Below are 72,089 nucleotides of genomic sequence, written 5' to 3'. Positions count from 1 at the left end.
ATGCATTTTGCATTTTGCAGAAATGCAAGGAAATTTTTTAACATGGGTTCCTATGGAACATGTTCACATCAATGCATTTTTGTGCCTCTGGGTTTTTGGAAAGGGTTGGGGACTTTTTTTTCACGCAAAATGCAGCGTTTTGCATGTAATAGAAGTCAATGGACCTGCATCAAAAACGCAAGTACCAAATTTTTCCCGTGTTTTGCAGCGATGTTGTCACGATTTGCGTTTTGCGTTTTATTTATAAATGTATTTATTTTTTTCCCCTGTATATAGCTGGTTGCTAAGCAACCACAGTGTAAAAGAAAAATATGCAAAACGCTGCAATATCGCGGCAATATCGCGGTAAAAACGTGTGTCCAAAAACGCGACAAGCACCGCAAAAAGCACTGCAAAAACACTCAAAAGCAACATGCATAGATGTGAATCAAGCCTTAGACTGAATTTTAATGGTTCAAAGAATGTCAGGCAAAATGGTCGACCCTCACGTATGTTCTCTTCAGCAAATCTGGCCCTCTTTGAAAAAAGTTTGAACACCCCTGGTATAGACACTCCGGTACAGGAATTTGTTGGTCCCAGGCCTCTCTGATGTCAGCTTCCTCCCTCCCTTAGGCTGGATTCACACTTATGCATTTTGCAGATTTGAACTACAGACCATATTCCATAGGAAACTATGTTAAATGGACTGTAGTGCAAATCTGAAAAATGCAAAAAACACTAAAAATGCATAGGTGTGAATCCAGCCTAAGGCTTGATTCACATCAATGTGTTTTTGTGCCTCTGCGTTTTTGGAAAGGGTCGGGGACTTTTTTTCATGCAAAATTTTGCATGTAATCAAAGTCAATCGACCCGCATCAAAACCGTGTTCTTACCGCATTTTTACCGCGATTTTGCCGCAATTTGCGTTTTGCTTTTTTTTCCCTTTTTTTTCTCTGTATATAGCTGGTTGCTAAGAAACCACAGTGTAAAAACTGCAAAACGCAGAAAAATCACGGTAAAAATGTGTGTCCAAAAACGTGACAAGCACCGCAAAAAGCACTGCAAAAACGCACACAAGCAACATGCATAGATGTGAATCGAGCCTTAGGCTCGATTCACTCCGATGCATTTTTAGTGCTTTTTGCATTTTGCAGACTTGCAATACAGACCGTATTCCATGGGAAACCATGGTAAACGGACTGTAGTGCAAATCTGCAAAATGCAAAAAGCACTAAACCTGCATAGGTGTGAATACAGCCTTAGGCTGGATTGACACCTATGCATTTTTATTGCATTCTGCATTTTGCAGATTTGCACTACAGAACGTGTTCCATAGGAAACCATGCTAAATGGACTTCAGTGCAAATCTGCAAAATGCAAAAGCACAAAAAATTCATAAGTGTGAATCCAGCCTTAGGCCTGGTTCACACTTAAGCATTTTTTAGTGCATTTTCAGTTTTGCAGAAACACACTACAGTCCATTTAACATGGTTTCCTATGGGTCATGTTCACATCTGTGCATTTTATGGAAAGGGACAGGGATTTTCTTCTGGTTTTTATTCCATAGACTTCAATGGATCAAAAACGTGTATTGACAAATGCAAAATGTACCTGGAATATGCAAACTTAAACCTGCATAGATGTGAACCAGGCCTTACACGGTCTCATGGCCGAGGTGTTTTTTAGTAGGGTGGGTAAAGCCTGATGGGTAATTGAGAGACTTAGGCTTGATTCACACAAATGCGTTTTTTGATGCATTTTGCATCAATGGACCTGCATCCAAAGCGCAAGTACCGCGTTTTTAACCCGATTTTACAGCATGGCATTAGGAGTACCTGGTGACGTGACTCTCAGTGAACTTCATCTTCATTTGGATGTTATATTCCTGGAGTTGTGTCTATCCATGGAGTGATGTCGTATGGTCCTATCCAGCACATGCCTTTATGACCAACTGATTTTTCAGAGGTCCAACTGAGCTGGTAAGCTGTACATTTGGTTGGGTGAAGGATCGGTCACTGAGATAAGAAGATTTATTTTCATCACTTGGTGGTCTCACTTGATCTTATTGCATTACCGAATCATTATGTTATATGGACTTTATTACAGTTTGCGCTGCACCAATTTTATTTTTTGTAGATGTGAATCGAGCCTAAGACCCCTTTCACACTGAAGCATTTTTCAGGTGCTAAAGGGCTAAAAATAGTGCCTGTAAAGCGCCTGAAAAACGCTTCCCCTGCCACCCCAGTGTGAAAGCCCGAGTGCTTTCACACTGGGGCTCTGCGCTGGCAGGACGTACACCACTCCTCCGACTGCCCCTGCCCATTGAAATGAATGGGCACTGCTGTGGCAGCAGCGATACACAGGCGCTATTAACCCTTTCTTTGGCAATTTCTTTGGCCATTCATACCAGAACCTAATCAGGGATAAGGGTCTGATATGAATGTTAAGGGATCCTGAGCAATTTGTTTAAAAGAAGAAGAAAGCTTTTTTAATATACATGACAGGGGATTAGCAGAGCACTATGGAATGTCTAGAAAAATTATAGAAAAAGTTATCTCATTTCAGGCACACTGAAACCTTGAATAATGCCATATGCAGGGTGGATTTGGGTGGGGAGCAATGCTTAGATACATTCACTTTTGTGTGTAAATTCCAGTTTATGCTACTGAGGTCTGTAAGCAGCAGGCATTTGGCAACAATCTTTTTATTTACCTGAAAGCAAGAACACATTACATTTAAAGAAAACACACTTCCTCCTGTCTCTCCAGGGAAGAACACACTAAGCTTTACCTCTCTTCAGATAATTGGGTCTTACAGAATGCTGGAGCTGGTTTTCAAAACCCAATAATTGGGAGCTTTTATTAGTGTCAATGGGAGGATCACTGCTTGTATTTCTGGACAATTTAATGACACTTTGAGGCTTCCCTTCCCACATGACTTCCAATCCCATGTACATAACCTCCATCTTAGTCCTCTTATGCCGCGTACACACGATCGGACTATCCGGCGAATTTAGTTCGGCGGGCAAACCGCCGGATTTTGCAGTGGAGGTCCGCCGAACTTTCCGAACGAGCAGACCTGCCCACACATGACCGGACTTTACCAGGGGACTAGGTCTGGTGGACAAACTGGCGGACTATGGCGGGAGTCTGCCTGACTTTTGAAATGAACGGACTTGCCAAAAAAAGGGAGAAAAGTCCGTTCATTTTGAATGCGGCTCCGGGTAGACAGGACTAGCAAAGGAGGTCAATGTCGCTGCCTCCTTCATCTGGTATGGACTTAAAGGGGAAGCTCTACGCTGAAAAAACTGTGTGGGGGTCCCCCCAAAGCCCATATCGGACCCTTATCCGAGCACGCAGCCCGGCCGGTCAGGAAAGGGGGTGGGGACGAGCGAGCACCCCCCTCCTGAGCCATACCAGGTTGCGTGCCTTCAAATAGGGAGGTGCTTTGGGAAAGGGGGGCCCTGCGGCCCGCACCCCAAAGCACCTTGTTCACATGTTGATGAGGACAAGGGTCTCTTCCTGACAACCCTGGCCGTTGGCTGTCGGGGGCTGCGGGCAGGGGGCTTATAAAAATCCGGGAGCCCCCTTTAATAAGGGGCCCCAGATACTGGCCCCCCACCCTATGTGAATGAGTATTGGGGTACCCCTACCCATTCACCTGGTGAAAAAAAGTGTAAAGAAAAAAAACACAACATATGTTTTTAAAATAATTTATTGCACCTTCTCCTCCGCTATCTTCTGCTAGCTCTATTACTAGCGGAGAAGCCGGCTTTCTTCTTTGTCATCGCCGCCGCCATCTGGGGGTCTTCTTCCAACTTCGGGGGTCTTGTCCCCCTCTTCGGGGGTCTTGTCCCCCTCTTCGGTTCTTCTTGCAGGGCCACCGCTTTCTTCTTCCAGCTCTTTTACTAGCGGTGGCCTGGTCTTCTGTTGCCGCCGCCTTCTCTTCTTCTTCCTTGAGATGTTGACTCAACGCTCTCTCTGGCCGCAATGACAGGGACTCGTTGTGTGGCGACTTATATTGGGACAATGGGCGGGGTCACCGGGTGCTGTCACATGGTGACCCCGCCCCTTATGATGTCACAGTCCCGGAGGATGCTGGATAGTCTGATCGTGTGTAAGCAGCATTAATGTGAATTCACACAGGCACGTGTAGCGGCCATAACCCTTGGCAGGGCGGCCTTAACTTTTGGGCTTACCGGTTACCTCTGCTTGGCTTGTTCTTCCACATCTAGGGGTTCCCAGAGTTAGTGCCCAACAACTTTGGACGCTGATACCATAAAAGTCCTTCAGAAAGGTTTTTATTTGTAGGGGTAACATCCAATAAACAGTCTCGTATGGGAACAGAGGGCAAGGGTGAAGGAACTCAGGCACCTTGAACTGCCAATATCGGAAAGTCTCTAGTACCACCCAGAGAGTAGCCACTTGTAGCTGGGTGCTTTAAAGCTGAACAAATCTCTAGCCAGAGATTATGGCAATCAGCACTTTCATTCAGAACTTGTGAAATCTCTGACCTTGAACAAGTTGTAACTGAAAGTGAACAGAAACCTTTTTCCTCAGTACCTGGAACGTTCTCTGTCTCCTTGGCAGTACTGGAAAAAGCGTGGATTCGTCAATGTCCTTCACAACCCAGCAACCAGGCACTTCTTAGCCCACGTACACACGGTCGGAGATTTTGGCAACCAAATCCGTTGGATTTTGTCTGTCGGATTTAGTCCGACGGATTGTGTCTGAAACTGTTGCATACACACGGTCGGGCCAAGTTGTCTGATTTAGCGGTTGCCAAGAACGCTGTGACGTAATTTCGTTACGATGGGACTACATTCAGGCTAGTAGCCAATAGCTTTGATGTAGGAATTTGATCTGAGCATGCGTGGCACTTGGTCTGATGAAAATGCTCTACACATGATCGGATTAGGTCTGTCCGGCCCAGTTGGTCGGGAAATATTTCCAACATGTTGGAAAATTGGGTCGGACGGAGATTCGGACGGAATCAGTCTGATGCATACCACACACAGTCGGATTATCTGATGACATGGTCCGATAAGACTCATTCCAACAGATTCTCCGACCGTGTGTACAAGGGCTAAGGATGCCAGCTTGTTGGCCCACCTCCGAAGAGTCCTCCCCTGGTCGATTACACAAGCTGCGGTGCCCCTCCAAGCCAAGAGCACACCCGGATGCCTTGAATCCTCCCTCAGTTACTGTGCCTCGGACCAGCCAGTTCCGAGACTCGGAAACAGACGAATGCTCACCCCAGACCAGGTGGGTCTGTCTGGGCTAACCAACCGAAGCATGTTGCGGAGCGACACACGCTCCCCTAGCTGGGACCGGCTACCCCGGTCCAGAACAAGGAACAGGCCGCTAAGGCCACCAAAAAACAAACACAGAACACGTGACTTCACGTGGCCCGGCACACCCACTGATTGGTTCTGAGGAATGCTGATACCCAAAGCGTCCAACCAGGCCTGGTTCTAAACTTGTGATGTGCACCCAACTGTACACATGACCCGGCAGAACTCTAACACAGCCCAACTGATGTCAAAGTTAACCTACATAATTAACCCTCAGAACTCCATTACTGTTCTGAGGTAAAAACTAAATTTGTACATGACAGACACTTTGTCCAAAGTGTCATCGCTACACATGGAAAGCTTCCAGAGGGTTTTATCACTAAGGCAGCTGTCCGTTCCTGGCTGTGGTAGGGGGTAGTGTGGTAAGGTTGGCACCTCATCCCTTTAAAACCGAACACATATGAATTACACAGGTTCTGAGGCTAATTTAATGCAGATAAGGCACCAAATGAGTTTAATTACCAACTTAATCCGTCACAGAACCTGTGTAATTAATATGTGTTTACCCACTTGCCGACCGACTCACGCCGATATACATCGGCAGAATGGCACTCCTGTGCAAACTGACGTACCTGTATGTCAGTCCGCAAAAGCAGGACAGTTGGTGGGTGCACATGCGCCGGCGTGCGCCCCCCAGTCCCACAAACTCGATATCCAACAGCGGCCAGCAATCACAGCGAGGAGAGGCAGAAAGGGGAAATGCCTATGTAAAAAAGGCATTTCCCTGTTCTTCCTAGTGAAATGACAGGGATCTTCTGTTTCCTGTCACCGGGAACAGTGATCTCTGTTATGTCAGTGGTAGCCCATCCCCTCTACAGGTAGAACAAGCTGCGGGAACACACTTAACTCCTTGATTGCCCTACTAGTGTTTAACCCCTTCCCTCCCAATGACATATATATATATACAGTAATCAGTGGCTATTTTTAGCTCTTATCGCTGTATAAATGTCAATGGTCCCAAAATAGTGTCAAAAGTGTCCGACCTGTCCGCTGCAATGTCGCAGCCCTGATAAAAATAACAGATCACCACCATTACCAATAAAAAAAAAATGCCATAAATCTATCCCCTATTTTGTAGACGCTATAACTTTTGAGCAAATCAATCAATATACACGCATTGCGCTTTTGTTTTTTGTTTACCAAAAATATGTAGAAGAATACATATCTTTTTCAAAATTTATATTTTTTCAAAATTTCCACTCTTTTTTTGTTTATAGTGCAAAAAATAAAAACCGCAGAGCCGTATCGCAAAAAAATTATCTTGTCGTTAAGGGGGTAAAATCTTCTGGTGCTGAAGTGGTTAAAAAGATGAGGTGGCAATGGTATAGTGTGGTATTGTTCACTACATTACACAGATCCTATTTTTTTTGTTTTGTACAAAATTTACAAGAAATGTAGAATGCAGAAGACACCAAGAAAGGGTTACATATCACAGCAGTAATCTGATCACACTAGAGTTGTCTTAAAAAATCGTAAAATTTTGTTTTTTTCATGAATTTTTTTTATGATGACTTTTTTCATCTGACAGCCTGCCTGTGTGTTTTCTGTTTATTCATTAAAACAAGATTTCAGTATTTTCATATGAATGTGATTTGATCTTGTGTTAATAAATATGTAAGTAGTATTATACCAGACAAGCCAGTCTCTTCAGATCAATATACAGCCAAAAAAGCAAGGACAGCAAGACCACATTATTTATAGCTACGATCACAAAAAATATAAAACAATTTATATAGCTGTCCTAAATTATACTATGTGTTTAAAAAAAATATAGTGATTTCATATTTATTATTGTTTTCCTAACTCTTCATGCTTTTTTGATGGTTGTACTGAAATGTTTTAAAGCGGGAGTCCGCCGGGACTCCACGTTTTTTTTTTTTTTTTAAAAGCCAGCAGCTACAAATACTGCAGCTGCTGACTTTTAAAATAGTGAAACTTACCTGTCCAGCACGCCCGCGATGTCGGCAACCGAAGCCGATCTCTAGATCGTCTCTCGGGTGCTGCCGCCGCCATCTTGGGTATGGGAATCAGGAAATGGAGCCTTTCGGCTTCATTTCCCGGTTCCCTACTGCGCATGCGCGAGTCGCGCTGCGCAATAAGGACGGTTCCCGCTGCCTCTGGGATCTGTGTGTTTCCCAGCAGGCAGCGGGGCACTTGCGGAAAAGGGCGGGCACTTGCAGAAAGGGGCGTAATCTACGCCCCTTTCCGCAGAGAGCTATCCCGGAAGTGGGTGCAGATACCTGTACTGTACAGGTATCTGCACCCCCCTCCCCCCTGAAAGGTGCCAATTGTGGCGCCGGAGGGGGGGAGGGTTCCGATGAGCGGAAGGTCCACTTTAGGGTGGACCTCCGCTTTAACATATACTTTCTCATGGTATAGTAATAAAACAGAAAGCAATATACTTCCTCTTCCTCTGTGTGGGTTACCACATAGATATAAAATGGGATATTGAGCGGCCTGTCAGTTATTTCTGTTGCCGTGTGTTTTGCACAGTAATATGTTCCAGAATCTTTATTTTCTGCTGCATTCATTTGCAGGTAGACCTCTTTCTTTGCATTGTCTTTGGTGATTGAGATTCTATTTTTTAGTGAATCAGCATAATTAGTGCTACCACCAGTCCATATAACTCCAATCCACTCCAATTTCGATTCAGACATTTGTCTAACCCAGATTACACCATAGCTGGATAACTCAAACCCGGACACTGTACAGGTGATTTTTATTTGTTGTGAAGGTTTTACAATTCCTGGGCCTGATTCTCGTAAGGTCTGGGAGAGGATACCTGAAAAACAAAATTACAATAGTCAATCAGCCAAGGACAATTATTTATAGTAATATTATAATATAGAAAAATAATAATGATTATTATTTCTCATACTTAAAGGGAAAATTGCAATAAAGAGCACAACTGTATCCATTGTTTCTAAATTGATATCTGTTGATATAAAATGTTACTTGCTCCCCTGCTCTCCTTATGTACCTGAGGACACACAATCAATTTGCATAACAGATATAGCTGGGATTTATAATAGGACATGTCTGTTGTCAGTGCTGACAGTACACTTACACTGTGGTTTGAAAAGTAAAGCCATCCCCTTTACAAATACAGATCATCCTCTGGTAATACCTGACATATGATACAATGTAATTGTCCATGATCCTGACTAAAATATCTTCTCCCAGTCCTTGGTGATCAGTCAGTGTGTAGTTCTGCAGTCTTGTATTGTATAAATCCCAGTTTGTGTTGAGTTACAAAAAGTAACTATCACAAAAATCTCCGACAGTTTGCAACTAACTTTAAACTGTGAAGTGAGATGTTCTTTTGTTTCTGTACAATGCTGCCCTCCACTGTCTTCATCCACTGTTTAGAGTCAAGTTAAATATGTATTATATTTGTATGTCATACATAAATGTATATCATACATTTTTAAATATAAACCCATGCATTATACTTGGGTATATATTTCCCAAGTGAAAAATGGATTTCTTTAATTCAGTTTTTTATTCTGAAAGTAAAGCGTTTGAAATGTATGCCACTGATAATGATTGGTAACAAGTCACACCCCATGTTTCCCAATGATAACCTTTCATATGTGTGACTTCAAGTTGCAGCAACTTTAAAGTACTTCCTGCACTAATTTGGTCCAACTTTCATGCACCTTGAGGTCCATAGACCTCAATGTAAACCCCCAGAAGTTGCTGGAAAGTCACACCTGCTTCATACAGATGTGATTTGCGTTCGACTTGTGAATGCCGGCAATGAAAAAAAAAGACAGCGCCCCCCCCCCCCCCAATCCATACCAGATGCTTATCCGAGCATGAAGCCTGGCAGGTCATGAAAGAGGGGGACAAGTGAGCGCCCCCTCCTGAACCATGTCAGACCACATGCCTTCAACATGGAGGGGGGCTTTGGGTGCTTTCTTAATGGGGCAATGTGCTTTGGGGGAGGCAGAGCCCCTCTGCCCCAAAGCACCCCACATGTTGAGGGCATGTGGCCTTGCTGGGTTGCATGCTTGTATAAGGGCCTGGTATGGATATTGGGGGGACCCCACACTGGTTTTTTATTTTGGCATGGGGTTCCCCCTAAAATCCATACCAGACCCGAAGGGCCTGGTATGTGTTGAGGGGGACCCCACAACATTTTTTACATTTATTTTTCATTGCCGGCATTCTTTTTTTTTAGATCACAGCAGACAGTGGGGAAACCCGCTGTCAACTGATGAGTCATTAGCTGTTAAGGACGCGGCGGCCAGCTTTCCGGCCTGCTCCTTAACAACCAGCTATTCTTTGAATTGGTCAATACATTTTCTACCAATTAGAATTTGAATCATTCAGAAAATTTGGAATTTGTTGGAAAATAAAGTAACCAAACAAAACTAAACACATGTTTTTCATTCTGCACATGTCTAGCGACTGTGTAGAGCACAAACAAAATGATCACATTGGTCAAAGCCAAAGTCGTAACAAATTCACACTCATCCAAAGTCTCATCAAACTCGCACCAGTCGCATCAAGTTGCAGGGTAAAGTCACAATTGAGATCACACAATTTTTCTCCTCCTCATTTTTTACCTATCACAGTCCCTTCTCCCTCTGCTCTGTTGCCCGATCCGTTTTCAGGTCACACATCAGAGGCTACTGACTGGTGGTGAGGAAGCAATGTGATATAGCACCAGCTGTATGGCGATGTGGTGGCAAAACCTGCTTCAGCACTGAGCCCTGGCATGCACCCTTCAAAGTTGCAAGCAGAGTTAGGCTGGATTCACACCTATGCATTTTTAGTGCTTTTTGTATTTTGCAGATTTGCACTACAGAACCTGTTTCATAGGAAACCAGGTTAAATGGCAAATCTACAAAATGCAAAAAGCACTAAAATTGCATAGGTGTGAATCCAGTCTTACCTAGTGTGCTGTGAACTAAATATATAATCCATGACCATGCTTGCTGGGCCACGTGTCAGCAGTAATGTGGACCTTGCGGCTCACTGCCTTGCCAACGATCCCACATCATTGCCTTCCATATGTTGGTACAGAGCTGGAATGGCCTTATGTGTAAAGAAATAGGGACTGGGAACCTGCCATTGTGGTACAGCACATTCTGCAAAATCACGTAAGGGGGCAGAATTCACCAGGTAGAGTTGTCACCATCACCCCCCTGCCATATGCTTCCCCCTGTTATCATCACCCCCCCTCCATATGTATCCCCCTGTCCTCATCATCACCCCCCACGACATATGCATCCCTCTGTCATCATCACCCCCTTTTGTACCCCCCACCATATGCATCCCCCTGTCACCATTATCCCCCAGGTACCCCCTGCCATATTCATCCCCCTGTCATCATTACCCCCCTGTACCCCACTGTCAACTTCCTACCACCCCACCCCCTGTCATCTTCATCTCCCCTGTACCTCACTGTCAACTTTCTACCATCTCACTGTCATCTTCATCCCCCCATACTCTAATGTCAGCTTCCTACCAACATACCACCTGTCATCTTCATCCCCCTGTACCCCACTGCCAGCTTCCTACCACTTCACTCCCTGTCATCATCATCCATCCTGTACCCCACTGTCAGCTTCCTACCACCCCACCCCCTGTCATCTATATCCCCCCTGTTCCCCACTGCCAGCTTCCTACCCCTCCACTCCCTGTCATCTTCATTCCCCCCGTACTCTACTGTCAGCTTCTTACCACTCCACCCCTTGTCATCTACACCCCCCTGTACCCCACTGTCAGCTTCCTAAAACCCCTCCTCCTTAAATTTATTGGTGCACGTCACATCTGATGGATGCAGGGACAATTTTTTTCTTCCAGTCACCATCAATGGGCAGGAACTTTTTTTCTTTCAGTGACACCAAGATTTCAGTTGCATTTATACCTAAGTCCCTGCTCACCCATAGTGCAGTGACGTTTTTTTGTAGCGTGGGGGGTGTACATGTAGCTGGTCTTGCCTAGGGTGCAAAATAGCCTAGTACCAGCCCTGCTTATCGCTCCTTTGCCGCGTACACACGACCGGACTTTCCAACAGACTAGGTCCAAAGGGATTAGTCTGTCAGACAATGTCTGTCAGACAATCCGATCGTTTTTCAAAAAAAAAAAAAATCAGACCTAGAAATAGAACATGTTTCAAATCTATCCGAAGGACTCAATTACAAGGGACTAAGATCGGGAAAACCGTTTGTCTGTGTGCTGGTCCGACGTACCAAATACAACGCAAGGGAAGCTATTGGCTACTGGTTATTGAACTCCCTTGATTAGTCCTGTTTATGTCATCACGTTCAAAATGAACGGACTTTCAAATGGACTTGGTGCGGCAAGTCAAATATCCGGAAAATCTGTCGTAACTCTGCCGAAAGTCCTTCTGGAAGACCATCGGACCTAGTCTGCCGAAAAGACCGGTCGTTTGTACGCAGCATTACAGTAATGAACCCTCTACGCAGTTTAACCACTTCCCGACCAGCGCACGACGATGTACGTCGACAGAATGGCACGGGCAGGCATATTGGCGTACAGGTACGTCCAATATTCGATGCCGCCCTGCCATCGAGAGCACGCCGGCGGCGGCGCGGTCCCGCGCTGGTCGGGACCCCCGTGAGTCCGGTCGCGGGACCCGCGGACTCGATCGCCGCGGGCATCCCCGCGATCGTCTCACGGAGCGGCCGAATGGAGGAAATGCTGTGTAAACAACATTTTTCCATTCTGCCTAGCAACTAGTGACACTGATCTCTGCTCTATGTGATTGGAGCAGAGATCAGTGTACACTAAATGAAAGCCCAACCCCCCCACAGTTAGTAACACACCCCTAGGAACACTTAACCCCTACACTGCCACCCACTGGTTAACCCTTTCACTGCCAGTGTCATTTACACAGGAATCACTGCATTTATATAGCAGTGATTACTGTATAAATGACAATGGTCCCAAAAATGTGTCAAAAATGTCCGATGGGTCCCCCACAATGTCGCAGTCACAATAAAAATCGCAGATCGCCGCCATTACTAGTAAAAAAAAATAATAAAAAAATATTAATAAAAATGCTATAAAACTATCCCTATTTTGTAAACGCTATAACTTTTGCGCAAACCAATCAATAATCGCTTATTGCGATTTTTTTACCAAAAATATGTAGAAGAATACGTATCGGCCTAAACTGAGGGAAAAAAACGTTTTTTTATATATTTTTGGGGGATATTTATTATAACAAAAAGTAAAAAATAATGCGTTTTTTTCAAAATTGTCGCTCTATTTTTGTTTATAGCGCAAAAAATAAAAACCGCAGGGGTGATCAAATACCACCAAAAGAAAGCTCTATTTGTGGGAAAAAAAGGACGTCAATTTTGTTTGGGAGCCACGTCGCACGACCGCGCAATTGTCAGTTGAAGCGACGCAGTGCCGAATCGTAAAAAGTGGCCTGGTCTTTGACCAGCAAATTGGTCCGGTCTGAAAGTGGTTAAGGTTAAACCACTTTAGATATAATTTTGGTGAATGGCCACGTGTCTGATTAAATTTGTGGAAAAGGTTTATCCCTATTGTGGGGTCACCAGTATGGTATTTGTACATTGTACCCTCTCAAATTTCTCTTCTCCAGAGAGAATAAGTTCAGTGCTCATAACCGTTCCTCATAACTAGGGTTGCTACCTCATCCCTTTAAACCCAAACACATATTAATTACACAGGTTCTGTGGCTGATTAAGGTGGTAATTAAACTCACTTGGTGCCTTATCTGCATTAAATTAGCCTCAGAACCTGTGTAATCAATATGTTTTTAAAGGGATGATGTGGCAACCCTACTCATAACTAATGTCCTCCAGTCCCTTTATTGGTTTTGTTGCCCTTCTCTGGACTCTCTCCAGTTCCAGCACATCCTTCCTGAGGACCGGTGCTCAGAACTAGCAAACAGAAACCCTAAAATACTACATGAAAATAAAACTCTTTTTTAACATGGAAAAAAGTAAATGTTAATGACAAGTGTAGTGCTCCTCACCAAATTCCTTGTCAGGAGTGGTTACTGTAGTTAATTACAAGGTGATCCATTGACTTCTCCCTAAGTTTGGCCTGGTTGCACTTTCCTATTCTACCACCAGTTGGCTGGGTACTTGGAGATATTAGAATGAGAAGGACAATTCAAGGTCAGTTTATGGGTATATGGGGTATCTCAGCCAATGGGCGGGGATTTTGTTGAGTCCCTTGGCCTATTGGGAGAGCCTATATATTCAGGTGAGGTCAGGTGATCCACGTTCTTGTGTGCCACCCAGACCGCCGTCTGGGTGGATGTGTGTCGTATGCCTTGGGCAGCTAGGTCGGAGGTTGAGACTATGCCAGGGGCCAGACTGTGTGAGGGCCTATCTAGAAGTAAGAGGGCAGCTTAGGGTTGGGGACTGTGGCTTGCAGAATAAAACCAAAAGTGACGGTTCTGCCGGCTGGAAAATCTGTCGTGGTCCGAGGTAGAAGGAAAGCTGTCGCCACTAAGGGACCAGATGCCTTTACCAGGGACCACAGTAAGTAATTGAAGCAAGTACCAGAGCAGTATTCTCACCAAATGGGCATGATGGAGAATCGGGAAACTTGCAGTGATCAAGTCAGGGACCTGACCAGCGGAGGTGACGCTTGCAGAGTAGCCTTGTGTGTCAAGTTAGGGACCAAGACGGTCAGCAGGGGTGAAGCTTGAAGGTATCCAAAGTGCCAAGCTGGGGACCCAGCAGGGAAGCATGGGTGATGCTTGAAGGAGATACCACGCAAAAGCCTTGAGGAGCTAACAGGATTCAGAGTTAGTGAATCAGAGGGTCCAAAGAGAGACCAGGAGCTCAAGGGGCTGAAGAACTACAAGGAGAAGTTGTAGTACAGCTGAGAGAAGTGTTACATTGAGTTAGGAACTGTTTAAGTACTGTTACCATAGGAGGCAGCAATCTGGCACGTGCAGAAGTGGCACCTTGCCGGGGCCTTTCCCGGTTTGGCTGTTCTCCTACTGAAGTCTCAGAGTCTGCCATTTGAAATTGCAACTACTTAAGGGTGTCCTGGCCTAGACCCTCTTTCCCCTGCAAAAAATAAAAAGGACTGTCAAAGAAATAAAACCTATTTACATCCAAGAGGTGTCTGGCGCCCAATGACATTTACCACCTTTACACCCACTATGCCTCACAACCCACCACTTATTGAAGCATGCCAGATAATTTTGGCTTTGAAGGTTCCCATTAGACTGGAAGAGATCAGAGATTCTGCTACACAACTAAATAGAAAAGCATCAAAATAAGCGGTTTTATGCACTGGAAAAAAAAAAACCTGTAAGGCAAAGGCATAATGAGCTAATATGCACTGCATACTAGCTCATTATGAAATACTTGCCTTAGAATAAAGCACCGGCATCGCCTCCTGGTGACCGCTGAGGGGGCCGGACCTTCAGTGCTCATGCGCCGTTGATGTCAGCGGCTGCATGCAAGGTGAATATCTCCTAAACTGTATAGGTTTAGGAGATATTCATTTTATCTACAGGTAAGCCTTATTATAGACTTACCTGTAGGTAAAAATGTGGAAGCTGGGTATACAACCACTTTAAGAATCTTATGAAATCACAGTGAATGCAGGTGGGCTTACATTCCACTCTCCGTAGCCATGCAAACTGCAATTGACTGTAAAGTATCGCTGGCAATATACAACGCTGAATATAGTTCTGTAATAGCACTGTGTATCTGTACTATCACACTACACTGCAAACTCTCACTGGGGAATTCATAGAGGGTGGTATAGACACTCCGGTACAGGAATTTATTGGTCCCAGGCCTCTCCAATGTCAGCTTCCTCCCTCCCTTAGACCTTGTTCACATGACTAGTGTAGTCTGAATGTTCCCCTTATACTATTCCTTACCTATTAGAAACGAGACCACACCATAGGTTGGAGTAAAACTGGCCACAACAGCCTTTATTAAACATAACTCAAAATTCACTCCAATAACTTGTAAATATGAAAATATATAAATATATAAATATATATAAATATATAAATATAAATAACTTTATTAACATTAAACCACATGAAATAACATTAACTGCCCATTCTGGTGATCTCTGACGGTGACCCCACTTAAGCCAATACCAAATCACTGCGGTACACCTGACCAACTTCCCAAAGGCCTCCACCTGTGACCGGTCGGAGACAACTTCCGCCAGTGAACATAACCGTATTCCCTCCAACGTTCAGGAATACCCAGAGGGGCCGATCGTTAGATGAGCCCCCCACACCCTCAGATCCCTTCTGAGTACCTGTCTACCGTCAGAAACCACCAGAAAACACACCGCCAACACGAGAACTTTCAGCTGCCGTGACAACCGATGAAACCTGCAAAAGAAGAAAAAAGACCAGCCACAAAAAACACAACAAAACAAACACATAACAGTAGGGCGGGAGGGTGGGAAAAACTGCCTCCTCTGTATCACACTGGGCTCCGAATGATCCCTTAAAGCCAGACCCCTCCCTTTTATATGACCCCTCCCCTACACTGAACTTGTTTCCTGCAAACCTCTTTCTCCACTCCACCCCTAAAGCTTAACCCTCTGTGTCCCTCATACACACTGTCATGTCCAGCACTCCTTATATCATTTCATTCTTAATCCGTGCTTCTCTTGACTAGTGTAGTCTGAATGTTCCCCTTATACTATTCCTTACCTATTAGAAATGAGACCACACCATAGGTTGGAGTAAAACTGGCCACAACAGCCTTTATTAAACATAACTCAAAATTCACTCCAATAACTTGTAAATATGAAAATATATAAATATATAAATATATAAATATAAATAACTTTATTAACATTAAACCACATTAAATAACATTAACTGCCCATTCTGGTGATCTCTGACGGTGACCCCACTTAAGCCAATACCAAATCACTGCGGTACACCTGACCAACTTCCCAAAGGCCTCCACCTGTGACCGGTCGGAGACAACTTCCGCCAGTGAACATAACCGTATTCCCTCCAACGTTCAGGAATACCCAGAGGGGCCGATCGTTAGATGAGCCCCCCACACCCTCAGATCCCTTCTGAGTACCTGTCTACCGTCAGAAACCACCAGAAAACACACCGCCACAGCCCGAAAGGGTGACCCCCTCAACCTTGAGGGCCACCCCACACCCGAAGAGCTTTCTGTATCCCCTCCTGTAAGCCAAAGGACCAGAGGTCAATCCCCACATCCGATAGGTGAACGCCATCCCGCCGAAGATAAAGCCCCACATTCACCTCCAATTCCCGATGTCTAACCACAATGCCCCCGTTCTGCACTACAAACCGCCCAACTACCTTATTCACCCTAATCCTAGTTTTTTCAAGGCTGGCTAAAGACCTAGCCCCCCGCCACACCGTTCTGGCCACAATGTCCGACCACACCAAAATGGTGCCCGGGAAAAGGACTCGCATGCGCAACACATCAGCCTTAATATCCGCCAAAATGTCCTTAACCTTCCGAACTCCCAGGTCATTGCCCCCCGCATGAACAACCAGCACATCCGGGGGCCTATCCCTCAAAGCGAAGCGCTCCACCTCCCTCATGACACGCTCCCACCTCATGCCCGGGAAACCCAACCACATCACCCTAGCTACCCGCGTGGGGATACCCAATTGCCTGCCTGCTGGTAGAGAATCACCTCTCCTGGCCCCCCAGCAGACGTACGAATGCCCCAGGATCCAAACGAGGCGTGGAGAACCTCCATCTGGAATGAAAAGAGAAATAACACAACAACCAAAGGAATGTTACAAGCACAGTCCTCCCCCCCCAGAAATCCAACAGCAAACAAAACCCCCAGCCGCACCCACCTTACCCCAGTAGCAACTGCGGCCGGACATAGGACCGGAACCTCCGGGACTCCCATCTACCAATCCGGCGAACCACCTCCTCCTCCAGCCCACATCGAGCCGCTTCCGTAGCCGCCCCAATCCGAAAAGAGTGGGACGCGTAGTCCCGCTCATCCAAACCCACCGCCCTCAGGCATTGCCGAAAGACCGACACAAACTGAAACCGGGATAGAAAAGAGCCCTCCGCGTGCACCAAAAAGGGGCCCGCCCCCGGAGGACGTACCGCCCGGAAAGCCCGTACCGCCGCCACCGGGCACACTACCGAGCCCGGAAGGGCGAGCAGCGTAATCGCCACTCCCTTGCCCCGTTGATCAGTCTTGGACCTACGCAACCGTATACTCACCCGATCCGCAACCACCTGCACATCCTGATCCAACAGACCCCCAGCCACCCGTTTTGAGCGACACACCAACTCCCCTATCCTAAACGCCCCATAAAACGCCAACGAAAAAGCTGCCGTAAACAGAACGGTCTCGTAAGCAGACGAGCAAACGTCCACCAGCCGAGAACAAATCGCCACCAAATTGTCAAACGACACCGGCCGGCGCGCATCCCGACCCTTCCAATCCCTCCTGTACCCCTTCAACGTTTGCCGCACCCAAAAATCCTTAGTCCCGTCCGGCTCCCCCCACAGCTTGAACAAAAAGGCCAACCCCGCCAGCTTCCGCTCAATAGACGCGGGAGACAGGCCCGTCTCAATGTTCCGGGCCACCCAGTACAATACCACCCAGCGCCGGTCGGAGCCCCGACCAGCCACACCAACCTCCCGCAGGAACGCCCACCATTCCGCCCACACCCTAGAATAAGCGGACCATGTAGCCTCACTCAACGACCTTTTTAACCAACCTGCGGCGATTCCAAGGGAAGCTCCCACATCCACCCGGGGCAGGGCGCCCCCGACTCTTCCGCTCCCGGCGCCAGCTGCCGGAACTTGTCCCACTGAAAACGAGAGAGCGAGTCAGCCAAAGAATTCTCCACCCCAGGTATGTGCACAGCATAAACGTAAACATTGAGCCGCAAACAGCGAAAGACCAGCTGTCGCAGCAGCCGGATGACCGGGGGGGAGGAAGCAGTCATCCGATTGAGGACCTGAACCACCCCCATGTTATCGCAATTGATGCGCAACTTCAAATTACGAAACTCCGCCCCCCACAGCTCCAATGCCAACACTATCAGGAACAATTCTAGCAAAACCAAATTGCCCAACAACCCCGCAACCTCCCAGGAGCGTGGCCAAGGTTCCGCACTCCACCGGCCCCGGAAAAATGCCCCATAACCCGTAGAGCCAGCCGCGTCAGTAACCAACTCCACATCGAAGTTGCTCACCGGCCCCGACATCCACATGGCCCGCCCATTATACGACTCCAAAAATTCATGCCATGCCCGCAGGTCCTCCCGTTGTTCCTTTCGCAACCGCACAAAATGGGTAGGGGCGGTCACCCCGGCGGTGGCCCCTGACAGCCGTCGGCAGAACACTCGGCCCATAGGGATGATCCGGCAAGCGAAATTCAGCTTGCCCAACAGGGACTGCAGGGCCCAAAGCTGCACCTTCGGCCGGCCCTGCATTCCCGCCAACTCCGCCTGCAGATCCCGTAATTTATTCTCTGGCAAGCGACACTCCATCGCCAGAGAATCAATCACGATCCCCAAAAAACTAAATTCCGTCACCGGGCCCTCCGTCTTATCCCCCGCCAACGGCACCCCGAACCTGCCCGCAATGTGCTGCAACGTGGACAGAAGAATCGCACACACATTGGAGGCAGGCGGGCCCACGCACAGAAAGTCATCCAAATAGTGGATGACCGACTCCAGGCCCGAAACATCTCTCACCACCCATTCCAAAAATGAGCTAAAAGCTTCAAAATAGGCGCATGAAATGGAACAACCCATGGGCAGGCACAAGTCTACATAAAACTTGCCCCGCCAATGGCATCCCAACAGCCGGAAGCTGTCCGGGTGGACCGGCAGAAGACGAAACGCCGATTCCACATCCGCCTTGGCCATGAGAGCCCCACGACCATACTGCCTGACCCACCGTACCGCCACGTCAAAAGACGTGTAGGAAACCGTACACGCCTCCGGGTCAATGAAATCATTGACCGACCCCCCTTTCGGAAAAGACAGATGATGAATCAAGCGAAACTTCCCCGGCTCCTTCTTAGGAACCACACCCAACGGGGAAACCACCAGGTCCCCCCACGGCTGCACTTCGAAAGGACCGCCCATCCGGCCCAGCGCCACCTTCTTACCCAATTTGTCATCCACAACCCCCGGGTGATCTAAAGCCGATCGCAAATTCCTGGCCAACGGCGGCACCCCTACCAAAGAACAGGGAATCCTAAAACCGTCCCGAAAGCCCGAAATCAACCCCCGCGCCGCCTCACCATCCGGATACCTATTTAGGAAAGGAAGCATCCTTCCCAGGTTCACCGGCATCATCCCTTTTGTGACCGGCGGCACCGGCGCGCTGACCCTTTTTGAAACAGCGGGACAGGGGGTGGGTGCCGCCGCACCCGGAGCACTCATGCTTGAAACGGCACGCGCCCCCGAATTTACAAGCCCCTTCATGGGCCAGCACACCCCCCACTTCTTTCCGGCCGGCAGTCCCGAGGACGACGCACTCCCGGCCCCCCCCTGAAGAAACGGAGTGGGCGTCCGCGGAGCAGACATAAGCCTCATCCAGAGGCTTATGTCCTTGTGATCCCAGCGCAGGTCAGCCCGCACCGCCTTACGCTGATGAAACTGCTCATCATAGCGCAGCCACGCCAACCCTCCGTACACCCGATGAGCCTCACCAATCGCGTCCAGGTAACAAAACAACGCCGAGCAATGCTCGGGGTTCTTTTCCCCTATCACGCTAGCCAAGATAGCGAACGCCTGAAGCCAATTCGCAAATGTGCGCGGGATCAGCCGATACCTACGCTTCTCCTCGTCGTCCTTCTTGGAACTGTCCGGCTTGACCCTGTCCAAATTAAATTTCTCGAGGGGGAGCAAAGAGAAAATCTCCACATACTCACCCTTGCCGATCTTGTCCCGCACCTCCTGCTGCAAATGCGCCCCCAACGGGCCCTCGAAGCAAACAAACTTCGCACCGGGCAGCATCCGCGAGCCTAACCAGGTCGGACCGCGCCCCCGGGTCCGCGGGCACCGGGGGGACCCCCGACCCCACAGCCCCCGCATCCATGCCCCCCGACACCGCAGCAGGCGGTGCGTCCCGCGCAGGCACAGCCTCCGCCCCCCCGGTCCCCCCCCAGTACCCAACCAGGGGGCCACCTGAGGCGACCCCGAGCCCCCAGCAAACTTACCAACAAGGGCCTGCAGCCCCTCCAACAGCTCCTGCAACGGACCTGACGGCCCCCCCGGGGCCATTGGCCCCGCCCCCTGCGATGAACCAGCCGAACCCCCCCCCCCAAGACGTCCCGGGATCCCGTGGGCACCGCACCCCCCTGAGACACCCCCATCAGACCCCGCAAAGCATCCGCCAGCAATGTAGACTCCCGCAACTTACCCGGCCCCCCTGGGGCCTCGGCGACCGGAACCGGTCCGGGTGCAGAAAAGGACACCTCCTCCTCCTGGGACAGCTCGCTCTCCGAACCGACCTCACCAGCGCGCACCGGGGACGCAGCCATCCCCCTGTGCTCCGAGCGGTCCGTCCGGTCCATGCGATCCGGGACTGCAGGCAATGTCCTCCTCCCACCGCCGCCCCCGGCATGCCGGCGTCTAAAACCGGCCCTGCCAGGCACCTTGGCGGCCTTCTGCGACCCTCCCTCCCCCCCTCCAGCAAGCGACCCCCCCGGTGCGCCCCCCTCCCCCCCACCGCGCGGATGATGGCCCCTGACCCAGCATGCCGCAGATCCCCCGCCATGTGCACCCCCCCTGGCATTCAAACCCAGAGGCATCCGCACCCCCCCCACCTCCACCGGGCCCCGTGCAGGCCCGGCGCCATTGCCATGCGGCCGCGAAGCCCCGCCCCCCTCCGGTCGGCGGCGCAACGACCGCCCGGACCGGGGAGAGCCGAGAACCGGCCGTTTCGCCGGGGGGACCGATCGGTCCTCCCCCGGGCTCCGGGAGTCACGAGGCGGCCGAGGAGTAGGCCCAGGAGAAAAACGCGCCGGAGGCCGAGACCTCCGCGCGCGCAGTGGAACCTCACCTGTCCCGCCGCCGTCCACATCGCCGACCGCCAGGTCACCCACGCGATCCCGCAGCCAGTCCGCTCCGTGCACCTCCGCTGCCCGTCGCAGCCGCGCGAAGAGTCCCTCGAGGTCCGCCATAGCAGAGGAGCAGCGAAAAACTGCCTCCTCTGTATCACACTGGGCTCCGAATGATCCCTTAAAGCCACACCCCTCCCTTTTATATGACCCCTCCCCTACACTGAACTTGTTTCCTGCAAACCTCTTTCTCCACTCCACCCCTAAAGCTTAACCCTCTGTGTCCCTCATACACACTGTCATGTCCAGCACTCCTTATATCATTTCATTCTTAATCCGTGCTTCTCTCTTAAGCATTTTTTAGTGCATTTTCAGTTTTGCAGAAACACACTACAGTCCATTTAACATGGTTTCCTATGGGTCATGTTCACATCTGTGCATTTTATGGAAAGGGCCAGGGATTTTCTTCTGGTTTTTATTCCATAGACTTCAATGGATCAAAAACGTGTATTGACAAATGCAAAATGTACCTGGAATATGCAAACTGCAACCTGCATAGATGTGAACCAGGCCTTACACGGTCTCCTGAGGGGTAACCGAGAAACTTAGGCTCGATTCACACAAATGCGTTTTTTGAAGCATTTTGCAGAAATGCAGGGACATTTTTTAACATGGGTTCCTAAGGAACATGTTCACATCAATGCATTTTTGTGCCTCTGCATTTTTGTAAAGGGTCGGGGACTTTTTTTCATGCAAAATACAGTGTTTTACATGTAATAGAATTCAATGGACCCGCATCCAAAACGCAAGTACCGCGTTTTTAACTCGATTTTGTAGCGATTTGTGTTTTTTCTTTATTTTTTTACACTGTATATAGCTGGTTGCTAAGGAGGGGGCCCCTTCCTCAGCAACCAGCTATATACAGTGTAAAAAAAATGCAAGACGCAAAATCGCAGTAATATCTAGGTAAAAACAGGTGTCCAAAAACACGACAGGCACCGCAAAAGGCACTGCAGAAATGCTCAAAAGCAACATGCAAAGATGTGAATCGAGCCTAAGACCCCTTTCACACTGAGGCATTTTTCAAGGGCTAAAGGGCTAAAAATAGCACCTGTAAAGCGCCTGAAAAACGCTTCCCCTGCCACCCCAATGTGAACGCCCGTTTGCTTTCACACTGGGGCGCTGCGCTGGTTGGACGTTAAAAGTCCTGCAAGCAGGATCTTTAGGGCGGTTGAGGAGCGCTGTATATACCACTCCTCCACTACCCCTGCCCATTGAAATGAATGGGCACTGCTGTGGCAGCGGCGGTACATGGGCACTATTAGCCCTTTCTTTGGCTGCTACCAGGGGATAAAAGTGCGTGTTAGAGCCCAAAAAGCACCGCTAAAATGACGTTAAAGCACCTCTAACATTAGTGGTGCTTTATCGCTAACGCGGCTGTGCGAAAGGGCTCTTGTAGCCATGAGGATCACCTGGTTGACTGACAGCGCACAGCAGTGGGTAGATCTATCATTTCTATTCAGTACAATAGTGTTTTTTAAATCGGTCCATTACCATGTCCTGTCAACAGCCAGGTGGACCTGATGGGGAGCTACTCTTTCAATTTCCTATTGGGCTCACACAATGCCAACATGATCTGCATCTGACAGACTCCTCAATTGACCTTTCCTGGCTTGGCAGCTGAATCTAAACAAAGGGCCGGGTGACATACCGTATATACTCGAGTATAGGCCGACCCGAATATAAGCCGAGGCCCCCAATTTACCCCCAAAAAACTGGAAAACTTATTGACTCGTGTATAAGCCGAGGGTGAGACATGGCTGTCCATCCCTGTGTGTCCGTCCATCCCTGTGTGTGTGTCCGTCCATCCATCCCTGTGTGTGTGTCCATCCATCCATCCATCCATCCCTGTGTGTGTGTCCGTCCATCCATCCCTGTGTGTGTATCCATCCATCCATCCATCCCTGTGTGTGTGTGTGTGTGTGTGTGTGTGTGTGTATCCATCCATCCATCCATCCATCCCTGTGTGTGTGTGTGTGTGTGTGTGTGTATCCATCCATCCATCCATCCATCCCTGTGTGTGTGTGTGTGTGTGTGTGTGTGTATCCATCCATCCATCCATCCATCCCTGTGTGTGTGTGTGTGTGTGTGTGTGTGTGTGTGTGTCCATCCATCCATTCATCCCTGTGTGTGTGTCCGTGCAGCCTTGTGTGTGTGTCCAGCCTACCTGTGTCCCGAGCCTCCGTCCCGAGCCGCCGTCGTCCCGAGCCTCCTCCGTCCCGAGCCTCCTCCGTCCCGTGCCTCCTCCGTCCCGTGCCTCCTCCGTCCCGTGCCTCCTCCGTCCTGTGCCTCCTCCGTCCCGTGTCGTGCCGATGGATCGCCGCTCCAGGATCGCCGCTCTTCTCGGCGGCCATTCTACAATTCAAAAGCCGCGCCTCCGCCTCCGCCTGTGATAGGCGGAACACTCAATTTCCCAGCAGCCTGTGTTCCGCCTATCATGGACATCCTCTCATCCTCGTCCGTAGTATGAGAATGAGCGGATGTCCATGATAGGCGGAACACTGACTGCTGGGAAATTCAGTGTTCCGCCTATCACAGGCGGAGGCGGAGAAGGAGGCGCGGCTTTTGAATTTTAATGTCCGCCGTCTGTCTGCTCGATACGCTGATCGAGCAGTCAGACAGCGGTGACTCGAGTATAAGCCGAGGGGGCACTTTCAGCCTCAAAAAAGAGGCTGAAAATCTCGGCTTATACTCGAGTATATACGGTAATTGATCAAGTAAAGCCTCGTACACATGATGAGATTTTAGGCAGGGAATTGTGTGATGCCAGGCTGTTTGCCTAAAATCCAACCATTAGTATGCTCCATCAGACAATTGTTGTCCAACTTTCTGCCAACAAATATAGGATAGCAGGTTAGTAAGTTTTCAGCGAACAACAGTCTGTTATCAGATTTTCGTATCATGTGTACACAAGTCCAAGTACAAACACGCATGCTCAGAATCGATGCTCACCAAACACGATATTAGCAGAGATTGTCTAAAGGGTGGCACTCAAGAGCTGAAATTCTACGTAGTACATCACTACGTTCGTGTATGTTGGCCAACAATTGTGTGTCGTTAGTATGTGAGTTCCTGGCACACACCCTTTGGACAAAAGTCTGACGCTCTGTCGGCCAACAATTGGATCATGTGTACGAGGCTTTAGAGAATGTAATTGATGATGGATTTGCACTGCTTACTAAACCACATCCATCTGGCCAGGAATGTGGGAAAGGGGGCCTTTATCTTTTTGAACATTGGTACAAGGTTCTTTGCCTGGGGTCCTTCCTAGCAAGGTGTCTCCCCATTGTTGAGGACATGTGGTCTAGTAAGGCTCAGGAGAGGAGGCAAGCCCACTGCCCCTTTACTAGTAAGTCTGGCTACATGATATGGGGAGACATCATGCACAAAAACAAGAAAAAAATATGGAGTCCCACATGAATTTTGGGGAGGAACCCACATTTTTTGTGGCATTCCCATGAACATTCATACCAGAACCTAATCAGGGATAAGGGTCTGATATGAATGTTAAGGGGGATCCTGAGCAATTTGCTTAAAAGAAGAAGAAAGCATCCAGGAGATTTAATTTCATGGCAATTTAAATAGGACATTTTTTTTTTATTATTATACATGACAAGGGATTAGCAGAGCACTATGGGATGTCTAGAGAAATTATAGAAAAAGTTATCTCATTTCAGGCACACTGAAATCTTAAATAATGCCATATGCAGGGTGGATTTGGGTGGGGAGCAATGCTTAGATACATTCACTTCTGTGTGTAAATTTCAGTTTATGCTACTGAGGTCTGTAAGCAGCAGGCATTTGGCAACAATCTTTTTATTTACCTGAAAACAAGAACACATTACATTTAAAGAAAACACACTTCCTCCTGTCTCTCCAGGGGAGCACACACTAGGCTTTACCTCTCTTCAGATAATTGGGTCTTACAGAATGCTGGAGCTGGTTTTCAAAACCCAATAATTGGGAGCTTTGATTAATGTCAATGGGAGGATCACTGCTTGTATCTCTGGACAATTTAATGACACTTCGAGGCTTCCCTTCCCACATGACTTCCGATCCCATGTACATAACCTCCATCTTAGCCCTTGTACACACGGTCGGAGATTCCGTCGGAATGTGTCCAATCGGAGCGTTTTGTCGGATATTCCGACTGTGTGTGGTCTGCATCGGACTGTTTCCGTCGGAATATCCGTCAGACCAAGTTTTCCAACTTGCCGGAAGTATTTTCCGACAAAATGCTCCGATCGGACATACTCCGATCATGTGTAGAGAATTCCGATCGGACAAAGTGCCACACATGCTCAGATCAAATTCCTACACCAAAGTTATTGGCTACTAGCGTGAACATAGTCCCGTCGTAACAAAATAACGTCATCACGTCGGATTTTCCGACAACTTTGTCCGACCGTGTGTATACAACAGTTTCGGACAAAATCCGACGGATTTGGTTGTCGGAATCTCCGACCGTGTGTACAAGGGCTTACTCCTCTTAGTGGGAATTCACACAGGCATGGAAAGATTCCAGAGGGTTTTATCACTACGGCAGCTGTCAGTTCCTGGCTGTGGTAGGGGGTTGTGTGGTAGGGTTGGCACCTCATCCATTTAAAACAAACACATATGAATTACACAGGTTCTTAGGCTAATTTAATGCAAATAAGGCACCAAGTGAGTTTAATTACCAACTTAATTCGTCACAGAACCTGTGTAATTAATATGTGTTTAACCACTTGCCGACCGGCTCACGCCGATATACGTCTGATAAACTGAGGAAGAAATTAGGTTTTTTTATACATTTTTGGGGGAAATTTATTTTAGCAAAAAGTAAAAAATATTGCATTTTTTTCAAAATTGCCAGTCTTTTTTTGTTTATAGTGCAAAAAATAAAAAGCACAGAGGGGATCAAATACCACCAAAAGAAAGCTCTATTTGTGGGGGAAAAAAATACCTATATTTTGTTTGGGTACAGTGTCGCACGACCGCGTAAATATCAGGTAAAATGACGCTGTGCCGTATCTCAAAAAATGCTCTGGTCATTAAGGGGGTAAAATCTTCTGGTGCTGAAGTGGTTAAAAAGATGAGGTAGCAACGGTATAGTGTGGTAGTGTTCAGTACATCACACAGATCCTATTTTTTTGTTTTGTACAAAATTTACGAGAAATGTAGAATGCAGAAGACACCAAGAAAGGGTTACATATGACAGGAGAAATCTGATCATACTAGAGTTGTCTTAATAAATCTTAATTTTTTTCTTTATTTATGGATTTTTTTTATGATGACTTTTTTCATCTGACAGCCTGCCTGTGTGTTTTCTGTTTATTCACTAAAACAAGATTGTCAGTATTTTCATATGAATGTGATTTGATCTTGTGTTAATAAATAGGTAACTAGTATTATACCAGACAAGCCAGTCTCTTCAGATCATCATACAGCCAAAAATGCAAGGACAGCAAGACCACATTATTTATAGCTACGATCACAAAAAATATAAAACAATTTATATAGCTATCCTAAATTATACTAGGTGTTTAAAAAAATATAGTGATTTCATATTTATTATTGTTTTCCTAACTCTTCATGCTTTTTTGATGGTTGTACTGAAATGTTTTAACATATACTTTCTCATGGTATAGTAATAAAACAGAAAGCAATATACTTCCTCTTCCTCTGTGTGGGTTACCACATAGATATGAAATGAGATATTGAGTGGCCTGTCAGTTATTTCTGTTGCCGTGTATCTTGCACAGTAATATGTTCCAGAATCTTTAGTTTCTGCTGCATTCATTTGCAGGTAGACCTCTTTCTTTGCATTGTCTTTGGTGATTGAGATTCTATTTTTTAGTGAATCAGCATAATTAGTGCTACCACCACCCCACATAACTCCAATCCACTCCAATTTCGATTCAGACATTTGTCTAACCCAGGTTACACCATAGCTGGATAACTCAAACCCGGACACTGTACAGGTGATTTTTATTTGTTGTGAAGGTTTTACAATTCCTGGGCCTGATTCTCGTAACGTCTGGGAGAGGACACCTGAAAAACAAAATCACAATAGTCAATAAGCCAAGGACAATTATTTATAGTAATATTATAATATAGAAAAATAATAATGATTATTATTTCTCATACTTAAAGGGAAAATTGCAATAAAGAGCACAACTGTATCCATTGTTTCTAAATTGATAGCTGTTGATATAAAATGTTACTTGCTCCCCTGCTCTCCTTATGTACCTGAGGACACACAATCAATTTGCATAACAGATATAGCTGGGATATATAATAGGACATGTCTGTTGTCAGTGCTGACAGTATACTTACACTGTGGTCTGAAAAGTAAAGCCATCCCCTTTACACATACAGATCATCCTCTGGTAATACCTGACATATGATACAATGACATTGTCCATGATCCCGGGTAAAATATCTTCTGCCTGTCCTTGGTGATCAGTCAGTGTGTAGTTCTGCAGTCTTGTATTGTAAAATTCTAGTTTGTGTTGAGTTACAAAAAGTAACCCTCACAAAAATCTCCGACAGTTTGCAACTAACATTAAACTGTGAAGGGACATGTTCTTTTGTTACTGTACAATGCTGCCCTCCACTGTCTTCATCCACTGTTTAGATTCAAGTTAAATATGTATAATAGTTTTTAAATATAAACCCATGTATTATACTTAGGTATATATTTCCCAAGCGAAATGGATTTCTATAATTCAGTTTTTTATTCTGAAAGTAAAGCGTTTGAAATGTATGCCACTGATAATGATTGGTAACAAGTCACACCCCATGTTTCCCAATGATAACCTTTCATATGTGTGACTTCAAGTTGCAGTGACTTTAAAGTACTTCCTGCACTACTTTGGTCCAACTTTCATGCACCTTGAGGTCCATAGACCTCAATGTAAACCCTCAGAAGTTGCTGGAAAGTCACACCAGCTTCATACAGATGTGATTTGCGTTTGACTTGTGAATGCTGGCAATGAAAAAAAATGAAGAAAAAAAAAAAAGACAGCCCCCCCCCCCCACAATCCATACCAAATCCTTATCCGAGCATGAAGCCTGGCAGGTCATGAAAGAGGGGGGGGACAAGTGAGCGCCCCCCTCCTGAACCATGTCAGACCACATGCCTTCAAAATGGAGGGGTGCTTTGGGTGCTTTCTTAATGGGGAAAATGTGCTTTGGGGGAGGCAGAGCCCCTCTGCCCCAAAGCACCCCACATGTTGAGGGCATGTGGCCTTGCTGGGCTGCATGCTTGTATAAGGGCCTGGTATGGATATTGGGGGGGACCCCACGCTGTTTTTTTTATTTTGGCATGGGGTTCCCCCTAAAATCCATACCAGACCCGAAGGGCCTGGTATGCATTGAGGGGGACCCCACAACATTTTTTACATTTATTTTTCATTGCCAGCATTCTTTTTTTTTACATTACAGCGGACAGTGGGGAAACCCGCTGTCAACTGATGAGTCATCAGTTGTTAAGGATGCGGCGGCCAGCTTTCCGACCTGCTCCTTAACAACCAGCTATTCTTTGAATTGGTCAATATATTTTCTACCAATTTGAATTTGAATCATTCAGAAAATTTGGAATTTGTTGGAAAATAAAGTAACCAAACAAAATTAAACACATGTTTTTCATTCTGCACATGTCTAGCGACTGTGTAGAGCACAAACAAAATGATCACATTGGTCAAAGCCAAAGTCGTAACAAATTCACACTCATCCAAAGTCTCATCAAACTCGCACCAGCCGCATAAAGTTGCAAGGTAAAGTCACAATTGAGATCACACAATTTTTCTCCTTATCATTTTTTACCTATCACAGTCTGCCTTCTCCCTCTGCTTTGTTGCCCGATCCATTTTCGGGTCACACATCAGAGGCTACTGACAGGTGGTGAGCAAGCAATGTGATATACCACCAGCTGTATGGCGATGTGGTGGCAAAACCTGCTTCAGCACTGAGCCCTGGCATGCACCCTTCAAAGTTGCAAGCAGAGTTAGGCTGGATTCATACCTATGCATTTTTAGTGCTTTTTGTATTTTGCAGATTTGCACTACAGAACCTGTTTCATAGGAAACCAGGTTAAATGGCAAATCTACAAAATGAAAAAAGCACTAAAATTGTATAGGTGTGAATCCAGCCTTACCCAGTGTGCTGTGAACTAAATATATCATCCATGACCATGCTTGCTGGGCCACATGTCAGAAGTAACGTAGACCTTGCAGCCCACTGCCTTGCCCAATGATCCCACATCATTGCCTTCCACATGTTGGTACAGAGCTGGAATGGCCTTACATGTAAAGAAATAGGGACTGGGAACCTGCCATTGTGGTACAGCGCATTCTGCAAAATCACATAAGGGGCATAATTCACCAGGTGGAGCTGTCACCATCACCCCCCTGCCATATGCTTCCCCCTGTTATCATCGCCCCCCCCACCATATGTATCCCCCTGTCATCATCATCACCCCCCCCACGACATATGCATCCCTCTGTCATCATCATCCCCCTTTGTACCCCCCGCCATATGCATCCCCTGTCCCCATTATCCCCCAGGTACCCCCTGCCATATTCATCCCCCTGTCATCATTACCCCCCTGTACCCCACTGTCAACTTCCTACCACGCCACCCCCTGTCATCTTCATCTCCCCTGTACCTCACTGTCAACTTTCTACCATCTCACTGTGTTCTTCATCCCCCTGTACCCTACTGTCAGCTTCCTACCAACATACCCCCTGTCATCTTCATCCCCTTGTACTCCACTGCCAGCTTCCTACCACCTCACTCCCTGTCATCATCATCCCTCCTGTACCCCACTGTCAGCTTCCTACCACCCCACCCCCTGTCATCTATATCCCCCCTGTTCCCCACTGCCAGCTTCCTACCCCTCCACTCCCTGTCATCTTTATCCCCCCGTACTCTACTGTCAGCTTCTTACCACTCCACCCCTTGTCATCTTCACCCCCCTGTACCCCACTGTCAGCTTCCTAAAACCCCTCCCCCTTAAATGTATTGGTGCACATCACATCTGATGGATGCAGGGACAATTTTTTTCTTCCAGTCACCATCAATGGGCAGGAACTTATTTTCTTTCAGTGACACCATGATTTCAGTTGCATTTATACCTAGGTCCCTGCTCACCCATAGTGCAGTGACATTTTTTTTGTAGCGTGGGGGGTGTGCATGTAGCTGGTCTTGCCTAGGGTGCAAGATAGCCTAGCACTGGCCCTGCTTATCGCTCCTTTGCCGCGTACACACGACCGGACTTTCCGACAGACTAGGTCCAAAGGGATTAGTCTGTCGGACAATCCGATCATGTGTGGCCTAATCCGATCGTTTAAAAAAAAAAAAAAAATCAGACGGACCTAGAAATAGAACATGTTTCAAATCTATCCGAAGGACTCAATTCCGACGGACTAAGATCGGGAAAACCGTTTGTCTGTGTGCTGGTCCGACGTACCAAATACCACGCAAGGGAAGCTATTGGCTACTGGTTATTGAACTTCCTTGATTAGTTCCGTTTACGTCATCACGTTCAAAATGAACGGACTTTCAAATGGACTTAGTCCATTTGTGTGTGGCCAAGTCCATTTGTTCGGAAAGTCCGTCGGAACTCCGTGAAAGTCCGTCTGGAAGACCATCGGACCTAGTCTGCCGAAAAGTCCGGTCGTGTGTACGCGGCATTACACTAATGAACCCTCTACGCAGTTTAAGGTTAAACCACTTTAGATATAATTTTTGTGAATGGTCTGATTAAATTTGTGGAAAAGGTTTATCCCTATTGTGGGGTCACCAGTACAGTATTTGTACATTGTACCCTCTCAAACGTCTCTTCTCCAGAGAGAATAAGTTCAGTTCTCATAACCTTTCCTCATAACTAGGGTTGCTACCTCATCCCTTTAAACCCAAACACATATTAATTACACAGGTTCTGTGGCTGATTAAGGTGGTAATTAAACTCACTTGGTGCCTTATCTGCATTAAATTAGCCTCAGAACCTGTGTAATCAATATGTTTTTAAAGGGATGAGGTGGCAACCCTACTCATAACTAATGTCCTCCAGTCCCTTTAATGGTTTTGTTGCCCTTCTCTGGACTCTCTTCAGTTCCAGCACATCCTTCCTGAGGACTGGTGCCCAGAATTAGCAAACAGCAACCCTAAAATGCTACATGAAAATAAAACTCTTTTTTTAACATAGAAAAAAGTAAATGTTAATGACAAGTGTAGTGCTCCTCACCAAATTCCTTGTCAGGAGTGGATACTGTAGTTAATTACAAGGTGATCCATTGACTTCTCCCTACGTTTGGCCTGGTTGCACTTTCCTCTTCTATCACCAGTTGGCTGGGCACTTGGAGATATTAGAATGAAAAGGACAATTCAAGGTCAGTTTATGGGTATATGGGGTATCTCAGCCAATGGGCAGGGATTTTGTTGAATCCCTTGGCCTATTGGGAGAGCCTATATATTCAGGTGAGGTCAGGTGATCCATGTTCTTGTGTGCCACCCAGACCGCCGTCTGGGTGGATGTGTGTCGTACGCCCTGGGCAGCTAGGCCGGAGGTTGAGCCTATGCCAGGGGCCAGACTGTTTGAGGGCCTATCTAGAAGTAAGAGGGCAGCTTAGGGTTGGGGACTGTGGCTTGCAATATAAAACCAAAAGTGACGGTTCTGCCGGCTGGAAAATCTGTCGTGGTCCGAGGTAGAAGGAAAGCTGTCGCCACTAAGGGACCAGATGCCTTTACCAGGGACCACAATAAGTAACTGAAGCAAGTACCAGAGCAGTATTCTCACCAAATGGGTATGACGGAAAATCGGGAAACTTCAGGCAGTGATCAAGTCAGGGACCTGACCAGCGGAGGTGATGCTTGCAGAGTAGCCTTGTGTGTCAAGTTAGGGACCAAGACAGTCAGCAGGGGTGAAGCTTGAAGGTATCCAAAGTGCCAAGCTGGGGACCCAGCAGGGAAGCATGGGTGATGCTTGAAGGAGATACCACGCAAAAGCCTTGAGGAGCTAACGGGATTCAGAGTTAGGGAATCAGAGGGTCCAATGAGAGACCAGGAGCTCAAGGGGCTGAAGAACTACAAGGAGAAGTTGTAGTACAGTTGATAGAAGTGTTACACTGAGTTAGGAACTGTTTAACCACCTCAATACAGTGCAGTTACACCCCCTTCCTGACCAGACCAATTTTCAGCTTTCAGCGCTCTCATAGTTTGAATGACAATTACTCATCCAAGTCATCCAACACTGTATCCATATGAAACTTGCGTCCTTTTTTCCACACAAATAGAGCTTTCTTTTAGTGGTATTTAATCACTAGTGGGTTTTTTATTTTTTGTGCTATAAATAAAATAAAACGTACATTTTGTGAAAAAAATGCCTTTTTCTTTGTTTCTGTCATACATTTTTGCTAATTAGTAATTTTTCTTCATAAATTTTGGCCAAAATTTATACTGCTACATATCTTTGGTAAAAATAACCCACATTAGTATAAATTATTTGGTCTTTGTGAAAGTTATAGAGTCTACAAACTATGGTGCCAATTACTGAAAATTGATCACATCTGATCAGGCCTTCAGTACATCAGGTGTACCTCATTTCTTGAGACACTAACAAGTCAGGAAAGTACAAATACCCCCCCAAATGACCCCTTTTTACAAAGTATACATCCCAAGGTATTATGTAAGTAGCATGGTGAGTTTTTTTAAGTTGTCATTTTTTCCCACAATTCTTTGCAAAATTAAGATTTTTTTTTTTTTTTTGATTTTTTTTTTACTAAATTGTCATATTATCAGGTTATCTCTCACACACAGCATATGCATACAACAAATTACACCCCAAAATACATTCTGCTACTCTTCCCGAGTACAGTGATACCACATGTGAGACTTTTACACAGCCTGGCCACATACAGAGCACCAACATTGATGTAGTACCTTCAGACGTTCTACGAGCAAAAATGACGCATCTCATTTCTCAACCACCTATTACACTTTTGAAGGCCCTGGAGTACCAGGACAATGGAATTTCCCATAAAATGACCCCATTTTGGAAAGCAAACACCCCAACATATAATCTGTGAGGCATAATGAGTCTTTTGAATGGTTAATTTTTTTCCAGAAGTTTTTGGAATATGTGGAAAAAATTAAAACGCATTTTTTTTTTTACACAAAATTGTCAATTTATAAGATATTTCCAACACATAGCATGTATATAGCAAAAATTACACCCCAAAACACATTCTGCTACTCCTCCCGAGTATGGCGATACCACATGTGTAGGACTTTTACACAGCCTGGCCACATAGAGAGGCCGAAAAATTGAAGTAGTACGTTTAGGCGTTCTATGAGCATAAATGACACATCTCATTTCATTCCTACCCATCACACTTTTGAAGGTCCTGGACCACCAGGACAGTGAAATTACCCACAAAATTACCCCATTTTGGAAAGCAAACACCCCAACGTATATTCTATGAGACATGGGCTGCAAATAGGTACTCGAGTACTCTGATGGGCTGGAGATAGGTACTCGTGTACTCTTATGACCTGGTGACAGGTACTCGGGTACTCTGATGGCCTGGTGACAGGTACTCGGGTACTCTGATGGCCTGGTGACAGGTACTCGGGTACTCTGATGGCCTGGTGACAGGTACTCGGGTACTCTGATGGCCTGGTGACAGGTACTCTGATGGTTTGGTGACTGGTATTTGGGTACTCTGAAGGGCGGTGACAGGTACTCATATGGACTGTGACAGGTACTCGGGTACTCAGATGAACTGTGACAGGTACTCTGGTACACAGATGGACTGTGACAGGTACTCGGGTACTCAGATGAACTGTGACAAGTACTCGGGTACTCAGATGGACTGTGGCAGGTACTCGGGTACCCTGATGGACTGTGACAGGTACTCGGTACTCTAACGGACTGTGACAGGTACTCGGTACTCTAATGGACTGTGACAGGTACTCAGTACTCTAATGGACTGTGACAGGTACTCGGGTACCCTGATGGACTGTGACAGGTACTCGGGTACTCAGATGGGCTGTGACAGATACTCGGGTAACCTGATGGACTGTGACAGGTACTCGGTACTCTAATGGACTGTGACAGGTACTCGGGTACCCTGATGGACTGTGACAGGTACTCGGGTACCCTGATGGACCGTGACAGGTACTCGGGTACCCTGATGGACCGTGACAGGTACTCGGGTACCCTGATGGACCGTGACAGGTACTCGGGTACCCTGATGGACCGTGACAGGTACTCGGGTACCCTGATGGACTGTGACAGGTACTCGGGTGTGCCGTGACAGGTACTCGGGTACTCTGATGTGCCGTGACAGGTACTCGGGTACTCTGATGTGCCGTGACAGGCACTCGGGTACTCTGATGGGCTGGGACAGGTACTTGGGTACTCTGATGGGCTGGGACAGGTACTTGGGTACTCTGATGGGCTGGGACAGGTACTCGGGTACTCAGATGAACTGTGACAGGTACTTGGGTACTCAGATGGGCTGGGACAGGTACTCGGGTACTCTGATGGGCTGGGACAGGTACTCGGGTACTCTGATGGGCTGGGACAGGTACACGGGTACTCTGATAGGTCGGGACAGGTACTCGGGTACTCTGATGGGCCGGGACAGGTACGGTTACTCTGATGGGCTGGGACAGGTACTCGGGTACTCTGATGGGCTGTGACAGGTACTCTGATGGACTGTGATTGACAGGTACTATGAGGGGTGGTGACAGGTCCTCTTTATTGGGGGGAGGGCAGGCAGGCAATCAGTGTGATTGGTGTACACTAGGCGGTAAGGAGATGTTACTGCAATCTCCTTGTCATGGTCGATCTGTTGTCCCGATCGTACATAGGAGACCTGCCCGCAGGATTCCCTTGCGGAGAACTTGTCACTATCCCTGGGCGCGCGTTAGCGCGAACGAATGCACGCGAGTGCACGTAGATACGAACAGGCGCACGCGGGTGCGCGACGGCATGAACGGGCGCACGCGGGTGTGCGACGGTGCGAACGGGCGCACGCGGGTGCGCGGGGTCACGAACGGGCGCACGGTTACCCGCGGGGGCACGCAGACTCGCCGTGCGACCGTTCTTGGCGCCCAGAGGGCTACTTAAGGAACCAGCTTCTGTTCCTTCTTGCTGTCCTGTCTATAGCGTGTCCGGTGATTCTGCTATCTGTTTCTGTTGTTCCTGATTACCGTTACCCGGCCTGTTCCTGACTTCGTTTGATTGCTGCCTGCCACCGACCTCCTGCCTGTCTGACTACGTCTCCGTCTCCTCCCGTGTACCTCTGCTGCCCGCCTGATACCGACCCGGCTTGTTCCCGACCTTGTCATCTGCCACCTGTTGTTCCAGCCTGATTGCTAGTGCCTGCTGAAACCCGTTGACTGTCACCTGCTGTTCCAGCCTGACCACCAGTGCCTGCTGTTCACACGGACCTCCGTCAGCTGTTCCAGTCACCCACCTGTGCCTACTGTGTGACCACATCTCCAGCTGCTTACCGGGTGTCTACCTGTCTATCTCTTGCTGCTACAGGTCCGACCTACCGTATTCCAGCTTGACACTTGTGCCCTCCGAACTCTTGAATCCCTGTCTCCACTTCCAGGGGCTCCCGAGCCGGAGGCTTACGAGGATCCGCTCCCTGCATTCTGGGCTCTCCTACCAGGTACGTGACAGTACAGGACAGCCATGTCCGAGCCCACGCAGGGAGCCTCCCCTATGGACGAGCTTTGCTGCCACTTAGCTGGCCTTACCCAAGCAGTGAAGAACTTGCAGGAAGGTTACGGCCGACTAGAGGAACAGGTCCAGGCCCTATCTGCTTCAACGCCAGCTGTCTCCGGACCCTCTGTTCCACCTTCGGTGGTGATGATGCCGCCTGAACCTAGGGTTCCCACTCCGGAATGATTCACCGGCAACCGGAATAAATTCAGAGCCTTTCGTAATTCCTGCGAACTCTTTTTCGCCTTACAACCCAGGACTTTCTCTCTCGAGGCAACCAAAGTGGGGTTTGTCATTTCACTACTGACAGACCTGGGCCCATCGTCTCCTGGAACGAAAGGACCCCTCTCTGGATACTCTGAATGCCTTTTTCCAAGCGATATCTCGGTTGTACGAGGACCCCCAGCTTGCTGCCACCGCAGAGGCAGCTCTGCATGCGCTCCAACAAGGTCGCAGGCCCGTGGAAGATTATGTGTCTGAGTTCAGACGCTAGAGCTCCGACACGGACTGGAATGACTCAGCTTTACGATACCAGTTTCGTATGGGTCTCTCAGAATCGTTGAAAGACGAACTGGCTCGATTGGGTATCCCTGAGACCCTAGAAGCACTCATAGACCTTCTGTTCAAATAGACAGACGCCTAAGAGAACGTCGCCTGGAGCGATCTTCTACAACTTCTCGCCCCGTCTGGATGATGCCACGTGTCCCAAGTTCCAACCACCCGGTCCCTCCTGCTCCTGCTATGCCCACTCCGGACTCTTCAGAACCCATGCAGCTGGGGTTACTTCGTCCATCTTTGACGCCTGAGGAACGCCAACGCCGTCGGTCCGGCAACCTTTGTCTCTACTGCGGAGAACCGGGACATTACGTTCGCACTTGCCCTGCCAAAATGCGTAAGTGCCTTCTCATCCCTCCTTTTTCCTCTCCCCTCTTGCTAAATAACACCTCTCATCTGGCTGTACCTCTTCTTTTGCAGCTCTCAGGAAGGACTGTCAAAACCAGCGCAATTATTGATTCTGGGGCTTGCAGTGGCTTTGTGGATTTGTCCTTCGCCTTAAGTAACAACATCCCTCTTCGGCCTAGGGTGAAAGGACTTTCAATATATCTGGCCGATGGTTCCATCCTTAAGTCTGGACCAGTGACTGAGGAGACTTCCCCACTGCTTGCCATGGTTGCTGGAACTCACCAAGAACTTTTGTGTCTGGATGTCATTAAGTCTCCTTTATTCCCTGTTATACTAGGCATGCCTTGGTTGAAGGCTCACAACCCACCATCAATTGGTCCACTGGAAAGATTGAGTTCCCTTCTGCCTACTGTCTTCAGCACTGTCTCCCAGTTGACAACAAGGACTCTTCTTCTCTACTCTGTTTAGAAACGGACGCTGAGGTCCGACAGGCTGTACCCAAGGACTACCATAACTTCTTGGATGTATTTAGCAAGAAGGGCGCTGAAACCTTACCCCCACATAGGCCATATGACTGCCCTATAGAATTGCTTCCTGGGGCAGAGATTCCCTTCGTAAGAATTTTCCCTTATCCAAAACAGAATTGGGGACCCTGAAAACCTATTTGGAGAAGGGTTTCATCCGACCTTCCACCTCCCCGGCAGGCGCGGGGATCTTCTTCGTTGAAAAAAAGGACCATTCCCTACGCCCATGTGTGGACTACTGGGCACTTAACAAGGTCACTATAAAGAACCGCTACCCCCTACCATTAGTGCCTGAACTATTCCAGAGACTGGGGTCAGCCGAAATATTTTCCAAACTGGATCTTCGGGGTGCCTACAACCTTGTCCGCATACGAAGGGGTGACGAATGGAAGACTGCCTTCCGTACTCGTTTCGGGCACTTCTAATATTTAGTTATGCCTTTTGGTTTGTGCAATGCCCCTGCCACATTCCAACATTTTGTAAACGACATCTTTAGAGACTACCTTGATTTGTTTGTGATAATTTATCTAGACGATATTCAGATTTTTTCCTCCTCTTTAGCCGAGCACCGGGAACATGTGAAGAATGTCTTAACCCGACTCCGTCTCCATGGTCTGTATGCCAAGCCCGAAAAATGCGTTTTCGAGCAACGAAGCATCCAATTCCTCGGTCTGATTATCTCAGTGAAGGGGATAGAGATGGATCCTCAGAAAATTTCAGCTATTCTGGATTGGCCCGCTCCTTCTGATAAGAAAGGGGTCCAACGATTCGTAGGGTTTGCCAATTTCTACAGGAAATTCATCAAGGGGTTCTCCTCCATCATCTCCCCCATCACCGGACTGACCAAACAGGGTCAGAAGTTTCAATGGACTTCCAAGGCACAGGAGGCTTTCAAAACCCTGAAAGACTTGTTTGTATCAGCCTCGATCCTAAAGCACCCCGACTCGACTCTGCCGTATATCCTAGAAGTGGATGCCTCAGAAATAGCGGTCGGGGCGGTGCTTTCCCAGAGACAGGGGCTTAAGTCTCTCCTGCATCCGGTCGCCTTCTTCTCCCGCAAATTATCTGAGGCAGAGAGAAACTACGATGTCGGTGACCGTGAACTGCTGGTAATTAAGGCGGCACTCGAGGAATGGCGCTACCTCCTCGAGGGCGCCACCCACCCGATCCTGGTCTATACCGACCATAAAAATCTAGAATATCTTAAGACTGCCAAAAGGCTGAAACCAAGACAGGCCAGGTGGGCACTCTTCTTCTCTAGGTTCGTGTTCCACATTACCTACCGTCCAGGGTCTAAAAACGTTAAACCCGATGCCCTGTCCCGCATGTACAGTGAACCGGAGGGTCCCTCATCTCCTGACACCATCCTCTCCTAAGGGAACTTCCTTTTGCTTCAGGGAGACTTACTCTCCCAAATTAAGCAGGCCTCCATTGGTCCGGTCCTCCCACCTGACACTCCACTAACATCCAAAGATGGTCTCCTTTGGCACAAGGACAGAATCTATATTCCTCAAGAAGTGCGAGTCTCGGCCCTCAGCTCCTGTCACGACCATTTGCTGGCCGGCCACTTTGGGGTACTTAAAACCATGGAGTTGCTTCAACGTACATTCTGGTGGCCACAGATGAAGAAAGATTGCAGGGAATATGTGGAGGCATGTACCACGTGTATTCGGAACAAAGGCAGTAAATCGAAAGCTTGGGGTCTGCTGAAGCCGCTACCCGTCCCGGATAGACCATGGAGGATGATCTCCATGGACTTTATCGTGGAGTTACCACCTTCTGAGGATTACTCCACAATCTTTGTGGTGGTGGATAGGCTCTCCAAAATGGCTCACTTCTTGCCTATGAAGGGCACTCCTTCAGCCGCAGAGACGGCTAAGACTTTCATTAGGGAGATTGTGAGGCTCCACGGCATCCCCGCTAATATTACATCAGATAGGGGGGTGCAGTTCACGTCTAGGTTCTGGAGAGCGCTCTGCGGGGCCCTGAAAATTGAACTCCGTTTCTCCTCGGCCTACCATCCTCAGACCAATGGCCAGACTGGGAGAACAAATCAAACACTGGAGCAATATCTGCGTTGCTTTTCTTCTTTTTCCCAAGATGACTGGGCATCGCTTCTACCATTAGCTGAGTTTGCATACAACAACTCTATTCATTCCGCCACCAAGCAATCTCAGTTTTTTGCAAATTTTGGCTTTCACCCGCTTTTTCTATCCAATAATCTCCCCGAATGTTCAGTACCGGCTGTACAGGAAGACCTCAATTTCTTCAAAACGAATAATAAACTCCTACAAGAGACTTTGACCAAGACACAGAAATACAACAAGGAGGTCTTTGATAAGAAGAGAAGGGGGGAACTTGATCTCAAGGTCGGGGATCAGGTTTGGCTGTCCACCCTAAACCTAAAGTTGGCCTGCCCGTCTAAGAAGCTGGGTCCAAAGTTTGTGGGTCCATTTCCAATTGTGAGGAAGTTGAATGATGTGGCTTTTGAATTGAAGCTTCCGGAGTCATTTCGGATCCATCCGGTCTTTCACGTTTCTCTACTCAAGCCTACAGTCCTGGATTCTTTTGCCAATCGAAATGCCAGCCCTCCGGAACCTGTGGTGATCGACGGAGAAATTGAGCACGAGGTCGAATCCATTTTAGACTGCAGGAGGAGACGGAATCAGACTCAATTTCTAGTTAAATGGAAGGGGTATGGCCCTGAGGAAAACTCCTGGGAACCGAAACCCAACATCCATGCAAAAAGATTAATCCTTGCCTTTAAAAGATCTCATCCGGATAAGATGGCACAGTTGGGCATCCGGAGGCTGCCCCTTGGAGGGGGGCAATGTCATGGTCGATCTGTTGTACCGATCGTACATAGGAGACCTGCCCGCAGGATTCCCTTGCGGAGAACTTGTCGGTATCCCTGGGCACGCGTTAGCGTGAACGAACGCACGCGAGTGCACGTAGATACGAACAGGCGCACGCGGGTGCGCGATGGCGTGAACGGGCGCACGCGGGTGCGCGACGGTGCGAACGGGCGCACGCGGGTGCGCCGGGTCACGAACGGGCGCACGGTTACCCGCGGGGGCACGCAGACTCACCGTGCGACCGTTCTTGGCGCCCAAAGGGCTACTTAAGGAACCAGCTTCTGTTCCTTCTTGCTGTCCTGTCTACAGCGTGTCCGGTGATTCTGCTATCTGTTTCTGTTGTTCCTGATTACCGTTACCCGGCCTGTTCCTGACTTCGTTTGATTGCTGCCTGCCACCGACCTCCTGCCTGTCTGACTACGTCTCCGTCTCCTCCCGTGTACCTCTGCTGCCCGCCTGATACCGACCCGGCTTGTTCCCGACCTTGTCATCTGCCACCTGTTGTTCCAGCCTGATTGCTAGTGCCTGCTGAAACCCGTTGACTGTCACCTGCTGTTCCAGCCTGACCACCAGTGCCTGCTGTTCACACGGACCTCCGTCAGCTGTTCCAGTCACCCACCTGTGCCTACTGTGTGACCACATCCCCAGCTGCTTACCGGGTGTCTACCTTCCAGTGCCTCCGTGGATCTCTTGCTGCTACAGGTCCGACCTACCGTATTCCAGCTTGGCACTTGTGCCCTCCAAACTCTTGAATCCCTGTCTCCACTTCCAGGGGCTCTCGAGCCGGAGGCTTACGAGGAGCTGCTCCCTGCATTCTGGGCTCTCCTACCAGGTACGTGACACTCCTCCTCACACACGATCGGTGTGTGAGGAGGAGAACAACCCGGTAACATCTCGTTACCGCGGTTTGTTTACATTTTAGTGATCGGCTGTGAAAGGATCACGTGGGTAAACAGCCGGCCAATGGCTGTTTACCAGCGTCGGTGACGAGCAGTGTTCCCGGGGAACACGCCGCCACCGACGTGCACACGCAACGCGCTCACAATCGCGTGCATACGCGGTGCACAGCCGGGGTGTGACCATCTGTGATCGGCCGTGACTTCATCACGGCCGATCACGTGGTAAACAGCCATAACCAATGGCTGTTCACCCTCTTCGGTGGCGAGCGGTGCCTCCGTGACACGCCGCCACTGAAGAAACAGGGATGCGCGCGCACGATCGCGCGCATTCCCTGTTTAAACAGGAGGCCGTCATATGACGGCCTCCCGCCACAATAGGTGCTCCGCCTGGCCATCATTTGACGGCCGGCGGTCGGCATCTAGTTAAGTACTGTTACCATAGGAGGCAGCAATCTGGCACGTGCAGAAGGGGCACCTTGCTGGGGCCTTTCCCAGTTTGGCTGTTCTCCTACTGAAGTCTCAGAGTCTGCCATTTGAAATTGCAACTACTTAAGGGTGTCCTGGCCTAGACCCTCTTTCCCCTGCAAAATATAAAAAGGACTGTCAAAGAAATAAAACCTCTTTACATACAAGAGGTGTCTGGCGCCCAATGACATTTACCACCTTTACACCCACTATGCCTCACAACCCACCACTTATTGAAGCATGCCAGATAATTTTGGCTTTGAAGGTTCCCATTAGACTGGAAGAGGTCAGAGATTCTGCTACACAACTAAATAGAAAAGCATAAAAATAAGCGGTTGTATGCACTGGAAAAAAAAAAAAAAACCTGTAAGGCAAAGGCATAATGAGCTAGTATGCACTGCATACTAACTCATTATGAAATACTTGCCTTAGAACGAAGCACCGGCATTGCCTCCCGGTGACCGCTGAGGGGGCCGGTCCTTCAGTGTTCATGCGCCGCTGATGTCAGCGGCTGAATGCAAGGTGAATATCTCCTAAACTGTATAGGTTTAGGAGATATTCATTTTATCTACAGGTAAGCCTTATTATAGACTTACCTGTAGGTAAAAATGTGGAAGCTGGGTATACAACCACTTTAAGAATCTTATGAAATCACAGTGAATGCAGGTGGGCCTACATTCCACTCTCTGTCGCCATGCAAACTGCAATTGACTGTAAAGTATCGCTGGCAATATACAAAGCTGAATATAGTTCTGTAATAGCACTGTGTATCTGTACTATCACACTACACTGCAAACTCTCACTGGGGAATTCATAGAGGGTGGTATAGACACTCCGGTACAGGAATTTATTGGTCCCAGGCCTCTCCAATGTCAGCTTCCTCCCTCCCTTAGACCTTGTTCACACTTAAGCATTTTTTAGTGCATTTTCAGTTTTGCAGAAACACACTAAAGTCCATTTAACATGGTTTCCTATGGGTCATGTTCACATCTGTGCATTTTATGGAAAGGGCCAGGGATTCTTCTGGTTTTTATTCCATAGACTTCAATGGATCAAAAACGTGTATTGACAAATACAAAATGTACCTGGAATATGCAAACTGCAACCTGCATAGATGTGAACCAGGCCTTACACGGTCTCCTAATGGGTAACTAAGAAAATTAGGCTCGATTCACACAACTGCGTTTTTTGATGCATTTTAACATGGGTTCCTATGGAACATGTTCACATCAATGCATTTTTGTGCCTCTGCATTTTTGGAAAGGGTCGGGGACTTTTTTTCATGCAAAATACAGTGTTTTGCATGTAATAGAATTCAATGGACCCGCATCCAAAACGCAAGTACCGCGTTTTTAACTCGATTTTGTAGCGATTCGTATTTTTTTTTTTTTACACTGTATATAGCTGGTTGCTAAGGAGGGGGCCCCTTCCTCAGCAACCAGCTATATACAGTGTAAAAAAAAACACAAGACGCAAAAATCGCAGTAATATCTAGGTAAAAACAGGTGTCCAAAAACACGACAGGCACCGCAAAAAGCACTGCAGAAATACTCAAAAGCAGCATGCAAAGATGTGAATCGAGCCTAAGACCCCTTTCACACTGAGGCATTTTTCAAGCGCTAAAGGGCTAAAAATAGCACCTGTAAAGCGCCTAAAAAACGCTTCCCCTGCCATCTCAATGTGAACGCCCGAGTGCTTTCACACTGGGGCGCTGCGCTGGTAGGATGTTAAAAGTCCTGCAAGCAGGATCTTTGGGGCTGTGGAGGAGCTGTGTATACACCACTCCTCCACTACCCCTGCCCATTGAAATGAATGGGCATTGCTGTGGCAGCGGCTGTACATGGGCACTATTAGCCCTTTCTTTGGCTGCTAGCAGGGGATAAAAGTGTGTGTTAGTGCCCAAAAAGCACTGCTAAAATGACGGTAAAGCGCCGCTAAAATTAGTGGTGCTTTATCGACAGCGCACAGCAGTGGGTAGATCTATCATTTCTATTCAGCACAATAGTGTTTTTTAAATCGGTCCATTACCATGTGCTGTCAACAGCCAGGTGGACCTGATGGGGAACTACTCTTTCAATTTCCTATTGGGCTCACACAATGCCAACATGATCTGCATCTGACAGACTCCTCAATTGACCTTTCCTGGCTTGGCAGCTGAATCTAAACAAAGGGCCGGGTGACATAATTGATCAAGTAAAGCCTCGTACACATGATGAGATTTTAGGCAGGGAATTGTGTGATGACAGACTGTTTGCCTAAAATCCAACCATTAGTATGCTCCATCAGACAATTGTTGTCCAACTTTCTGCCAACAAATGTTGGATAGCAGGTTAGTAAATTTTCAGAGGACAACAGTCAGTTATCAGATTTTCGTATCACATGTACACAAGTCCAAGTACAAACACGCATGCTCAGAATCGATGCTCACCAAACGCGATATTAGTAGAAATTGTCCAAAGGGGGCGCTCAAGAGCTGAAATTCTACGTAGTACATCACTACGTTTGTGTATGTTGGCCAACAATTGTGTGTCGTTAGTATGTGAGTTCCTGGCACACACCCTTTGGACAAAAGTCTGACGCTCTGTTGGCCAACAATTGGATCAGGTGTACAAGGCTTTAGAGAATGTAATTGATGATGGATTTGCACTGCTTACTAAACCACATCCATCTGGCCAGGAATGTGGGAAAGGGGGCCTTTATTTTTTTTAACATTGGTACAAGGTTTTTTTGCCTGGGGTCCATCCTAGCAAGGTGTCTCCCCATTGTTGAGGACATGTGGTCTAGTAAGGCTCAGGAGAGGAGGCAAGCCCACTGCCCCTTTACTAGTAAGTATGGCTACATGATGTGGGGAGACATCATGCACAAAAACAAGAAAAAAATATGGAGTCCCACATGAATTTTGGGGAGGAACCCATATTTTTTGTGGCATTCCTATGAACATTCATACCAGAACCTAATCAAGGATAAGGGTCTGATATGAATGTTAAGGGGGACCCTGAGCAATTTGCTTAATCACTTCACATCCAGGCCAATTCTGACATTTCTCTCCTACATGTAAAATTCATCATTTTTTTGCTAGAAAATTACATAGAACCCCAAACATTATATATGTTTTTTTAGAAAAGACCCTAGAGAATACAATGGCGGTTGTTGCAACTTTTTATCTTGCACTGTATTTGCACAGCAATTTTTCAAACACGTTTTTTTCAGAAAAAAAACTGTTTCATGCTTAAAAAAAAAATAGTAAAGTTAGCCCAATTTTTTTGCATAATGTGATAGATGAAGATACGCAGAGTAAATAGATACCCACCATGTCACGCTTCAAAATTGCACGCGCTCGTGGAATGGAGCCAAACTTTGGTATTTAAAAATCCCCATAGGCAACGCTTTACATTTTTTTACTGGTTACATGTTTTGCGTTACAGAGGAAGTCTAGTGCAAAAATTATTGCTCTCGCTCTAACGTTCACGGCGATACCTCACATGTGTGGGTTGCACACCGTTTTCATATGTGGGCGGGACTTGCGTATGCGTACGCTTCTACGTACGAGCTCACAGTGACAGGGGCGCTTTAATTTATTATTTTTTTTATTGTTAATTTTACTTTTAGTTTTTTTAGTTTGACACTTAAAAAAAAAATTAATTATTACTTTTATTTTTACTTTTATTCCTATTACAAGGAATGTAAACATCCCTTGTAATAGAAATATGGCATGACAGGTCCTCTTTACAGTGAGATATGGGGTCAATAAGACCCATATCTCACCTCTAGGCTGGGAAGTCTAAAATAAAAAAAAATAAAAAACGTTCCTGGCTTCCTAGCCAATTCGGCGCCATTATTTTGAATACAGAGGCCGGGCGTAACGTCATAACATTGCGCCCGGCCTCAGAACGATCATAGAACCATCTGGTCCGCCGGAAATCTCGATGGTATTATCCGGGGGCCGGCGGATCCTGTGACCGACTCACCGATGGAAGCGGTGAGTCGGTAGAAGCACCGGAGGGCGGCGGGAGGGGGGAATGCCCCTCCCGCCTCCCGTAAGGACGATCAAGCGGCGGAACAGCTGCTATGATCATTCTTATGGTGCAGGGAATCGCTGGCTGAAAACGCAGATATCTGAATGATGTCTGTGGCCTCAGGCATCATTCAGATATACCCCCGGAAAGTCAAGGATGTCCCCTGATGTACCTTGGGGGGGAAGTGGTTAAAAGAAGAAGAAAGCATCCAGGAAATATAATTTCATGGCAATTTAAATAGGAAAAATTAATTATTTTTTTTTATTATACATGACAAGGGATTAGCAGAGCACTATGGGATGTCTAGCGAAATTATAGAAAAAGTTATCTCATTTCAGGCACACTGAAACCTTAACCACTTCCCACCCGGCTGGGTGGGAGCCATCTACTTCTGATAGGACGTTCAGGAACGTCCTTCAGAAGGAGGGGGATCGCGCACGCGAGTGCCCGCGCAGCGGCGCGATCCCAATGTACTCGTGTCACCCGGACACGGCGCATCTCGGATCATCAGGAGGTCTCTGTGACTGGCCCTCCTGATCACATGACGGTCGTGTCCAATAATGGCCGTCATGTGATGTAAACAAACAGCCGGTTGTTAGGCAATCGGCTCCTCCTCTCCTCACACAGAAGTCATCACTGAGGAGAGCAGAGCAGATCGCTGGTGATCAGTGAGTATGAGCTGTTTTTACAGCTTTTTACTAACTGATCACCAGTCTAGTATAAACCTACAGTGTAAACACACACATCACCACACATGTCCCCAAATAATAAAAAGACATGTCCCCAAATAAAAAAACACATGTCCCCCTACATATGTCCCACTAAAATCACATGTTCCAATGATTATCTGCACACATATGTACGTGATCACCTGCACACATCTGTACATGATCATTTGCGTACATATGTCCGTGATCACACAAACCAATTATTATACACTTAACGGATTTTTTTTTACCAAAAACATATAGCAGAATACATTTTGGCTTAAATTTATGCCAAAATTAGATTTTATTGGATTTCTTTTAAAATAGAAAAAAGAAAATATTGTTTTTTTTCCAAATTTCCACTTTTTTGCGCTTATATTGCAAAAAATAAAAAACGCAGTCGTGAATAAATACCACCAAAAAAAAAGCTCTATTTGTGCGAACAAAATTATAAAAATTAAATTTGGGTACAGCGTAGCATGACTGCGCAATTGTCACTGAAAGTGCGAGAGCGATGAAAGCTGAAAATTGGGCTGGGAAGGAAGGGGGCCAAAGTGCCCTGTATTGAAGTGATTAAATAATGCCATATGCAGGGTGGATTTGGTTGGGGAGCAATGCTTAGATACATTCATTTCTGTGTGTAAATTCCAGTTTATGCTACTGAAGTCTGTAAGCAGCAGGCATTTGGCAACAATCTTTTTATTTACCTGAAAACAAGAACACATTACATTTAAAGAAAACACACTTCCTCCTGTCTCTCCAGAGGAGAACACACTAAGCTTTACCTCTCTTCAGATAATTGGGTCTCACAGCTGGAGCTGGTTTTCAAAACCCAATAATTGGGAGCTTTGATTAATGTCAATGGGAGGATCGGTGCTTGTATCTCTGGACAATTTAATGACACTTCGAGGCTTCCCTTCCCACATGACTTCCGATCCCATGTACATAACCTCCATTAATACTCTTAGTGGGAATTCACACAGGCATGGAAAGCTTCCAGAGGGTTTTATCACTATGGCAGCTGTCCGTTCCTGGCTGTGGTAGGGGGTTGTGTGGTAGGGTTGGCACCTCATCCCTTTAAAACGAACACATATGAATTACACAGGTACTTAGGCTAATTTAATGCAGATAAGGCACCAAGTGAGTTTAATTACCAACTTAATCCATCACAGAACCTGTGTAATTAATATGTGTTTAACCACTTGCCAACTGGCTCATGCCGATATACATCTGATAAACTGAGGAAGAAATTTGTTTTTTTTATACATTTTTGGGGGAAATTTATTTTAGCTAAAAGTAAAAAATATTGCTTTTTTTTTTTTCAAAATTGCCAGTCTTTTTTTGTTTATAGTGCAAAAAATAAAAAGCACAGAGGGGATCAAATATCACCAAAAGATTTTGTGGGGAGAAAAAGACCTATATTTTGTTTGGGTACTGCGTCGCACAACCGCGTAAATATCAGGTAAAATGACGCTGTGCCGTATCACAAAAAATGCTCTGATCATTAAGGGGATAAAATCTTCTGGTGCTGAAGTGGTTAAAAAGATGAGGCGGCAACGGTATAGTGTGGTAGTGTTCAGTACATCACACAGATCCTATGTTTTTGTTTTGTACAAAATTTACAAGAAATGTAGAATGCAGAAGACACCAAGAAAGGGTTACATATGACAGGAGAAATCTGATCACACTAGAGTTGTCTTAAAAAAATCGTAATTTTTTATTTTTTTTATGGATTTTTTTTTTATGATGACTTTTTTCATCTGACAGCCTGCCTGTGTGTTTTCTGTTTATTCACTAAAACAAGATTGTCAGTATTTTCATATGAATGTGATTTGATCTTGTGTTAATAAATAGGTAACTAGTATTATACCAGACAAGCCAGTCTCTTCAGATCATCATACAGCCAAAAATGCAAGGACAGCAAGACCACATTATTTATAGCTATGATCAGAAAAAATATAAAACAATTTATCTAGCTATCCTAAATTATACTAGGTATTTAAAAAAATATAGTGATTTCATATTAATTGCTTTCCTAACTATTTATACTTTTTTGATGGTTGTACTGAAATGTTTTACTTTCTCATGGTATAGTAATAAAACAGAAAGCAATATACTTCCTCTTCCTCTGTGTGGGTTACCTCATAGATATGAAATGGGATATTGAGCGGCCTGTCAGTTATTTCTGTTGCCGTGTCTCTTGCACAGTAATATGTTCCAGAATCTTTAGTTTCTGCTACATTCATTTGCAGGTAGACCTCTTTCTTTGCCGTGTCTCTGGTGATTGAGATTCTATTTGTTAGTGAATCAGCATAGGTAGTGCTACCACCAGTCCATATAACTCCAATCCACTCCAATTTCGATGCAGACATTTGTCTAACCCAGTGCACACCATAGCTGGATAACTCAAACCCGGACACTGTACAGGTGATTTTTATTTGTTTTGAAGGTTTTACAATTCCTGGGCCTGATTCTCGTAACGTCTGGGAGAGGACACCTGAAAAACAAAATCACAATAGTCAATCAGCCAAGGACAATTATTTATAGTAATATTATAATATAGAAAAATAATAATGATTATTATTTCTCATACTTAAAGGGAAAATTGCAATAAAGAGCACAACTGTATCCATTGTTTCTAAATTGATAGCTGTTGATATAAAATGTTACTTGCTCTCCTGCTCTCCTTATGTACCTGAGGACACACAATCAATTTGCATAACAGATATAGCTGGAATTTATAAGACATGTATGTTGTCAGTGCTGACAGTACACTTACACTGTGGTCGGAAAAGTAAAGCCATCCCCTTTACAAATACAAATCATCCTCTGGTAATACCTGACATATGATACAATGACATTGTCCATGATCCCGGCTAAAATTGCTTCTGCCTGTCCTTGGTGATCAGTCAGTGTGTAGTTCTGCAGTCTTATATTGTAAAAATCCCAGTTTGTGTTGAGTTACAAAAAGTAACCCTCACAAAAATCTCTGACAGTTTGCAACTAACTTTAAACTGTGAAGTGAGATGTTCTTTTGTTTCTGTACAATGCTGCCCTCCACTGTCTTCATCCACTGTTTAGAGTCAAGTTAAATATGTATAATAGTTTTTAAATATAAACTAATGCATTATACTTGGGTATATATTTCCCAAGTGAAATGGATTTCTATAATTCAGTTTTTTTATTCTGAAAGTAAAGCGTTTGAAATGTATGCCACTGATAATGATTGGTAACAAGTCACACCCCATGTTTCCCAATGATAACCTTTCATATGTGTGACTTCAAGTTGCAGTGACTTTAAAGTACTTCCTGCACTACTTTGGTCCAACTTTCATGCACCTTGAGGTCCATAGACCTCAATGTAAACCCCCAGAAGTTGCTGGAAAGTCACACCAGCTTCATAGAGATGTGATTTGCGTTTAACTTGTGAATGCTGGCAATGAAAAAAAAAGAAGAAAAAAAAAGACAGCCCCCCTCCCCCCACAATCCATACCAAATCCTTATCCGAGCATGAAGCCTGGCAGGTCATGAAGGGGGGACAAGTGAGTGCCCCTCTCCTGAACCATGTCAGACCACATGCCTTCAACATGGAGGGGTGCTTTGGGTGCTTTCTTAATGGGGAAAATGTGCTTTGGGGGAGGCAGAGCCCCTCTGCCTCAAAGCACCCCACATGTTGAGGGCATGTGGCCTTGCTGGGCTGCATGCTTGTATAAGGGCCTGGTATGGATATTGGGGGGGACCCCACGCTGTTTTTTTATTTTGGCATGAGGTTCCCCCTAAAATCCATATCAGACCCAAAGGGCCTGGTATGCATTGAGGGGGACCTCACAACATTTTTTACATTTATTTTTCATTGCCAGCATTCTTTTTTTTACATCACAGCTGACAGTGGGGAAACCCGCTGTCAACTGATGAGTCATCAGTTGTTAAGGATGCGGCGGCCAGCTTTCCGGCCTGCTCCTTAACAACCAGCTATTCTTTGAATTGGTAAATACATTTTCTACCAATTAGAATTTTAATCATTCAGAAAATTTGGAATTTGTTGGAAAATAAAGTAACCAAACAAAACTAAACACATGTTTTTCATTCTGCACATGTCTAGCGACTGTGTAGAGCACAAACAAAATGATCACATTGGTCAAAGTCAAAGTCGTAACAAATTCACACTCATCCAAAGTCTCATCAAACTCGCACCAGTCGCATCAAGTTGCAGGGTAAAGTCACAATTGAGATCACACAATTTTTCTCCTCCTCATTTTTTACCTATCACAGTCCCTTCTCCCTCTGCTCTGTTGCCCGATCCGTTTTCAGGTCACACATCAGAGGCTACTGACTGGTGGTGAGGAAGCAATGTGATATAGCACCAGCTGTATGGCGATGTGGTGGCAAAACCTGCTTCAGCACTGAGCCCTGGCATGCACCCTTCAAAGTTGCAAGCAGAGTTAGGCTGGATTCACACCTATGCATTTTTTGTGCTTTTTGTATTTTGCAGATTTGCACTACAGAACCTGTTTCATAGGAAACCAGGTTAAATGGCAAATCTACAAAATGCAAAAAGCACTAAAATTGCATAGGTGTGAATCCAGTCTTACCTAGTGTGCTGTGAACTAAATATATAATCCATGACCATGCTTGCTGGGCCACGTGTCAGCAGTAATGTGGACCTTGCGGCTCACTGCCTTGCCAACGATCCCACATCATTGCCTTCCATATGTTGGTACAGAGCTGGAATGGCCTTATGTGTAAAGAAATAGGGACTGGGAACCTGCCATTGTGGTACAGCACATTCTGCAAAATCACGTAAGGGGGCAGAATTCACCAGGTGGAGTTGTCACCATCACCCCCCTGCCATATGCTTTCCCCTGTTATCATCACCCCCCCACCATATGTATCCCCCTGTCCTCATCATCACCCCCCACGACATATGCATCCCTCTGTCATCATCACCCCCTTTTGTACCCCCCACCATATGCATCCCCCTGTCACCATTATCCCCCAGGTACCCCCTGCCATATTCATCCCCCTGTCATCATTACCCCCCTGTACCCCACTGTCAACTTCCTACCACCCCACCCCCTGTCATCTTCATCTCCCCTGTACCTCACTGTCAACTTTCTACCATCTCACTGTCATCTTCATTCCCCTGTACTCTAATGTCAGCTTCCTACCAACATACCACCTGTCATCTTCATCCCCCTGTACCCCACTGCCAGCTTCCTACCACTTCACTCTCTGTCATCATCATCCCTCCTGTACCCCACTGTCAGCTTCCTACCACCCCACCCCCTGTCATCTATATCCCCCCTGTTCCCCACTGCCAGCTTCCTACCCCTCCACTCCCTGTCATCTTCATCCCCCCGTACTCTACTGTCAGCTTCTTACCACTCCACCCCTTGTCATCTACACCCCCCTGTACCCCACTGTCAGCTTCCAAAAACCCCTCCTCCTTAAATTTATTGGTGCACGTCACATCTGATGGATGCAGGGACAATTTTTTTCTTCCATTCACCATCAATGGGCAGGAACTTTTTTTCTTTCAGTGACACCAAGATTTCAGTTGCATTTATACGTAAGTTCCTGCTCACCCATAGTGCAGTGACCTTTTTTGTGTAGCGTGGGGGGGTGCATGTAGCTGGTCTTGCCTAGGGTGCAAAATAGCCTAGCACCGGCCCTGCTTATCGCTCCTTTGCCGCGTACACATGACCGAACTTTCCGACAGACTAGGTCCAAAGGGATTAGTCCGTCGGACAATCCGATCGCATGTGGGCTAATCCGATCGTTTTTCAAAAAAAGAAAATCAGACGGATCTAGAAATAGAACATGTTTCAAATCTATCCGAAGGACTCAATTACGAGGGACTAAGATCGGGAAAACCGCTTGTCTGTGTGCTGGTCCGACGTACCAAATACAACGCAAGGGAAGCTATTGGCTACTGGTTATTGAACTTCCTTGATTAGTCCCGTTTATGTCATCACGTTCAAAATGAACGGACTTTCGAATGGACTTAGTCCATTTGTGTTTGGCCAAGTCCATTTGTTCGGAAAGTCCGTCGGGAACTCCGACAAAAGTCCATCTGGAAAACCATCAAACCTAGTCTGCTGAAAAGTCCGGTCGTGTGTATGCGGCATTACACTAATGAACGCAGTTTAAGGTTAAACCACTTTAGATATAATTTTAGTGAATGGACACGTGTCTGATTAAATTTGTGGAAAAGGTTTATCCCTATTGTGGGGTCACCAGTATGGTATTTGTACATTGTACCCTCTCAATCGTCTCTTCTCCAGAGAGAATAAGTTCAGTGCTCATAACCTTTCCTCATAACTAGGGTTGCTACCTCATCCCTTTAAACCCAAACACATATTAATTACACAGGTTCTGTGGCTGATTAAGGTGGTAATTAAACTCATTTGGTGCATTATCTGCATTAAATTAGCCTCATAACCTGTGTAATCAATATGTTTTTAAAGGGATGAGGTGGCAACCCTACTCATAACTAATGTCCTCCAGTCCCTTTATTGGTTTTGTTGCCCTTCTTTGGACTCTCTCCAGTTCCAGCACATCCTTCCTGGTGCCCAGACTAGCAAACAGCAACCCTAAAATACTACATGAAAATAAAATTCTTTTTTAACATAGAAAAAAGTAAATGTTAATGACAAGTGTAGTGTTCCTCACCAAATTCCTTGTCAGGAATGGCTACTGTAGTTAATTACAAGGTGATCCATTGACTTCTCCCTAAGTTTGGCCTGGTTGCACTTTCCTCTTCTACCACCAGTTGGCTGGGCACTTGGAGATATTAGAATGAGAAGGACAATTCAAGGTCAGTTTATGGGTATATGGGGTATCTCAGCCAATGGGCTGGGATTTTGTTGAATCCCTTGGCCTATTGGAAGAGCCTATATATTCAGGTGAGGTCAGGTGATCCACGTTCTTGTGTGCCACCCAGACCACCGTCTGGTTGGATGTGTGTCGTACGCCTTGGGCAACTAGGCTGGAGGTTGAGCCTATGCCAGGGGCCAGACTGTGTGAGGGCCTATCTAGAAGTAAGAGGGCAGCTTAGGGTTGGGGACTGTGGCTTGCAGAATAAAACCAAAAGTGACGGTTCTGCCGGCTGGAAAATCCGTTGTGGTCCGAGGTAGAAGGAAAGCTGTTGCCACTAAGGGACCAGATGCCTTTACCAGGGACCACAGTAAGTAACTGAAGCAAGTACCAGAGCAGTATTCTCACCAAATGGGCATGATGGAGAATCGGGAAACTTCAGGCAGTGATCAAGTCAGGGACCTGACCAGCAGAGGTGATGCTTGCAGAGTAGCCTTGTGTGTCAAGTTAGGGACCAAGACGGTCAGCAGGGGTGAAGCTTGAAGGTATCCAAAGTGCCAAGCTGGGGACCCAGCAGGGAAGCATGGGTGATGCTTGAAGGAGATACCACGCAAAAGCCTTGAGGAGCTAACAGGATTCAGAGTTAGTGAATCAGAGGGTCCAATGAGAGACCAGGAGCTCAAGGGGCTGAAGAACTACAAGGAGAAGTTGTAGTACAGCTGAGAGAAGTGTTACATTGAGTTAGGAACTGTTTAAGTACTGTTACCATAGGAGGCAGCAATCTGGCATGTGCAGAAGTGGCACCTTGCTGAGGCCTTTCCCGGTTTAGCTGTTCTCCTACTGAAGTCTCAGAGTCTGCCATTTGAAATTGCAACTACTTAAGGGTGTCCTGGCCTAGACCTTCTTTCCCCTGCAAAAAATAAAAAGGACTGTCAAAGAAATAAAACCTCTTTACATCTAAGAGGTGTCTGGCGCCCAATGACATTTACCACCTTTACACCCACTATGCCTCACAACCCACCACTTATTGAAGCATGCCAGATAATTTTGGCTTTGAAGGTTCCCATTAGACTGGAAGAGGTCAGAGATTCTGCTACACAACTAAATAGAAAAGCATCAAAATAAGGGGTTGTATGCACTGGAAAAAAAAACCTGTAAGGCAAAGGCATAATGAGCTAGTATGCACTGCATACTAGCTCATTAATAAATACTTGCCTTAGAATGAAGCACCGGTGTTCTAAAATTTCCTGCGACTTATGAAATTCGCTCACCCCGTCACTTCCGGTGCGGCTCCGTCACTGAAACAGCTGACGGCGGGCCTAAACCGCACATGCCAATCCCCTGCTATTAACAGCACATGCGCTGTAGATTTATTTTCACGGTGGAGAAAAATTATAGCCTCGAGTGGGCGTAGACTTGCGGGTGGGTGGGCGGAGCTGAACAGATGGTGAGAACGTCCCCGCCCACCCCAAGATTTTCTTCACTGGTCAAGAAAAATCATGGCTTCAAGCTGTATTAGCGCATGCGCGGGATATTTGTTCAGCGGTCGACCAAAATTATAGACTCAAGCGGGCGGACCCGCTTTCTCACCATCGGGCGTTCTCACCATCTGTTCAGCTCCGCCCGCCCACCCGCAAGTCTCCACCCACTCGAGGCTATCATTTTTCTCCACCGTGAAAATAAATCTACAGCGCATGCGCTGTTAATAGCAGGGGATTTGCGCATGCGTGGTACAGGCCCGCCGTCAGCTGTTTCAGTGACGGAGCCGCACCGGAAGTGACGGGGTGAGCGAATTTCATAAGTCGCAGGAAATTTTAGAACACCGGCATTGCCTCCTGGTGACCGCTGAGGGGGCCGGTCCTTCAGTGCTCATGCGCCGCTGATGTCAGCGGCTGCATGCAAGGTGAATATCTCCTAAACTGTATAGGTTTAGGAGATATTCATTTTATCTACAGGTAAGCCTTATTATAGACTTACCTGTAGGTAAAAATGTGGAAGCTGGGTATACAACCACTTTAAGAATCTTAAGAAATCACAGTGAATGCAGGTGGGCCTACATTCCACTCTCCGTAGCCATGCAAACTGCAATTGACTGTAAAGTATCGCTGGCAATATACAAAGCTGAATATAGTTCTGTAATAGCACTGTGTATCTGTACTATCACACTATACTGCAAACTCTCACTGGGGAATTCATAGAGGGTGGTATAGACACTCCGGTACAGGAATTTATTGGTCCCAGGCCTCTCCAATGTCAGCTTCCTCCCTTCCTTAGACCTTGTTCACACTTAAGCATTTTTTAGTGCATTTTCAGTTTTGCAGAAACACACTAAAGTCCATTTAACATGGTTTCCTATGGGTCATGTTCACATCTGTGCATTTTATGGAAAGGGGCAGGGATTCTTCTGGTTTTTATTCCATAGACTTCAATGGATCAAAAACGTGTATTGACTGGGAGAAGGCGGAGCCTAGCCGAGAGGTAATGCTGGCTTAGAGCTCCATTCTCAGCAGGACAACGGAAGTTTTAAGCAAAAAATAAAAAAATAAAAAAAATATATAACGGCGGAGGTAACTTGACCCTCCGCATATATATCATACCAAACGGTAGATAAATATCCCTACCTTACATTGGTGACATTCGGGGGGGTCAGATGAGACTCATGAGGCAGAAAATTAACAAGAAAGCTCCGCCTCACACACACAGCAGTATGGCACTGAAACCCCCCCCCCTCTGAGGGGAGACACAGTGAGGAGAACAAACAGACAGCCCCTTCTGCTGATTTACATAAAGATGTTCTCTCATTAAAAGCACATAGTCTCTCTAACCAAATACCTGAGAAAAAATATGTCAGTTCTGGAGAATTTAGAACTTTCCACACAAAAAGACTTATCCCCTCCTGTAACGCTGAAACAAATAGAAAATCTGCTTCAAAAATCACTAAAAACCACTGCAGATATCATCACCACAAGCCTTACCAAAGAAATTAGAATACTTGGTCGGCGTACATCAGCACTGGAAATTAGAGCAGACGATCTGGAAAATTATACATCTAACATTGCCTCAGAAATTGATTTTCTTAAAGAGGAAAATGACATATTACAATCCAAATTGGAGGATTTCGAAAATCGTGCAAGACGCTCCAATATACGTATTAGAGGAATATCCGAATCTGTGACTGATTTAAACGGTGCTATTACTGCACTTTTTCAAGAATTACAACCAGCTATCCCACTAGAGCGTCTTGAAATGGACCGGGTTCATAGAGCCCTAGCACCAAAGAAAATAGATGGTCCTCCCCGTGACATTATCGCAAAATTGCATTTCTACCGCACTAAGGAACTACTGCTAAATACAGCTACAAATAAAGATCCCCTAATTTTCCAGGGTCATAAATATCAATTATTCACAGACCTCTCACAGATTACAGTCAACAAAAGAAGAACCCTGAAACCACTACTGCAAATATTACAGCGAAATGACATAATCTACCAATGGGGCTTTCCTTTCTCAGTGCGTTTTACTTTCCAAAGTCGCAAATATATGTGCCGAACAGCTAAGGACCTGCAAACTACTTTACAGAAATTAGGGATGATAAACACATCAAGAGATGCTGCGGACACTCGCCAAAAATCATCCTCATATGCTGATACTCCCTCCTCTGCTTCCAGAAGAGAAGAAGACTACAATCCACAGAAAAGAAGTCGCATACAATCTCCACCTCCAGATCTGGCTGACACTATGGACTGATAAACACTTGTACTGAGGCTACTATCTTGCCTTTTCAACAGAATGGCTACTGCCGAGTTTTTTCTCTGACTTCCAATCAACATTTTTATCATAATCTTATTTAAGAAATGTTCCTAATAATTTAGGCACCTTATTATAACTTTTTTTTCTCTCTCTTCTCTTCTTTGTCTCTGAGGTTGCCTTAATCTTACATTTTTATTTTTTGCTTGAAAAATGAAACCTCTCTTGCTACCCTCAGTAGCTCGGTGTACACCGGGCAGTTGACAGTGGCTCATGTACCCTTGGAGGGAGAGATTTTCTCCTCCCAACGGACACATTAAGAACATAGATATGTTAAGATATATTTCAATATTGTATATTAATTATATATTGTCTGGAGACAAATAATTTCTTACATGACACACGTTCTAACATAAACACCAACACATATTTACTTTTCCCAACTCCATGTCCCCATTAAACCTCATATCATTAAATACTCAGGGACTAAACGTTCCACACAAACGCACTAAAGCCTTCCGCACATTTTCATCCAAGAAAGCACATATAGTTTGCCTCCAAGAGACTCATTTTGCGTCACAATCCACTCCCAAATTTTTCAGTAAAGACTACTCCCAAGTATACACAGCTTCGGCCTCCTCTAAAAAACGAGGCGTGCTTATAGCTTTCCATCGCAATACATCATTTTCACTAATGAAGGAAATCAAGGATCCAGAAGGTCGTTACTTGATTCTTAAAGGACACCTACTTGATACCTTGATAAAACCATCAAGAGATCACAACACAATTTCTATATCAATGTGAATAAACCTCACACACTATTAGCCAGAGCATTAAAATCCTGCCAGAACCCAACGAAACCGATACGTCTGAAAATCTCTAGGGGGGTATACACAAATAATCCTTTAAAAATATTACAAAAATTCAAAACACAATTAAAACATTTATACTCTTCTAATAATGAGTTGGACCCTTCTAGAGCAAATGATTTTTTCTCTCATATATCTCTACCGACACTATCTAAAACACAAATGGAAATGATGGAGGAACCAGTGTCAATTATAGAGGTATCTGAAGTTATCAAAAATCTGAAACTAAATAAAAGGCCAGGTCCTGATGGTTTTTCTGCGCTGTATTACAAAACGTTTATAGACACCCTATCTCCAGTCTTGACAAACACTTTTAATTCCCTTTTGGAAGGTCATTCTTTTAGAAGAGAAACCCTAACTGCAATTATCTGTATGCTCCCTAAACCTCACACAGACGATTCAATATGGTCTAATTATCGCCCTATTTCGTTATTAAATTTGGACATAAAAATTTTAGCCAAAATTCTAGCTAACAGATTAAATACTATTATAGGCAATCTAATACATCTTGATCAAGTGGGCTTCATTCCATTACGTCAAGCAGGAGATAATATTAGACGTGCAACACTCCTGTCACATGCCGCTAAAAAAAGACGTATTCCCACTTGTTTTCTTTCTTTAGATATTATGAAAGCTTTTGACACAGTATCTTGGTCATATATGAACTATACCCTTTCCAAATGGGGATTCGGCCCTCATTTTTTATGATGGATCTCTAGTTTGTATCAAGATCCCAAAGCTTATATCAGATATGCAGGGTACAAATCGGACGAGTTTAATATACTGAGGGGGACTCGTCAAGGATGTCCACTTTCGCCATTATTATTTGCTTTACTCATTGAACCTTTAGCACAAAGAATTAGGATGGAACCCACTATAACAGGTATTGAAATGGGTGGCTTTCATCATAAGCTCTGTTTATTCGCAGACGATATTCTCCTTTTTCTATCTTCTCCACATGTTTCGGCCCCAAATCTTATGGTTGTACTACAAGAATTCTCATTTATTTCGGGCCTTAAAGTCAATATTCAAAAATCTTCAGCATTAAACATTTCACTTGTCGAAAAAGATAAACAATTTTTACAAAATTCACTACCCTTTAAGTGGGTAGATCATAGCCTCCCATATCTGGGTGTGCAGTTTACTCCTAACCCCTCCAATTTATTTGCAGCTAATTACCCAGCTCTATTAAAAAATATTACAAGGTCGCTATCTAATTGGTCATCAATGCTGATATCATGGTTTGGGAAAATCAATATCATAAAAATGTCTGTTCTTCCGAAATTTTTATATTTATTCAGAACTCTCCCGATTCATATTTCTGCATATTTTCTTAGGCTGATTCAACAAAAAGTAACAAAATTTACTTGGGGGAAAATAAAACCCAGACTTCACAAAAAACACTTGTTCTCCCCAAAGCTTTGGGTGGTTTGGGATTCCCAGACTTTAACATATATTATAAGGCAGCTCAATTATCTCAATTAACAAAATATCACTCTTCTACAGAGATTCCTTTATGGGTCCTCATTGAAGCTGTAGACTGTGATCCTCTTCCTATAAACAATATATTCTGGTTACAACCTGCGGATCGTAAGTCTATAAATAACCCAATTTCTAAGCACTCTCTATCTATATGGGATAGGTATAGAAACTCACATGGTCTGCAATCTCCACAAAATCCGCTATTATCTTTCCACAAGAATCCGACTTTTTACCCAGCCTGGAAATATCCCAAAACCTTTAAAGCTTGGTCTAAGGCTGGTATGACTTGTCTATATAATTTAACTTCAACTACATCAATAAAATCTTTTACAGATCTATGTGAATTATATAAGCTTCCACAATCAGAAATATTCAGATATCTCCAAATCAAAGATTTTTATACTCCTCTTCTCAATTTAAATGTAAACTTACATAATATTTCTCAATTTGAAAGATTTTGTCTCAAGGAACCACATGCTAAAGGTCGTATTACATCATTGTATACACAATTGATATCTAATTCTAATACTGTTATACCTAAATATGTGGCCAAGTGGGAAAAATATTTGGATTGTACGATCGATTCTAGGTCTTGGTCCAACATATGGTCTTTCACAAAATCTTCCTCTATAAATATATTGGCGTCTGAATCATCATATAAAGTTCTCACACGCTGGTATTTGGTTCCTGCGAGAATCGCCAAATTCTCAACAGACAACACTGGCCTCTGCTTTCGTGGCTGTCCAGAAAAAGGTACCTATATACATACCTGGTGGCATTGCTCAATTGTACAATCATTTTGGAAAAAGATCTTTCTGATAATTACAAAATTTTTTGATCTTTGATCGTCCAATTTTTCCAGACCCAATTATAGCTCTCCTTAATTTAAAACCAGCCTTTTTGAATCAGAAACAATTCAAATTAGTTCTTACACTCCTGATAGCCGCAAAGCAGACTACAGCCAATGCGTGGAAAACAGATGTGGTGAATATTGCAGAAACCAAACGTAGAATGAATCAATCTTTCATCCATGCTAAAATGGACGCTATAGATAAAAACCAGATGACAAAGTTTGATATCATATGGAAACCCTGGATTAAATATTATACGTCAGATAATATTGACAACCGAGTTTTATTGTTATGGTGATTAAGATTTTTTATAGAATTACAACATTAGATGATATATAAAACCTCCTCCGGAGAAATATTCCTTCCCCTTACCCTCTTATATACCTTTTATGTTCTTCCCTTACTATATAACAATTACTATAAACATACTTTAGAAGTTATGGTCAAAACTTTAAAACCAGAAATTCTTCTTTGCTTTGTATCATCCGTACTTCAATATGTCTGTTTTATTTCTGGTATCACATAATTTGTCTTATATTATGTACATGTAATTTATTTTAACATAAAATAAAATTTTTGAACGAGAAAAACGTGTATTGACAAATGCAAAATGTACCTGGAATTCTGCAAACTTCAACCTGCATAGATGTGAACCAGGCCTTACACGGTCTCCTGATGGGTAACCGAGAAAATTAGGCTTGATTCACACAAATGCGTTTTTGATGCATTTTGCAGAAATCCAGGGACATTTTTTAACATGGATTCCTATGGAACATGTTCACATCAATGCATTTTTGTGCCTCTGCATTTTTGGAAAGGGTCGGGGACTTTTTTTATGCAAAATACAGTGTTTTGCATGTAATAGAATTCAATGGACCCACATCCAAAACGCAAGTACCGTGTTTTAACTCGATTTTGTAGCGATTCGTATTTTTTTTTTCTTTTTTTTTTTTACACTGTATATAGCTGGTTGCTAAGGAGGGGCCCCTTCCTCAGCAACCAGCTATATACAGTGTAAAAAAAAAACGCAAGACGCAAAATCGCAGTAATATCTAGGTAAAAACAGGTGTCCAAAAACACGACAAGCACCGCAAAAAAGCACTGCAGAAATGCTCAAAAGCAACATGCAAAGATGTGAATCGAGCCTAAGACCCCTTTCACACTGAGGCATTTTTCAAGCGCTAAAGGGTTAAAAATAGCGACTGTAAAGCACCTGAAAAACGCTTCCCCTGCCACCCCAATGTGAATGCCTGAGTGCTTTCACACTGGGGTGCTGCGCTGGTAGGACGTTAAAAGTCCTGCAAGCAGGATCTTTGGGGCGGTGGAGGAGCGGTGTATACACCACTCCTCCACTACCCCTGCCCATTGAAATGAATGGGCACTGCTGTGGCAGCGGCGGTACATGGGCACTATTAGTCCTTTCTTTGGCTGCTAGCAGGGGATAAAATTGTGTGTTAGTGCCCAAAAAGCACTGCTAAAATGACGATAAAGCACCGCTAAAATTAGTGGTGCTTTATCGCTAACGTGGCTGTGTGAAAGGGCTCTTGTAGCCATGAGGGCGGTGTGACACGCTACAATTTGCCTCTTGATCAACACAAGGATACAACTGTGGAACATTGTGTTCGGCCGACGCATCCCTTTTGTTATGCCTTCTTTTACATCAACACTGTAAGTGTATTTCTTCCTTTTTTATATTTTTAATAAACGGTATTTCACTATTTGGAGCATTTTTCCGTTTTATGGTCATCCTTTTCTCAAATTCATTGGAATGATTTCAGAGCGGGACCTGACCTATGAGCGGCAATAAAGCTGGGGAATCAGATACCCACATGGTCCAGTGTAATTCGCTTAGAGCGTGATCTACCAGGATATCTGGTAAGAAGCCATCTTATTTCTCCGGTGGTGGTGCACCATAGTGCTTCCCATAAGTTGGAGCGGCAACTAGAAAACTGAAGTCTTTTTCTACATGTGGTGTTTCCTGTTTCATTTAAGGACTTTAATCAATGACTAATTTTGGATATAATTAATTTTGTATCACGCTTTGTATTTTATTATAGAGTGACACTCAGGTCACGTGTTTGCACATATGATCTTGGTAACTTTTGTGTATGTAAATGTATGGTTTATATATATAATAGATTATTTTGTTATTTATTAAGTTCACTATTTACACCTAGTGGTTTTTTAATCACACAATGGTTCTATTAAGGGACATTGTATGCATTCACCAGTGTAATTTTTGATTTTAGTCTCTCCATTGGAGGGATTAGATACTCTATATTCACTTTAGGGTTTGCGCGGTTCTCCTTTTTTTCCTTTTATTCACATATATATTTTTGGTATATATTAGAACTGCAGCAGTATTGACTTTTATACACTATTCTGTAGCGCGATCCTTTTCTCTTTTTTCAGCCATGAGGATCACCTGGTTGACTGACAGCGCACAGCAGTGGGTAGATCTATCATTTCTATTCAGCACAATAGTGTTTTTTAAATCGGTCCATTACCATGTGCTGGCAACAGCCAGGTGGACCTGATGGGGAACTACTCTTTCAATTTCCTATCGGGCTCACACAATGCCAACATGATCTGCATCTGACAGACTCCTCAGTTGACCTTTCCTGGCTTGGCAGCTGCATCTAAACAAAGGGCCGGGTGACATAATTGATCAAGTAAAGCCTCATACACATGATGAGATTTTAGGCAGGGAATTGTGTGATGACAGACTGTTTGCCTAAAATCCAACCATTAGTATGCTCCATCAGACAATTGTTGTCCAACTTTCTGCCAACAAATGTTGGATAGCAGGTTAGTAAATTTTCAGATTACAACAGTCTGTTATCAGATTTTCGTATCACATGTACACAAGTCCAAGTACAAACACGCATGCTCAGAATCGATGCTCACCTAACACAATATTAGCAGAAATTGTCCAAAGGGGGCGCTCAAGAGCTAAAATTCTACGTAGTACATCACTACGTTCGTGTATGTTGGCCAACAATTGTGTGTCGTTAGTATGTGAATTCCTGGCACACACCCTTTGGACAAAAGTCTGACGCTCTGTTGGCCAACAATTGGATCATGTGTACGAGGCTTTAGAGAATTTAATTGATGATGGATTTGCACTGCTTACTAAACCACATCCCTCTGGCCAGGAATGTGGGAAAGGGGGCCTTTATTTTTTTTAACATTGGTACAAGGTTCTTTGCCTGGGGTCCTTCCTAGCAAGGTGTCTCCCCATTGTTGAGGACATGTGGTCTAGTAAGGCTCAGGAGAGGAGGCAAGCCCACTGCCCCTTTATTAGTAAGTCTGGCTACATGATATGGGGAGACATCATGCACAAAAACAAGAAAAAAATATGGAGTCCCACATGAATTTTGGGGAGGAACCCACATTTTTTTGTGGCATTCCTATGAACATTCATACCAGAACCTAATCAGGGATAAGGGTCTGATATGAATGTTAAGGGGGATCCTGGGCAATTTTCTTAATCACTTCACATCCAGGCCAATTCTGAAATTTCTCTCCTACATGTAAAATTCATCATTTTTTTGCTAGAAAATTACATAGAACCCCCAAACATTATATATGTTTTTTTTTTAGAAAAGACCCTAGAGAATACAATGGCGGTTGTTGCAACTTTTTATCTCGCACTGTATTTGCGCAGCAGTTTTTCAAACACGTTTTTTTCAGAAAAAAAACTGTTTATGCTTTAAAAAAATAATAATAAAGTTAGCCCAGTTTTTTTGCATAGTGTGATAGATGAAGATACGCAGAGTAAATAGATACCCACCATGTCACGCTTCAAAATTGCACGCGCTCGTGGAATGGCGCCAAACTTTGGTATTTAAAAATCCCCATAGGCGACGCTTTAAATTTTTTTACTGGTTACAAGTTTTGCGTTACAGAGGAAGTCTAGTGCAAGAATTATTGCTCTCGCTCTAGCGTTCGCGGCGATACCTCACATGTGTGGGTTGTACACCGTTTTCATATGTGGGCGGGACTTGCGTATGCGTACGCTTCTGCGTACGAGCTCACGGTGACAGGAACGCTTTAATTTTTTCTTTTTGTTAATTTTACTTTTATTTTTTTTAGTTTGACACTTAAAAAACAAAACAAAAAAAACTGATTACTTTTATTCCTATTACAAGGAATGTAAACATCCCTTGTAATAGGAATATGGCATGATCGGACCTATTTACAGTGAGATATGGGGTCAATAAGACCCATATCTCACCTCTAGGCTGGGAAGCCTAAAATAAAATAAATAAAAAAACGATCCTGGCTTCCTAGCCAATTCGGTGCCATTATTTTGAATACAGAGGCCGGGCGTAACGTCATAACATCGCGCCCAGCCTCTGAACGATCATAGAGACTACGGGGACGATCTGGTCCGCTGGAAATCTCGATGGTATTATCCGGGGGGGGCAGATCCTGTGACCGACTCACCGATGGAAGAGGTGAGTCATAGAAGCACCGGAGGGCGGCGGGAGGGGGGGGGGGCGATCAAGCGGCGGGAAAAGCCGCTATGATCATTCTTATGGTGCAGGGAATCGCTGGCTGAAAACACAGATATCTGAATGATGTCTGTGGCCTCAGGCATCATTCAGATATACCCCCGGAAAGTCAAGGATTTCCCTGGACGTACCTTGGGCTGGAAGTGGTTAAAAGAAGAAGAAAGCATCCAGGAAATATAATTTCATGGCAATTAAAAATTTTTAACATACACATAAGGGATTAGCAGAGCACTATGGGATGTCTAGCGAAATTATAGAAAAAGTTATCTCATTTCAGGCACACTGAAACCTTAACAACTTCCCACTCGGCCACTGTACATATACGGCCGGGTGGGAGCCGTCTACTTCTGATAGGACGTTCAGGAACGTCCTTCAGAAGGAGGGGGATCGCGTGCGCGAGTGCCCGCACAGCGGCGTGATCCCGATGTGCTCGTGTCACCCGGACACGGTGCATCTCAGATCGGCAGGAGGGCTCAGTGATTGGCCCTCCTGATCACATGTGATGTAAACAAACAGCCAGTTGTTAGGCAATCGGCTCCTCCTCTCCTCACACAGAAGTCATCGCTGAGGAGAGCAGAGCAGATCGCTGCAGCCGGCTGGTGATCAGTGAGTATGAGCTGTTTTTACAGCTTTTTACTAACTGATCACCAGTCTAGTATAAACCTACAGTGTAAACACACATGTCACCACACATGTCCTCAAATAATAAAAAGACATGTCCCCAAATAAAAAAAACACATGTCCCCCACATATGTCCCACTAAAATCACATGTTCCAATGATTATCTGCACACATATGTACGTGATCATCTGCACACATCTGTACATGATCATTTGCGTACATATGTCCGTGATCACACAAACCAATTATTATACACTTAACGGAATTTTTTTTTAACCAAAAACGTATAGCAGAATACATTTTGGCTTAAATTTATGACAAAATTTGATTTTATTGGATTTCTTTTAAAATAGAAAAAAGAAAATATTGTTTTTTTTCCAAATTTCCGCTTTTTTTGTGCTTATATCGCAAAAAATAAAAAACGGAGTCGTGAATAAATACCACCAAAATAAAGCTCTATTTGTGCGAACAAAATGATAAAAATTTAATTTGGGTACAGTGTAGCATGACCGCAATTGTCATTGAAAGTGCAAGAGCGATGAAAGCTGAAAATTGGGCTGGGAAGGAAGGGGGCCAAAGTGCCCTGTATTGAAGTGATTAAATAATGCCATAGGCAGGGTGGATTTGGTTGGGGAGCAATGCTTAGATACATTCATTTATGTGTGTAAATTCCAGTTTATGCTACTGAAGTCTGTAAGCAGCAGGCATTTGGCAACAATCTTTTTATTTTCCTGAAAACAAGAACACATTACATTTAAAGAAAACACACTTCCTCCTGTCTCTCCAGGGGAGCACACACTAAGCTTTACCTCTCTTCAGATAATTGGGTCTCACAGCTGGAGCTGGTTTTCAAAACCCAATAATTGGGAGCTTTGATTAATGTCAATGGGAGGATCGGTGCTTGTATCTCTGGACAATTTAATGACACTTCGAGGCTTCCCTTCCCACATGACTTCCGATCCCATGTACATAACCTCCATTAATACTCTTAGTGGGAATTCACACAGGCATGGAAAGCTTCCAGAGGGTTTTATCACTACGGCAGCTGCCCGTTCCTGGCTGTGGTAGGGGGTTGTGTGGTAGGGTTGGTACCTCATCCCTTTAAAATGAACACATAAGAATTACACAGGTTCTTAGACTAATTTAATGCAGATAAGGCACCAAATGAGTTTAATTACCAACTTAAAATGGAAGTAAACCCTTCCAAACAACTTTGACCTACAGGTAAGCCTAGATTAAGGCTTACCTGTAGGTCCAAGTAATATCTCCTAAACCTATATGGTTTAGGAGATATTTGCCCGAAAATGGGCACCGCTGTCTACGGCGCATGCGCCGTAGACAGCGGCGCGCAGGCGCACTAAATGCGGCAAGTCCAAGAATGGATTTGCCTAATTTGTCGACTCCCGTGCGCATGCGCGGGAGTGACGTCATCGCGGCTCCGCCGAATGGCAGCGTCGGAGCTCCGAGACGCGACTCCCGTGCGCATGCGCGGGAGTGACGTCATCGCGGCTTCTCCGCTGTCATTCGTCGGAGCTGCGAGAGACGCCACAACCAAGATGGATGCGGCGGACTACAGGTGACAGCGGCGACTTCGCTGGCTCCTGTGTCAGGTAAGTGACACATAATGAGCTACTATGCGATGCATAGTAGTCCATTATGCTTTACCTTTGCAGGGAAAAAAAGAGGAAGTAAACCCATCAGGGTTTACTTCCTCTTTAACCTGTGTAATTAATATGTGTTTAACCACTTGCCAACTGGCTCACGCCGATATACGTCTGATAAACTGAGGAAGAAATTAGTTTTTTTTATACATTTTTGGGGGAAATTTATTTTAGCCAAAAGTAAAAAATATTGCTTTTTTTTTTCAAAATTGCCAGTCTTTTTTTGTTTATAGTGCAAAAAATAAAAAGCACAGAGGGGATCAAATATCACCAAAAGATTTTGTGGGGAGAAAAAGACCTATATTTTGTTTGGGTACAGCGTCGCACGGCCACGTAAATATCAGGTAAAATGACGCTATGCCATATCAAAAAATGCTCTGGTCATTAAGGGGATAAAATCTTCTTTTTTTTATGGATTTTTTTTTTATGATGACTTTTTTCATCTGACAGCCTGCCTGTGTGTTTTCTGTTTATTCACTAAAACAAGATTGTCAGTATTTTCATATGAATGTGATTTGATCTTGTGTTAATAAATAGGTAACTAGTATTATACCAGACAAGCCAGTCTCTTCAGATCATCATACAGCCAAAAAAGCAAGGACAGCAAGACCACATTATTTATAGCTATGATCAGAAAAAATATAAAACTATTTATCTAGCTATCCTAAATTATACTAGGTGTTTAAAAAAATATATAGTGATTTCATATTAATTGCTTTCCTAACTATTTATACTTTTTTGATGGTTGTACTGAAATGTTTTACTTTCTCATGGTATAGTAATAAAACAGAAAGCAATATACTTCCTCTTCCTCTGTGTGGGTTACCACATAGATATGAAATGGGATATTGAGCGGCCTGTCAGTTATTTCTGTTGCCGTGCGTCTTGCACAGTAATATGTTCCAGAATCTTTAGTTTCTGCTGCATTGATTTGCAGGTAGACCTCTTTCTTTGCATTGTCTTTGGTGATTGAGATTCTGTTTTTTAGTGAATCAGCATAGTCAGTACCACCACCACTCCATTGAGCTCCAATCCACTCCAATTTCGATTCAGAAATTTGTTTAATCCAGTGTACACTCCAGCTGGATAACTCAAACCCGGACACTGTACAGGTGATTTTTATTTGCTGTGAAGGTTTTACAATTCCTGGGCCTGATTCTCGCAACGTCTGGGAGAGGACACCTGAAAAACAAAATCACAATAGTCAATCAGCCAAGGACAATTATTTATAGTAATATTATAATATAGAAAAATAATAATGATTATTATTTCTCATACTTAAAGGGAAAATTGCAATAAAGAGCACAACTGTATCCATTGTTTCTAAATTGATAGCTGTTGATATAAAATGTTACTTGCTCCCCTGCTCTCCTTATGTACCTGAGGACACACAATCAATTTGCATAACAGATATAGCTGGGATATATAATAAGACATGTCTGTTGTCAGTGCTGACAGTTCACTTACACTGTGGTCTGAAAAGTAAAGCCATCCCCTTTACAAATACAGATCATCCTCTGGTAATACCTGACACATGATACAATGACATTGTCCATGATCCCGGCTAAAATATCTTCTGCCTGTCCTTGGTGATCAGTCAGTGTTTAGTTCTGCAGTCTTGTATAGTAAAAATCCCAGTTTGTGTTGAGTTACAAAAAGTAACTCTCACAAAAATCTCCAAAATCTAAACTATGAAGTGAGATGTTCTTTTATTACTGTACAATGCTGCCCTCCACTGTCTTCATCCACTGTTTAGAGTCAAGTTAAATATGTATAATAGTGTTTTAATTATAAACCCATGCATTATACTTGGGTATATATTTCCCAAGTGAAATAGATTTTTTTTTATTCAGTTTTTTATTCTGAAAGTAAAGCGTTTGAAATTTATGCTACTGATAATGATTGGTAACAAGTCACACCCCATGTTTCCCAATGATAACCTTTCATATGTGTGACTTCAAGTTGCAGCGACTTTAAAGTACTTCCCGCACTACTTTGGTCCAACTTTCATGTACCTTGAGGTTAATAGACCCCAATGTAAACCCTCAGAAGTTGCTGGAAAGTCACACCTGCTTCATACAGATGTGATTTGTGTTTAACTTGTGAATGCCGACAATGAAATAAAATGAAGAAAAAAAAATCCCTCCTAAAGAACAGAGTCTACAAGTCAAGCCGTGTTATGAACTCGTCTGGACTGTAAGGGCTGATTCATTTCCAGGTGTAAGAATAAGATCAAGATTCATCAAGGGACACATGAAAGCATATGACAAAGAGGAAGAGCTGCTGTGTACATTTTTATTAATGTATGTTGTCAGATGCCCCCCAGTGTCTGTTGCAAGGATATTCGCACATACAGATTCTGGTGGAAGACCATTGGATGTGGAAACCTTCCCATGGACATGGCAGATCTGTTTGCTCTATTAAGGATGTTTGTTTATGCCTCACCAAGGGACTGGCCACTCCATGGCGACCGCATTTAAACTCCTAAGTAAGCAGATCTGTGTACATGGGAACCATAGCATAACCATACAAAAGTATGGCCCACTGAGCCATGATAGAGTATGGCTCGCATCATTGGTAGCAGTGGGAATGTGCACACTATCGTGTTCAGAACTATGTGCTTGCCGCGTTGTTTTGCACACGACCATCATGTGTGTGTGATTGGTTCTTTTGAAAGAATACAAGTGTCTGGCTGATTCTGAAGCCACCACCTTCCTTTGTTTATTCATGTTGACAGTATAAATAAAGGAGTAAAAAGAATTCAAGGCAGGATTCTGCTGAGCTCAATGTGATACCAGCATCTGTTTGTGTTACTGAGGGACAGGGGCATTGCTAGGGGGTGGCTATTAGGGCTGTAGCCCTGAATCTGGGGCACATTGCCCCGAGTCTCTTGCCGCAGGGTCCTTGCCTAACCAATGGGTTGCAGCTGCTGCGGTGGGTGGGCTGGCTGCATGAGATAGGTGGAGGAGAGGAGAGAATCGAGCAGGCAGATGAGCCGAGATGACATCTCTCTCCACCCGCTCCACATCAGCACTCTTCACAGCTGAGCCTCTTCAATTTGGGAGTGAGGTGCAGCAAGCAGCAGAGAGAAGACATCATCTCTAGAGATGGTCTTGCGGTTTGCCCGGCGGTCGGTTCGCGGCGAACTTTGCTCATTCGCGATTTGTCAAACCAGCGGACTTCTGGCGCTGTTTGCGGCAGACATATGCGTTTACATTGTGAAGAACTTTGACCCATGACACATCCATCATGGGGTACAGGACAGCCAATTGAGACATTTCAGCACATGGACATACCCCCTACCTTATAAATAGACCTGATCTGGTGGCCATTTTACATTCTGTCTTTTGTCAGTGTAGGGAAAGGACGCTGTGTGGAGCAGGGACAGTCAGTCTAATCACTAGCTAGCTATTACTATTAGGTCCACAAAAGTCCTTTTAAGGACTGGTATAGGTGTACAGTATATAGAGTTGTAATACACTTATAATATACTTTCTTTCAAATATAGAAAGCATATTATGCTGCACTGCTGTGCTGCTGAGTGCTGACCGATTCTGCAGCTGTCTTTTCTCAGTGTAGGGAGGGACAGCTTGGTGTTTGGAGCAGGGCAGTCTGCAATTCACTAGCTATTAGGTCCACAAAGGTCCTTTTAAGGACTGGTATAGGTGTACAGTATATAGGGTTGTAATACACGTATAATATACTTTTTTTCAAATATAGAAAGCATATTATAATGCACTGCATGCAGTGCTGCTGACCTTTTCTGCAGCTGTCGTTTCTCAGTGTAGGGAGGGACAGTTTGGTGTTTGGAGCAGGGACAGTCTGCAATTCACTAGCTACTAGTAGGGATGAGCTTCGTGTTCGAGTCAAACAAACGTTCGACTCGAACATCGGCTGTTCGCCCATTCGGCGAATTCCGAATGTTATGGACCGTTTGCGCCAAATTCGTGTGGCGCTCACGCCCCACAATGCACTGCCCTATTCTGCAGCAGTCCTTTATCAGTGTAGGGACTGAGGTACAGTCTGCACATCACTAACTACTCGGTCCACAAAGGTCCTTGTAAGGACTGATATAGGTGTACCATTTGGTGTGCAGTATATAGGTGTGTAATACACGTATAAAATACTTGCACATATAGAAAGCATAGTATAGTGCATTTCCACTGTGCAGCATTGTGACTGCTGAGTAGGGATGAGCTTCATGTTCGAGTCGAACATACGTTCGACTCGAACATCGGCTGTTTGCCCGTTCGGCGAATTCGGCGTAATTCGTGTGGCGCTCACGGCCCACAATGCACTGCGGTGGCGCAGTGCATTGCTGGCTCATGATCGGCCAAGCATGCACTGTGACCCCGCATGCTTGGCCAATCACAGCGCTGGGAGCGAGGAGAGCCATGATTGGCCACAGGCAATCATAGCTCAGGCTGTGTAGTACACTCCCCACACTATATAAGGCCGCCAGCGGGGCGGCCTTGTGTAGTGTGTTGGCGTCTGTAGCAGTTAGTGGGTGTTCTGTGTACCTTCAACACAGTATACACCGATCGTTATCGGACGATTTTTTGTTCTTGCTCTTCTGTAGTGGTTGTTGTCTGCATGCCCTGACCGCAGTATACACCGCTATATTCACCTATATAGCTAGCGATATATCTATCTTTTATAATAGAGCTTGCAGTCAGTGTTAGGAGATTGTGCGTGCTGTCTGCGTGCTCTGAACCCAGTATACACCGCTATATCCACCTATATAGCTAACTATCTTGCTCGTTTTAAATAGAGCTTTCAGTCAGTGTTAGGAGATTGTGCGTGCTGTCTGCGTGCTCTGAACCCAGTATACACCGCTATATCCACCTATATAGCTAACTATCTTGCTCGTTTTAAATAGAGCTTGCAGTCAGCGGTAGGAGATTGTGCGTGCTGTCTGCGTACTCTGAACGCAGTATACACCGCTTTATCCACCTATATAGCAAACTATCTTGCTCGTTTTAAATAGAGCTTGCAGTCAGTGGTAGGAGATTGTGCGTGCTGTCTGCATGCTCTGAATTACAAACAGAT

The sequence above is a fragment of the Lithobates pipiens genome, unplaced genomic scaffold (genome assembly GCF_037356315.1).
Source record: "Lithobates pipiens isolate NorthernLeopardFrog02 unplaced genomic scaffold, aLitPip1_a1.2 Scaffold_11, whole genome shotgun sequence".
In the NCBI taxonomy this organism is placed as follows: domain Eukaryota; kingdom Metazoa; phylum Chordata; class Amphibia; order Anura; family Ranidae; genus Lithobates; species Lithobates pipiens.
Note: the sequence above shows the minus strand (reverse complement) of the source record.